The 72089-nt window shown below is 42.6% G+C and overlaps 2 pseudogenes; both read left to right on the forward strand.

The window, feature by feature from the left end:
- Positions 1–5199: 5199 nt before the first annotated feature.
- Positions 5200–34407, forward strand: LOC139006256 (polypyrimidine tract-binding protein 1-like; annotated as a pseudogene).
- An 18452-nt stretch (positions 34408–52859) lies between these two features.
- LOC139006257 (neurofilament light polypeptide pseudogene) lies at positions 52860–54071 on the forward strand (annotated as a pseudogene).
- Positions 54072–72089: the final 18018 nt, after the last annotated feature.

Below are 72089 nucleotides of genomic sequence, written 5' to 3' on the forward strand. Positions count from 1 at the left end.
GGAAATTGTCCATCTGCAACGCCCACAGCCAATCAGGAGTGAGTATGCAAATTAATCCGACAAAGATGGCAGTCCTGTGGGCGGTGCACATGCGAGCAGGCGCCGAGTGGCCGGGGGTGAGGTGGGATGCCTGCCCTGATGTGGCGGGCATCCATGGGACCCCGTCCGTTCCGAGCCTGTGGCCAATGTGTGTGTGCGCAGAGTGGCCAGGGTCCTGGGGACACCGCTGGAGTTTCCGGTCCTGTCAGCTGGGCCTGGCGGTAGCTAGAGTTGCCAGTCCTTTTGATTTCTGCAGCCCCTGGTCTGGAAACGGAAATCAAGAGCATGGGGAGCACCAGGAATTCTGGGAATCGTAGTTCTGGTGTCAGACGCATTGTGGGATCTCCTAGACACTAGAACAAAGTGAGCGTGGAGCAATTTACTGTTGTGGATGGGGGATGGAGGGAAATCAAAGGTGAGAGACATAAGTAAAGTCAGAGTGTCGAGGAAAAATTAAAAGAAAGATATCCTGCAACTTCTAGGAAATCTCCACCAATGGAGCAAAGAAAAAAAAAAGCCTCTATTATTCAGTGAGCACCAAACCAAACTTGGTTGGGGTCTCAGACAATTTGCTTCTATGATTGTAAAGATAGACAGAAACTCCCGGATTGGAGAGGGCTCCCCTGAGGGCTCCCAGATTGGAGAAGGTGCAGGTCGGACTGAGGGTCCCACCCCCCATGCACGGATTTTGTGCACTGGGCCCCTAGTCAAACTATAATACAACACTGTAATAATCAAAACAATATGGTTCTACAGAAAAACAGACACACAGGTCAATGGATGAGAATAGAGAGCCTAGAAATATACTCATACTTATATGGTCAATTAATATATGACATAGAAGGAAAGAACATACAATAGGGTAAAGACAGTCTATTCAATAAGTAGTGGTGGGAAAATTGAAAAGATACAAGAAAAAAATAAAACCAGACCACATTCTTACACCATACACAACATAAACTCATAATAGATTAAAGACTTAAATATACAATCTGAAACCATAAAATTCCATAGGCAGTGAGTTCTTTGGCATTGGTATTTTTTTAAAAAATACATTTTTATTGATTTCAGAGAGGAAGGGAAAGGGAGAAAGAGATAGAAACATTAATGATGAGAGAGAATCATTGATTGGCTGCCTCCTGCACACTCCCTACTGGGGAATCAAACCTGCAACCCAGGCATGTGCCCTGACCTGTGAATCAAACCATGACCTCCTGGTTTATGGGTAGATGTTCAACCACTGAGAAACACCAGCTGGGCCTTGACATTGCTCTTAGTAATAATAATAATAATAATATATATATATATATATATATATATATATATATATATATAAAATCAGGAATGAAAACAGAATAAAAATAAACAAATGGGACTACATCAAACTAAAAAGATTTTGAATAGCAAGGAAATCAACAAAACAAAAAGACAACCTACTGAATGGGGGAAGATATTCACTAATGACATATCCAATAAGAGGATAATGTCCAAAATTTATAAAGAACTCTTACAACTCAGCACCAACCTCCCTCCAAACAATCTAATTAAAAAGTGGGCAGAGGACCTGAATAGACACTACTACAAAGAGGACATACAGATGGCTAATAGACATGAAAAAATACTCAACATCACTAATCATCAGATAAATGTAAATGAAAACCACAATAAGGTGTCTCCTCACACTGTTGGGAATGGCTATCATCAATAAATCAACAAACAATGAGTGTTTGCAAGAATTTGGAGAAAAAGGAAACCTGGGGCACTGTTGGTGGGACTACACATTGATGCAGCCACTATAGAAAACAGTGGGGAGGTTCCTGAAAAAAATTAAAAATTCAACTACCTTATGACCCAGCAATACCACTACTTGGTATATATTTGAAAAAATCCAAAACACTAATTCGAAAAGATATATACACAACTGTGTTCATGGCAGTGTTATTTACAATAACCAAGATATGGAGCAGCCAAGTGTCCATTGATAAATGATAAAACAGCTATGGTACATATATACAATGAAGTATTACTCAGCCATAAAAAAATAATGAAATTTCAACATTTTTTTTCAATATTTTTGATATCATGGATATACCTAGAGTGTATTATGCTAAGTGAAATAAGTCAGTCAGAGAAAGGCAAATACCATATGATTTCACTTATACATGGAACCTTTAAATACAAAATAGAAACAGACTCATAGATACAGAGAACAAACTGATGATTGCCAGATGGGGGCTGGGTGAAAAGGGTGAAGGGATTAAGAAGTACAAACTGGTAGTTACAAAATAGTCAAGGGAATGTATACTGAATAATGCAATAGCTACATATGGTGCCAGGTGGGTGCTTGAATTATTAGAGGGATCACTTTGTAAATTATATGTAGTTGTCTAACTACTATGCTGAACACCTGAAACTAATAAAAATAATATTGAATGTCAACAGAAAAAATAATCAAAAGAGTTATATAGTAGGTTACACATCAAAAAAGAAATGGTGCGTGCATGTGTGTGTGTGTGTGTGTGTGTGTGTATGTGTGTGTAAGTTTGTGGTGTGCATGTGCACATGTGTAATGACCTGTGAGCAACAAAGGGGTTGAAGGCTTTTGTGCAGGGTGATGACAAACACTGATTGAATTTCATGGACTGTGATCTAAGAGCTACTTCTTTGGTTTTAAAAGGAATTGGTTATTAAGCAATGAGAACTTTCAATGTGGAGTTCTGTAATTATTGTGATCTCCCTTCGAACAGCTGCATTTTCTACATGTATATTTTTAGTAGAAGTGCCTGTACAAACAGAATTAGTGTCCTTCTGCCCAAAGTCCTCTCTACCTTCATTCACTGTTTCCTGTCATCTTCACTCAGTAAACAGTCATTCCACTTACCTTGTAGTGAAATGTTTATTTTAAGAAAAGTTATTTTAAATTAGTAGGTATATGCATCTTCTTTAAAAAAAGACACAATTCATAAACAAGTGTTGCATGAATGTTTGAATTAATGGAAATTCAACATTTGGATATATGTTTCTCTATTTGGGATTGTAATGCCAGGAAATGTCAAGACATCCCCAAGTTGTTGTTTTTTTAGGGTCTTCACCTCATTCCTGCCAACCTAATCCCACTTATTCAACACCAAGTATTGCTAGAACACCTATTATACATAAGAAAAATATTAAAGTCATGAGTCATTCCTCACTGCATTTATAGTGTAGTGGGGAAAGCAGCAAGCAAACTGAAATTACAAGAGAAGGTATGGTGACTACCATAATTAGATACTTACAGAATTCTAAGGAAGCCAAAGGAGGGTACTTAGCATTTATGGAATGGTCAAAGCAAGCTACCTAGAGGAAGAGCCTTATGGGCAGAGTGCTGAGAAACTTTACTACTATTATCAGCCAAGCCTTTCAATTCAAACCTTCCTTCCCAAAGCTACTTCCAGGTATTTCCATAATCCAACCCAAGTTATTGCTTAATTTGAATATTAAAATCTGTCATACTGAATTCTAAATTAATTTAGCTTTGTCATAGTTTATTTAAAAAGTAGTTAACAGTAGTTATCCAACAAGCATTCATTGAGCAACTATTGTATGCCAGGTATTGTATTAAGTGTCTATGCTCTAAAAATGAGTGAGACACAATTCCTGTACAAACATCCAGTTATAAAATGCCATCCTCCTATATAATAAAAACCTAATTTGCAAATTGTCCTCTTGGGCAGTCGTTCCACCGGGAGTTTGACCGCTTGCTATGATGTGCACAGACCACCAGGGGGCAGAGAGGAACACAGAAGGTGGTGGCGACACAGAGCTGGCAGTGGGCAGCAGTAGAGGTTCTGTCAGCCCTGATAGGCCCCGACAAGAGCGAGACCATGGTGGGATGGTGGAGCAAGTGAGCAGGTGGCACCAGGCCAAGGTAGGTGCAAGCAGGGGGCCGATTGCCCCACAGACAGCAATCAGCAGTGGCAAAAGGGGGTGGGGCTGCCGCCCAGTTCCAAGATGCTGAGGGAGCCAGGCAGGGGGCCTGGCCCCAATTGATCACCCCGCAGGCAGGATGGTGGAGCAGGTGAGGGGGCAGTGCCAGACCATGGCGAGGTGCCAGGCAGGGCTGTGGGGCTGCGAGGCTGGGGGTGCGAGTTGGGGCTGAGAGCTTGGAGGCACGAGCTGGGGCCTGATTCCCACAGGCCACTTTGAGGGACCCCACTCATGCATGAATTCATGCACCAGGCCTCTAGTGGGGATATAATATACAATGTAGGGAACAGAGTCAACAATTCTATATAATAAAAGCCTAATATGCTAAGAGTCCAGTTGTCCAGTAGTCCGTTCAACCAATCAAAGCGTAATATGCTAATGATATGCTAAGGCTGCTCAACCGCTCTCTAGGATGTGCACTGACCACCAGGGGGCAGACAGTCAACCAGTCAACCAGTCGCTATGACATGCACTGACCACCAGGGGGCAAACTCTCCCCAGTAGGTTAGCTTGCTGCTGGGGTCTGGCCAATTGGCACTGAATGAGACGGGCCAGACATGCCCTGGAACCTCCCACAGTCCCTCCCTGGCTGGCCAACTTCCCATATCCCTCCCCAGTCCTAATCATTCACCTGTGGTGTCCCTCGGCCTGGCCTGCGCCCTCTCACAATCTGGGACCCCTCAGGGGCTATCAGAGAGCCGGTTTCAGCCTGATCCTGAGGGCCAGGCCAAGGGATCCCACTGGTGCATGCACCAGGCCTCTAGTACTGTAATAACTATGTACCTTGACAGATTGTTATTAGATTTATTCTGGTGAACATTCTTTAAGTTACATAAATGTTTAATAACTATGTTGTATACCTGAAACTAATATGATATTGTATGTCAACTATAATTAAAAATAAAATTAAAAAAATAAAGTATAAAAGAACTAGGTTTCTGGTAATGTAATTTAAATAAATCAAAATTAATTTTAAAACCAAAAATTGACACAGTTTCTGTACCAAAGAATGGAAAAAACAACCCTTCAAATAATTAGTAATTAATGTGTAAGTACAGTAATTATAATATGTAAAGTTGTTTTTACAATCACAAAGAAAGTACATGTAACCCGTTGCATTTAAAGTGGGAAGTATAAGAAGTGAGAGGCTATTACAGGCCTCCACTTCCTCCCCTGCAGTCTCTTCTTTGTGCAATGGATGGCATTGTCCCAGACAAAGCAATTGGTACAAAGCAGAAATTGGATAAGCTCTTCTCTGGTTGCATCACTGACGGACCCTTTATCTGAGCAATAGCAACTCAGTCTCTGCAGCAAATGGAAATGACAACAAGAAGTTCAAAGGTGACAACAGAAGTGCAGGCTTGTCTTCCAGAATGATTCGCATCTGGAAGCTTCCCAGTGATGTCACAGAGGGCGAGGTCATTTCCCTGGGACTGCCCTTTGGGAAGGTCACCATTTCCTGATGCTGAAAGGGAAAAAACAGCTCTTCATTAAGAAAAACATGGAGGAGGCAGCCAACACCATGGTGAACTACACCTTGGTGACACCCAAGCATCTTGGCCAGCCAATCTATATCCAGTTCTCCAACAACAAGGAGCTGAAGACGCACAGCTCACCCAACCAGGTACGGGCCCAGGCAGCCTTGCAGGCAGTGAACTGTGATCAGTCCGGAACCTGGCACTTGCTGCCTCGGTCCTGGCTATGGATGCTGGGATGGTGATGGCTGGCCAGAGAATGGTGCTCAGGATCATTGTGGAGCCCTTCTTCAACTCAATAACCCTGGACGTGCTTCACCAGATCTTCTCCAAGTTTGGCATAGTTCTGAAAATCATCACTCTCATCAAGAACAACCAGTTCCAGGCACTGCTGCAGTATGCCAAACCATGAGTGCCCAGAAGGCTAAGCTGTCACAGGACAGGCAGAACATCTACAATGCTTGCACAAACTCCATATATACTTTTCTCCGCTCACCAGCCTCAATGTCAAGTACAACAATGACAAGAGCCGAGTCTACACTACTCCTACCCTGCCCTCTAGTGACAGCCATGCCTCACTGGGTCAGACCATGGCCCCAGCCATGGGCCTTCAGTGCACCTGCTATCATGTCAGTTTCTCCATTGGCAGGAGCTGGTTCTCCTCTCACCTTTGCAATTCCTCAAGCTGCAGGCCTTTCTTTTCCCAATGTGCACGGGGCCCTGGTCCCTCTGGCCACCCCTTCAGTGGCAGCGGCTGGCCGGATCGCCATCCCAGGCCTTCAGGGGCTGGAAATTCTGTTATGCTGGTCAGCAACCTTATCCCCCAGAAGTCACACCCCAAAGCCTCTTTATTCTTTTCCGTGTGTATGGCTATGTGCAGTGAGTGAAGACTTTGTTCAATAAGATGGAGAATGCTCTGGTGCAGACGCTGGAGGGAAGCCAGGCCTAGCTGGCAATGAACCCCTCAAAGAACACAAGCTGCAGGGAAACCCTGTGCACATCATGCTCTCCAACCACGAGAACATGCAGCTGCCCCCTGAGGGCCAGAGGGACCAGGACCTCACTAAGAACTTTGGGAACTCACTTCTGCGTGGCTTCAAGAAGCCAGGCTCCAAAAACTTATAGTATTTCTTCCCGCCCTCAACCAACCTGCACCTTTCCAAGATCTCGCCTTCCATATCCGAGGACAACCTCAAGATCCTCTTCTCCAGCAACAGCAGAATTGTCAAAGGGTTCACGTTCTTCCAGAAGAATTACAAGATGGCGCTGATCTAGATGGGTTCAGTGCAGGAGGCCATCCAGGCCCTCATCCACCCGCACAACCACGACCTGTGAGAGAACAGCCACCTGGGAGGACAAGGGCTCTTAAACTTTCAAGGTTTTTTTTCCCCTGTAAATTATAGACCAGAGTTTTTGTTTTTGTTTTTGTCTGCCTCTAAGGCTGGCACACATTAAGGTGGCACAACAGCTCTTGAGTCTTAACTGTCTCCTTTACCTTGTGTAGTCCTGCACTCAGGGGTCCCAGGGGCTTCCCTGTGCACAGACCTTGTGCTGGCTGATCCCTCTTCCTGGGGCCTGGACTCCTGAGTGTTCGTGTTTGCATGGGGACAAGGGTTTAAATATAATTTTTGTACCTGTTGTAAGACATGAGGGGCAGCAAGCACTGTTTTTTACGGTGTCACATGTATATTTTGATGTCAGCAATTATAGGCTCAGTATTGTAATGTGGAGCATTGCACATTCCACTGCCTGCCTTATGGCTTGTAATGTTGAGAAAACTGAATTAAAGTGATTTTATAACAAACCTTCCCTTTTCTGCAGGCTTTCTGTTCACACTGTAGAAGGCAGTTTGGCCATCCTGTACTGGAGTTAAATAAATTCTCTCTATCCTGGTAAGAAAAAAAAAGAAGTGAGAAAGGCAAGAAAGGCCCCATACATGAGGCAACAGTTAAACTTAGTAGGTTGTGTAGGAGGTAATCAGAGGTATGAAACACTTTTATTCAAATTAAGAATGTTCCATTCTATCCCTAGTATTTCTGATGGTATTTAAATTATGGATAATTATTGAAATTTATAAAATTACTTTGCTATAACTTTTGAGACAATGATACAATGATCCCTTTAGTCAAGTAATGTGATTGATTTCATTGATAAATTTTCCACTATTGAACCATTCTTAAATTCCTGGAATAAACCTATTTGATCATGGTTTATTTCTTTAAATTCACAGTAGATATACTTGCATAAAATTTTATATAGAATTTTGAAATCTATGTTTATAAGTAAAGTAGGCCTCTATTTTCTTATGTGTTGTGCTGTTTTTCATGGCTGTTGAAATCAGGTTAACACAAACTTCAAAAAATAAATTAGCAGCTCCTTTTCTTTTTTCCATAAACAACTCTATTATTGGTTATTTTTCTATGAGCATATCCTATTTTGTGAATGTGTTTCTTTCCTGTTATTATTATTGTTGTTGTTGCTATTATTTCCCTGGTTCCCAGCCCAGGTTGCAGACTATCTACACTAATAAAAGAGAAACATGGTAATTAGCGTACAATCGCTACCCTTCCCATTGGCTAATCAGCATATCCTTATGCAAATTAACTGTCAGCCAAGATGGCGCCTGGCAGCCAGGCAGCTGGAAGCGAACATGAGGCTTGCTTGCTCCAGGGACTGCAGACTCCAGCGTTCCCCGCCTAACTTGCGCCTCTCAGCTGCAACTCTAAGCAACTATGTACTATGTTGCAAATAAGAAGCTAAACAAAACCCCAGAAACCGGCTTTCAGTCAGCCCCGGACCGCAACATTGTATCGACATTTTCAGCAGCGAGGCCTCAGAGCTAAAGCTGGCCCAGAATAAAAAAAAAAGAAAGAAAACAAGGAGTGGTTGGGAGCTTTTAGTCACCTGCCAGCCGGAAAACAGCCCTCAGCCCCTCAGCCAGCCTGGCCAGGCACCCCAGTGGGGAGCCCCACCCTGATCCAGGACACCCTTCAGGGCAAACCAGCCAGCCCCTACCCGTGCACCAGGCCTCTATTCTATATAGTAAAAGGGTAATATGCCTCCCGGCCCCGGGATCAACTTGACAGGGGGCAGCGCCCAAACCCCCTGATCGCCCTGCAGCTCTGTGTGTGACAGGGGAAGGCGCCCCAACCCCCTGATCAGCCCTGCTCTGTGCCTGATAGGGGGGAGCTCCCCAATCCCCTGATCGCCCTGCGGCTCTGTGTGTGACAGGGGGCGGGGCCACAACCTCCCTATCCGCCCTGCTCTGTTCCTGACAGGGGAAGGCGCCCCAACCCCCTGATCAGCCCTGCTTTATGCCTGATAGGGGGGAGCTCCCCAATCCCCCAATTGCCCTGCGGCTCTGTGTTTGACAGGGTGCAGGGCCCCAACCGCCCCCCCCCCCCCACGGGCCCTGCTCTGTGTGTGACAGGGTAGAGCCATAACCTCTCCATCGGCCCTGCCCCGAGTGTGACAGTGGCAGCGCCCCAACCCCCTGATCCTCCCTGCTCTGTGGGTGATAGAGGGTGGCACCCCAACCCCCTCCACGGGCCTTGCTCTGTGTGTGACAGGGTAGAGCCATAACCTCCCTATTGGCCCTGCCCTGAGTGTGACAGGGTGCAGCGCCCCAACCCCTTGATCCGCCCTGCTCTCTGTGTGACAGGGGGCGGTGCCCCAACTCCCCTATCGGCCCTACTCTGTGAGTGACAGGGGGGAGCTCCTCAACCCCCTGATGGGCCCTGCTCTGTGTGTGACAGGGGGGAGCTCCTCAACCCCCTGATCGACCCTGCTCTGTGTGTGACAGGGTACAGAACTCCAACCCCGCTGATGGGCCCTGCTCTGTGAGTGACAAGGGGCAGCGCCCCAACCCCCTGATCGGCCCTGCTCTGAGCCTGACCAGGGGTTGCACTTAGGGATTGGGCCTGCCCTCTGCCACCCGGGAGCAGGCCTAAGCCAGCAGGTCGTTATCTCCCGAGGGGTCCCAGACTGCGAGAGGGCACAGGCTGGGCTAGGGGACGCCCCCCCCCCCCCACCGAGTGCACAAATTTTTGTGCACCGGGCCTCTGCCAGGGACTGAACCTCCTTGGATGCTGGGTAGTGGAAGAAGAAGATATGAGAAGTCATCTATACTAATAAAAGGGTATTATGCTAATTAGATGTCTTCTGGACGACCTTCCAGACATCCTTCCCAACAAAGCCGCGGTGGCTGCGAAGCCTGGAGAGAGATGGCTTAGCAGCTGCCGCAGCTCCAAGGCCCAGAGAGAGCCATGGCGAGCCAGAAGTCCCACTTCTGTGTGTGAGCTGCACAAGAAACGCCTTTTGCCTTCAATACTATGGCGACTCTTCTTGGCATTGACTCCACAAGATGCTGAAAGGTGATGCGAGGAATCTGACACCATGCCTGATGAATAGCACTGTCCAGTTCTGTGAGATTTGATGGTTGTGGGACCAGCTGCCTGATGGCTCTTTTAACTTCGTCCCACAAATGCTCAATTGGATTGAGATCTGGTGATTGTGGGGGCCACCTAAACAAGGTAAAGTCTCCCTCATGTTCTTGAAACCACTCCTGGACAATACGAGCACCGTGGCATGATGCATTGTCTTATTGGAAGAAGCCATCTCCATTGGGATACGCCATCAACATGATAGGATGAACTTGATCAGCAATGATATTTAGGTATGTTGTGCTATTCAGATGTTGTTCCACATGAATTAAAGGGCCCAAATCAGCCCAAGGAAAACATGCCCCAAACCATAACACTGCCCCCACCAGCTTGAAGGGTTGTACTCATGCATGTGAGGTGCATGCTTTCATGCTGTTTCCGTCAAATTCTCACTCTGCCATCTGCATGATGCAACTGGAAACATGATTCATTGGACCACATGACTTTTTTCCAATGCTCAACTGTCCAATCCTTGTGTTCCTGTGTGAATTGGAGACATTTTATCTTGGTAACTGCAGACAGCAAAAGTATTCGAACAGGCCTTTGGCTTCCATATCCCATACAATGCAGTGTATGGCTAATTTGCCTACAAACGTCAGGTGGTCATAATAATCTGGCCACTCATGTTCACATATATCCCACGTTCAAAGGCTGTTAAATTGTGTTGTTTACCCATATCTTCAGAAAAAAAAATCACTTCTACTGTTATGGTAAATAGCCTGCTTTCCTATTTCTAATGGTCTGACCCTCTAGTAACTTCAGCACGAAATTATAGCTAATTTGCTTACAAACTTCGGGTGGTCATAATAATCTGGCCACTCAGTATATATATATATATGAGTTACCTTATTATATTACTTACTAGTAGCCCAGTGCACGAAATTCATGCACTGGGGGTGTCCCTCAGCCCAGCCTGCACTTTCTCCAATCTGGGACCCCTCTTGGGATGTCTGACTGCTGGTTTAGGCCTGATCTCACAGGCAGTCAGACATCCCTCTCACAATCTGGGACTGCTGGCTCCCAACTGCTCTCCTACCTGCCAGCCTGATCACCCCTTAACCACTCCCCTGCCAGCCTGATTGATGCCTAACTGCTCCCCTGCAGGCCCAGTCACCCCCAACTACCCTCCCCTGCAGGCCCGGTTGCCCCTAACTGCTCTCCCCTGCTGGCTTTATTGCCCCTAACTGCCCTCCCCTGCCAGCCTAGTCTCCCCTAACTGCCCTCCCCTGCCGGCCTAGTCTCCCCTAACTGCCCTCCCCTGCTGGCCTGGTCACCCCCAACTGCCCTCTCCTGCAGGCCCAGTTGCCCCAACTGCCCTCCGCTGCTGGCCATCTTGTGGCCACATAGGGGCGGCCATCTTGTGTGAGGATGTGGTGGTCAATTTTCATATTACCTCTTTATTATATAAGATTATATAGGATGCATTCTATATCTTTATTGTTTTCTTCACATGATCCACTTTGGACTTAGAAAACTGAATTAAAGCATCCTACTTCTAGTCTATGCTATAGACTAGACCAGAATTACTAGGATAGAAGAAAAAGCCTTTCTTTTTCTTCACTGTGGCCTTCCACAATTTATAAGAAGCACCTGATAAATTAAACCTCAAGATTGTTAGCTCCTCTGATTCAAACAGCCCCTCTTTCAACTGCAAGACAAGTTACTCTCAGGGCTACATTCTTGCAAACCTCTCCTACCTGTTGTTTTTTACAACTCTGGGATAGTTAATAAAAAGTTTCCTACCTTCTTTCTCTTCAAACAAGATTCTTTTGAACTCTTCAAAACCTTTACTCTAAGAACATTTTACAGGCTTAGGAAAAATACTGATAAGACACCTCCCTAGGACATCTGCCCAAATTGTTTCCTGAAGAACCAGCAAACTTTTCAAGGACAATCCCCCTGATGTCTGCTCAACTCCAACCCCAAAATCCCCCTCCCTTCCTTATCACCTAGCAACAGCAGCCAAGGCTTTAAAAGGGGGAGCAGCTTTTGTTCTTTGCCCTTGTATTGATTAGTAATACACTGGCCCTCTCCCTTCCAGAAAAGTAAAAATAAGCTTTCTCTCTGCATCTATCTATCTATCTATCTATCTATCTATCTATCTATCTATCTATCTATCTATCTATCTCTTCTTTTAGTTCTGAATTCACAGGCTGTATCACCAGCTAAAAACCCTAACAAAAATATCTTCTGCAAATTCTGCTTCATACCTAGCCTCCCCCCCGCCCCTTATACCACAATTAAGTTAGTATCTCTGGAGCAGAGATAAAGCATTATTTTTAAAGCAATAATTTGCTGTCATGTTAACGGCTGCCCAGTCTTTACTGCTCCAAGTCCTTCATCTGTACATTATTTAATTGTTTTAAGCTAATTTTAAAAACATTTCAATCTTTTTGTTTCAATTGCATCTCATGTATACAGAAACATTCCTTGCCTAGGAGGGTTAAGTTGAAAATAATTCTGACTATTTCCTTTTACTCACCTCTCTGCTCTCTGCTTTCTCATTCACACCCACCCTCCACATCCAGTCCAGCAGCAAGCTATTATGGCAAAACTCTCAAATCCACTATTTCTCTCACTCCTAACACCTTATTATGGCAAAACTCTCAAATCCACTATTTCTCTCACTCCCAACACCTTATTATGACAAAACTCTCAAATCCACTATTTCTCTCACTCCCAACACCTTAGTCTAGGGCAGTGGTCAGCAAACCGAGGCTCGTGAGCCACATGCGGCTCTTTGGCTCCTTGAGTGTGGCTCTTCCACAAAATACCACGTGTGGGCGCGCACGTACAGTGTGATTGAAACTTCGTGGCCCATGCGCAGAAGTCGGTTTTCGGCCTGGGCGAGTCTATTTTGAAGAAGTGGCATTAGAAGAAGTGGGGGGTGTCGGTCAGTCGGGCAACGGGAGACGCAGCACAGGTGGGCTGCGGGATACGCAGCGCGGGGGAGGTGCAAGATTCATGCAGGAGTTGAGTGAGCCAGTCAGTCAGCAGTCTTATTGTGCAGTGGTTAGTGCTAGTTGTGTCCGCAAATCGCGCACAGGTTACATAAGTACCTACTCAAAGCATAAAGTTACCTGTATTTTTCCAACCAGCTGCAAATCCTACAGGTATTTAATTTTATCAATAAATAATATCGTTATTAAGTATGATATCAAGTTTCATTCAATGTACCTATAGTTTAACTAAGACTTAAAACTTTAAGTAAAGTTTATTAAGTTAATTTTAGTGAATGTTGTGGAGTGAAAGAAGATGTAGTGTCGAGGATTGAGAAAGGTATGTTGGACATATAGAGAGGATGAACAAAAGGAGATAGACAAAACAAGTATACAAGATGAGTGTGGATGGGAGAGTTGGAAGGGATCGACCTTAGCGAACGTACCTCAATCAGATCGAGGACGTTTTTAGCAAAGGCCAGCTTAGGAGTACCCTAATTAAGTTAATAACAATGTACCTACCTATATAGTTTAAGTTTAAAAAATTTGGCTCTCAAAAGAAATTTCAATCGTTGTACTGTTGATATTTGGCTCTGTTGACTAATGAGTTTGCCGACCACTGGTCTAGGGCAGTCATTGGCAAACTGCGGCTCTCGAGCCACATGTGGCTCTTTGGGCCCTTGAGTGTAGCCACGAAGTTTCAATCGCACTTTACGTGCGCACCCACACGTGGTATTTTGTGGAAGAGCCACACTCAAGGAGCCGCAGTTTGCCGACCACTGGTCTAGGGTAACATCACTGGTTGTCCAATTTTCTTCAGGAGTCTCCTACCTTGCATCTTCTCTCCCTTCTTTTCCCCTTACCAATCACTTTTTCTCATGGAAGTCAAAATAATCTTTTTTATATTTAAAAAAACTTTATTGTTGAAAGTATTACATATGTCCCCATATTTCCTCCCCATTGACCGCTCAGAATATTCTTTTTAAATACTTGATTAGATTTTTGTCACACCTCTGTATAACATTATAAAATCCAAACTCTTAAGGGAGTCTATGTGGGCCTACATGGCCTTTTCTCTGACTAATTCCAGCCTTATTTCATGACGCCATCTTCTAAGTGCCAAATATTCTGGTTCCTCCAACACACTGTAATTTCCATTCTGAAACTTTATTTATGTTGCTCATTCTACTTGAAACTCCCCTAGCTTCTCCCTTCATCTAATTAGCTTCTACTCACCTCCCAAGTTTCTGTTCAAATGTTACTTTCTCAAGAGACCATACCTGACTACCACATCTAGATTAACTCCTTCCTGTTATTTTTAGAAAACCATTCTTTTCCTTCATTACACTTATATAATTTATACTTAGATAGATACATGTATGCTAGTTATGTGTGTGCTGGTCATTTCTCCCTGACTAGTGCCCTATTCCATTAGGAAAGGGACTTGTGTAGTTCCAGGCAAGTAGTAGGTTTGTCGAGTTGTAAAAGTTTTAGTTATATGTGAGAAAATTGTCTCTGAGAAGTTATATAACTTTGCAAATGCATTAAAACTTTGAGATAATCCTGCTGTGTTTTAGTTCTAGTTGAATCCTACAAGAATTTTGAGAACTTTTTATTACACAATTCAATATAGGTTAAAATAAAGTCAAAGGTTTATAATATTACTAGAGGTCCATTGCACGAAGAGATTCATGCAATAGGCCTTCCTTCCCCTGGCTGCCAGCACCGGTTTTCCTCCAGCACCCAGGACCCAGGCCTTCGCTCTGGCTGCAGCAGAGAAGCCAAGCCTCTCCAGTCTTCAGTCTTCTTTAGTCTTCAGTCTTCAGTCATCTTCAGTCTTCGGTCGTCTTCAGTCTTCGTTCTGCCATCTTTGTTGGGTTAATTTGCATACCCATACTTGTATTGATTAGTAATACACTGGCCCTCTCCCTTCCAGAAAAGTAAAAATAATTTGCATACCCATCCTGGTGGGCTTACAGAGTGACACCAATTTGCATGTTTCTCTTTTATTAGTGTAGATACAGCTGAATACTGGCCATGCAAACATTGACTGCCTTAGCCCTTGTTCTATGGGTCTCCATTCCTACATGCAAGCTGGGCAACTGTGGTCAACCCTGCCCCAGGACTGTTGGGTACTTAGGCCTTATAGCATTAGACATACTTAGAGGGGATCCATCACTATCCCCACCAATACTGCCATTAGACTTCATCTTTGAGACAGAATCTACTGACCCTAAGAAGGTAACAGGGAATACTCTTTTATCATGTGAAACTTTAAAATATTAACATGAACAAACATCATTGTTATTTTACCATGAGGTTCTCTAGGAGACAGAGACATTTAAAAAGCTCAAACAAAACCCAGCATTTAAAAATGTTCTCTCTCTCTCTCTCTCTCTCTCTCTCTCTCTTTCTCTCTCTTTCTTTTTTAACAAGAAGTAGGACAGAAGGAAACTATAAACAAAGTTAAAAGAGCAGACTTTCAAATTATTTTTCATCTTGATGGGAATGAAAAAAATACCTGGTAGCTTTTCCAATGTAGAAAGTTTGGATATTCTTGGTCCAATTCCTGTCTAGCACTCTTTGCACTGTTCCTCTCTCTACCACACCTCCCCCAGCTTCTCTGCTAAGGAATGCTCATTTGCATAATTAAACTGCTTAATAGGGATGCTGAAAGAGTAGAACAAACTATGCTTGGAGCCAAATATTCTTCAAGTACCATTTTTACCCACACCCCCATTGCGGGAGAGAAACCATTTGAAGAAAAAGTGGAAGCTGCATAGTGATATATTAAAAATGCCCATGGAATATAGTTTATAAAATTGAGAAGTTTACCATGGGTCTATTAGCCTGAAGGCAGAAAGAAATGAGACATAGACAAGGAGGAAATATGAGGGTCTGTGAGAACTGAGTTGGGAAAATTTAAATGCATTTTACAGCTTTTGGAACTAGCTTGTCAAGGCTGACCCCATATATATGAGGAGTTAACTCTCCCCATTGTAGTAAGTGTGAAATACCCCATAGAACTCCAGTCATTAGAGTCACTAGTTTGGGTAAATTACCTTCAGGAAACTACTCCTAAAATGCACATAAGTTTTTTGTTTGGTTTTAATTTGTTTGTTTGTTTTCTTGCTTCTTTTGCTCAGAACACAGGGATAAGACACAACAAAGGGCTAATTTTGTATAAGGCTGAATTCTGGACCATAAAAGAAAGCCTCAAGCTGGTTAAGTTTGATCTGAAATGACATTGTGACATAATGCCTAAAACACAAAGGTTGATGTGGGAAGGAAATAAGAACTTTGCCTTTCCTTTAGCTTTGCCTTAGAATAGTTCTTTTGATGCTTTTTATCAAGAGATGTTTATTCATAATGTTAGCAGGAAAAATCAGTTAAAACACTTGTACGTTGAAACATCTGTGATTTTTAATATGTCTTAGCTAATGACAATAGAGATAATGGCCAGAACCCAAGGCAATAGAATTCTTCTGAGTAGAGGTGACTGGGCCTTCTTCACAGTTCAGACTCAACTCCAACCATAGCCTGCATCTCTCCTGAGCAACATCTGTTGGCTAGTGATACCTCATTCCATTTTCCCATGGGGTTTAACATTAGTCACATTATGGAAGGTGACTAATGTTAAATGTCAGCATCCCATGAGCCATTAGTCCAAGCTAATGCCCCTCCTGTAGAATATAAGCTACATGACAGATGATGCTTTGTCTGAGTTGCTCATAGATGTATTCGCAGTACCTAAACCAGTGCCTGTACCATGGTAGGCACAAAATAAATATTGAAACAACAAGTGAAAGAATGAGCAAACAAGAAGTTAAAGCAGAAGCTCAGTAGACTGATCAACTCATCTGGTTTTAAAACTGAAAATTCTGTATCCCAGGAACCTCAGTCTTAGATAAAGCAGGATGGTCAATAACCTAATGTCCAATCATATGAGTAAAACCCACAATGTGGGCATGAGAGGTTATCCATTCAACGAATGTTTTTTTGAGTATCTAGTAGGTTTCAGACACTAATCCAGGCACTAAGATTAGGGTAGTGTGCAAGACACAAAAACACCAAATGTAGCTTACATTCTGGTGTAGCAGTCATTAAATATGCAGACCAGCAGACACATTGCATAAAATCAGACAGTAAGATGTTCAGTGAAGAATAATGAAGCAGCAAAAATGATAAGGAGTGATGAGGGAAGGACGCTGTTTTGAATATGATAAGTCAGTAAGTGTCTGTTGATGTGATTAGTGTTCTGAATGAAGTGAGGGAGTAAACTTTGAGGATGTGTGGGAATGAGTGTGCTGAAAAGAGAAAAGCAGATGCACAAGCCCTGCAGCAGGAGTATGCTAGGCTTATCTATCTACACTAATAAAAGAGAAAAATGGTAATTAGCGTACGACCGCTACCCTTCCCATTGGCTAATCAGCATATCCTTATGCAAATTAACTGTCAGCCAAGATGGCGGCCGGCAGCCAGGCAGCTGGAAGCAAACATGAGGCTCCCGTGACTGCGGACTCCAACGTTCCCCGCCCCTTGCAGGCCTCTGAGCTGGCAGTTTGAAACATTCTAACAAATATAGAAGGCCGGGATCTCAGAGCTGGAGTTATACATTGTTTCGATTATAGAACGGCAAACAAACCAGCAGCGGAAGCCTCAGAGCTAGAGCCAGAGCTAAAGCTGGCCCAGAAGAAAAAAAAAAAGAAAAAAAGGAGTGGTTGGGAGCTTCAGTCAAAACCGCCAGCCTGAAAGCAGCCCTCAGCCCCTCATCCAGACTGGCCAGGCACCCCAGTGGGGACCCCCACCCTGAAGGGTGTGTGACCAGCTGCAAACAGCCATCATCCCCTCATCCAGGCTGGCCAGGCACCCCAGTGGGGACCCCCACCCTGATCCAGGACACCCTTCAGGGCAAACCAGCCGGCCCCCAGGCCTCTATCCTATATAGTAAAAGGGTAATATGCCTCCCAGCACCGGGATCAGCGGAGCCGAGAGGTCTCCTGGCACTGGATCAGCATGACAGGGTGCAGCGCCCAAACCCCCTGATCGCCCTGCGGCTCTGTGTGTGACAGGGGGCGGGGCCACAACCCCCCACCCGCCCCACGGGCCCTGCTCTGTCTATGACGGGGTAGAGCCATAACCTCCCCATCGGCCCTGCCCTGAGTGTGACAGGGTGTGGCATCCCATCCCCCTGATCTGCCCTGCTCTGTGTGTGACAGGGGGTGGCGCCCCACCCCCCCCCCTCCACGGGCCCTGCTCTGTCTGTGATGGGGTAGAGCCATAACCTCCCCATCGGCCCTGCCCTGAGTGTGACAGGGTGTGGCATCCCAACCCCCTGATTGGCCCTGCTCTGTGAGTGACAGGGGGCAGCACCCCAACCCCCTGATCGGCCCTGCTCTGTGCATCACAGGGGGTGGTGCTGCAACCTCCCCATTGACCCTGCCTTGAGTGTGACAGGGGGCGGTGCCCCAACCCCCCAATCAGCCCTACCCTGAGCGTGACTGAGAGTGGCATCACAACCTCCCAATCCGCCCTGCTCTGTGCATGACAGGGGGCGGCGCCCCAACTCCCCAATCAGCCCTGCTCTGAGCCCGACCAGGGGCTGCACCTAGGGATTGGGCGTGCCCTCTGCCACCCGGGAGCAGGCCTAAGCCAGCAGGTGGTTATCTCCCGAGGGGTCCCAGACTGCGAGAGGGCACAGGCCGGGCTGAGGGACCCCCCTCCCCGCCGAGTGCACAAATTTTTGTTCACCGGGCCTCTAGTACATATATAAAAGCCTAATATGCAAATTGTCCCTCCTGGGAGTTCGACCGGAAGACCGATCACTCACTTTGATGTGCGCTGACCACCAGGGAGTGGCATGGAATGAAGGAAGGCTCTGGCCAGCAGACAGAAGGCCTCAATTGGGCCTGATTGCCAGCCAGGCCTAGGGACCCTACCCAGGCACAAATTTCATGCACCAACCCTCTAGTTGGAGAATCAAACTTTGCTATTGTTTGACCTACCTCTTGAAGTTTAGGCCTACAGGAAAACAAGCCTGTATATGATCACTTTTTTTAATCTGTGCATTCCTTTATTCATTCACATATCTCAATAACATATTTTTAGGTGCCTACTATGTGCCAGGGACTATGCCATATATTGATATATAAAGACAACATTGTCTCACTCTTGTCCATCCTTTCTCCAAAGGAACAAGAACTCTCCCCAGTATTCTTCAGAGGTTTATGAGGTTATATTCTAAACAGACTGAAATTGTTAACCAGCCCTGCAGCCTAACTAGCTTAAACTTCTACCAGTGCCATAGCCTGGGACATCCTGCTCTACGTCCCACCCATGAGGCTCGTTGCTGCGTCAATTACACACTTAGATAACTGAAAGGACTTAACAAAACTCTATAGCAGTGATTCTCAACCTTCCTAATGCCGCGACCCTTTAATACAGTTCCTCATGTTGTGGTGACCCCAACCATAAAATTATTTTCGTTGCTACTTCATAACTGTAATTTTGCTACTGTTATGAATCGTAATGTAAATATCTGATATGCTGGATGTATTTTCATTGTTACAGCTTGAACATAATTAAAGCATAGTGATTAATCACAAAAACAATATGTAATTATATATGTGTTTTCCGATGGTCTTAGGCGACCCCTGTGAAAGGGTCATTCTACCCCCAAAGGGGTCTCGACCCACAGGTTGAGAACCGCTGCTCTATAGGATGTGCTTTTCCAGGCTTTAATAAAGATGAGGACATGTTACAGCAGGAAAAGGAAAGCACAAGCAAACATCAAAAGAGTTCTGAGACTTCCAAGTCCAGTCCCCAGGCTGTGCTTCATCTTTAGATTGATTATTAACCCCATAGACATGTTGGTCTCAGGGGATTCAAGGCACAGTTTATAAAGGGTCTTTTATGTGCCACTCGTCATGTGGCTAAAATCAAGCTTCATAATTGGTTAAATCAGGGCCAAACCATCAAGTAATACATTTCAGTAAACAATGTGGAGATGGTAATACATGGTGCATCTAAAGGCATTTTGGACCTTCATCAGCGCATTACATATCATTAGCTATTACCAGTAATTTTCATCCATAACTTGACTGAAGATTTCCAGTTACTTTTGCTGCTGTGACTGATGCCTTAGCACTAAACTGCAAAAACTCTGAAACTTCATCTGTGCCCATTTTCTTCTTTCCCTTTCTGCTCATCTTATCACTACCCATAAATTTGAAACACATTTATCACCTGATGAAACCTGAATTAAGCTTTTTCCCATTTATCCATCACCACACTTAATCACTGCTTAATAGCCAGTAGGCAGCCCTAACTTAATATGTTCTAAATAAAACTATTATTTTTCTTTCCAACCCCCTCCCTCTCCCGGGCATCCCAGTATGTGGAATAAAAACTCATCCAATTATACATCTCCCAACTAAGGAGATATATATCCTTTTCTTTGAATTTATCAAAACAATCATCTGATCAGTTTTTTTCTGCCTTTGAATAGAGGAGTTTTATTTTTTTAAATGCAATATATATAGTACAAAGACATTGGAGATTACATATACAGTATCTTAAAGTCAGGTTTGCTGAAATATAATTGACAAACAATATATCACATACTTCTGAGTGTACAGAGAGGATATAGTCTTGATTTTTATCATACATTTTTCTTTACAGTTCACATTCTAACATCAAGCAAATTCATTAGCTTTATTTTCTGAAAGATTCCCATTTTGACATCAACATGCTGAAGGCTACAGCTATACTTACTGAGCATGCAAACAGGGCAAATGTGTGTGTGGGGGGTGGGGGATGGACTTAGGTATAGCTGACAACTTCCTTTCCTGGGGGAGAAAGAAGGAGATGAGGCTCCAACTTGCAATGCTCTGAAAAAGAACTCAAAGTGATTCTGATGGGCATTTAGGGATCAGCAAGCACACTGAACCTGAATATTAAAAGAAAGTATTCTAAAGCACTAAGAAAACCTTAAAATTAAAGCTGATCCTGCTTGAGATAGGGAATTTGTGACACTTTCTGCCAGAAAAAGGAACAGTACAGAATAAGTTCAACTAAGGACTAAGAGAAGAAAGGGAAATCAACCTACCTCAGATGGGATTGTGTATAAGGGGGATTCTGATATAGAAGGAGAGTGGGTGTGGTAAGGTGGGGAATGTCCAATCAAAAATAAAGTTAGTTACTTAATGCATAAAATGACAGCTAATAATACTTACAGGTCAACTCAAAGAAAAACTTAGGTTTTAAAAGAGTCTTCAGAATATAAAAAGTTTTGCTGAATTTGACTTTTAGTATAAAACCAAATAAAACCAAAAACGTGTGGAAACCCAAATATGCTTGCATTAGAAGTCATAATTGACATAGATAAAGTAACTTTCTTACACACAAAAATAAGATTTATGAAAGTACTAGAGGCCCAGTGCACAAATTCGTGCGTAGGTGGGGTCTGGCTGGCCCGGCCCCAATTAGGGCCGGGCCTGTAGGGAGGAGGAGATGGCGGGAGATTGGCCGGCTGGCAGGCCCACCCTGATCAGGGCCCAATCAGGGTTGGGCAGGCTGGGGGGAGGGGCCATGGGCAATTGGCCAGCGGGCCCAGCCCCTGAATGGGGTTGGGGTGCCTATCAAGGGCAGAGCTGGCTGGAGGGAGGGGCCACAGGCAGATCAGGTGGTGGGGAGCTGATCGAGGGCCAGTGGCCTGTGGGAGGGGCCATAGGTGGTTGGCTGGCCAGCCCTGCCCCTGATTGGAGTGAGGGGGGCTGACCATTGGTAGGGCCGGCCTCAGGCAGGGGCTGTGGGCCGATCAGGGTGGTGGGGGCCCATTGGGGTGGGGCTGGTTGGAGGGAGTGGCTGCAGGAGGTCAGCCGGCCAGGCCTGCCCCCTATTGGTTTAGAGCCGGTGGATCGGGGACAGGGCCAGTGGGGAAGAAGGGCCATGGGGAGTGTTGACTGGCTGCCCCACCCTCAATTGGGGTGGGAGAGGCCAATCAGAAGTGGGGCCAGCTGCAGGGAGGGGCCGTGGGAGGTTGGCTGGCCAGCCCCACCCCCCTGATTGGGCTGGTTCGCTGGCCACAGTGGGCGTCATAGCGACCGGTCATTCTGGTCATTATGGCATTACAGTTGCTGGCTTTTTATAGAGAGAGATTATTGCTAAATAGGGTCTTGGTATCCTTTTTTAAAATTTTTACTTGTTGATTGTAGTTTGCATTCAACACTTCTTTGGTTAGTTTCAGGTGGATAGCACAGCAGATAGATATTCATATAGGTTTCAGTGTTTCCTTCCATAGTCAAGTGCTCACCTGGCACTATAGTTACTAGAATTTTGTTAACTATATTCCCTATGCTTTACCTTACATCCCCTTGCCTATTTTGTAAATACCTATTAGTACTTAATCCCATAACCTTTTTTAACTTAATCTCCCAATGTCCCTCTTCTCTGACCTTGTCTATTGTCTGTGTCTATAAGACTATTTCTAATTTGTTTGGTCTTTTATTTTGTTCTTTAGATTTCACATATAAGAGAAATCATATGGTATTTGTATTTCTCTGCCTGTCTTATTTCACTTAGCATAATAACATCTAGGTCAATTCAGCTATTGCAAATGATATTTCATTATTTGTTATGGCCAAGTAATATTCTATTGTACATATGCACCAAATTTTTTTTATCCACTCATCTATTGATGTACATTTGGGTAGCTTCCATATTTTGGCTATTATAATAATGAGCCGGTGAACATGGGTGTTTTGAGTTTCTTTGGCATCTCATATGTTAAAAAGAACTCACAAACCCTCCCTCGTGCACTGTTGATGGGAATGCAGATTGGCACAGCCACTGTGAAAAGCAGTATGGAATTACTTTAAAAAAATAAAAATGGAACTGCCTTATACCCAGTGATTCCACTTCTGTGAATATATCTGAAGAAACCTGGAACTCTAATTCAAAAAAATATATGTACCCCTATGTTCATTGCAGCTTTATTTACAATAGCCAAAATTTGGAAGCAGCCCAAGTGTCCATGGGTAGATGAGTGGATAAAAAAGCTGTGTTACATTTATATAATGGCATACTACTCAGTTGTAAAACAGAAGGAAATCTTACCCTTTGTGACTGCATGGGTAGACTTGAAGAGTATTATATGAAGTGAAATAAGCCAGTCAGTGAAAGACAAGTACCATATGATTTCACTTACACAAGTATGTTAATCTAATGAACAAAATAAACAAACAAAATAGAAAAAGACTCATACCAGTAGATACAGAGAACAGACTGACAGCTGTCAGAAGAGAGGGGAGTTGTGGGGCTGGTGAAAAAGATAAAGGGTAATAAAAAAAACCTCATAAACACAGACAACAGTATGGTAATTACAAGAGGAAAAGGGGAGTGGTGGGAGGTAGAAGAGGGTAAGATGGGAATATGGTGATGAAAGGAGACTTGACTTGGGGTGGTCAACATACAATGCAATATACAGATGATGCATTATAGAATTTATACCTGAAACCTATATGATTTTATTATTGTCACTCCAATAAATTCAGTAAATAAAATAAATAAATTGATAAATAAATAAATAAGTAAATAAATAAATAAGAAGTCACTTTAGTTTGGTCTTAGAATTGCTAAGAGCAGTGCTATTTGTAATGGAACCCACAAAGATAGGACATAGTTTATTGCCATCACAATTGAGAAGAGAAAGTTCACTTTACCAATGAGGACAGTAAAGTAAGAGTGGGGCACAGCAAAAAGGGGGACCAGCTACAGCGTCTTGTAATTAAAAAAGATTCACACCCTGGAAGAATCTCATTTTTTTTTAAAAAACAACACTAGCTAACAGCACTCACTGAAGAAGCAGTTGTTGATTTTATTTTCAGTTTATAAGAAAGTGGCCTTGGAAGTTTTCATTTGCATCATATGTAAACATGACTTTTGCAATAGAAAAGAGAAGAGTTATACATTATCAAATATAAATAAAGAAAAATAAAACAACTTTAAAAGTTGACTATGACCTTAAAAATAAGCTTACCAATGTGTGATTTACTAACTAGCCTAGTAAGTTAATATTTAAGAAAGAGGATATAGTGACAAAATATAACTTGATTACATTTACATTTTAAAATGATTGGAGTAGTATAAAATATAGGCATTTTTAGATATGTGAGCTTATTAGGTAAATGGTAACAAATACACTGCTATAATAAACTTCTACATGTGTGGGTGGATTAGTGAGGAAAAAAGAAAAAACTGCCAAATTAAAAAATCTGTGCTGAGATAAAAAATTATATATATATATTTGTATTACTGATTTGTGTAAAAGTTAATATTAATTGGTAAGGTAATCCACTAAACCAAACCTAATATGATGAATCAGAAAGACTAAATTACACTGCATTTACATGCAACTTTATTACATACATGATTTCTTTTTCTCAGATATTAATTAAAAATATAGTCAGATTATTTGTAAGAACTTTAGCTATGTAAGAGACTAAAATGTATGATGACACCACAACTGAAAATGAAAAATACTGTGTCCCCAAGACATGAGACAGGCCTTAGTGCTGAAGTAAGTCATTTCAGATCCATCCTGGAATATTTTTCTGCCCCAGGGAAGAACACTACAAGCAGAGGATAAAGTTGGAAAAGGCAACAGCCAACTCAGTTTAAAGATTATTTTCCATGTAATTTTTTCCAACTTTCCTATGTTTCAGCATTAAGTGGCCCCTCTACTGTGCAGAAAAAAAGTTAAACAGTATTCAATGTATATTAAAAAAAAGAATAAAACAGGCTTATTTAAATTCATAAGCAATGTGGGGATTTTTAAATTAAAAATTAATTGATATGTCCCTTGGCCTTCCTTCTGTCTTTTTTCAAAACGTATCTATTTAGTTCCGTTGACCATTTTTTGATTGGGTTGTTTAACTTCCTTTTGTTGAGTTCCCTGTAAATGTTGGAGATTAAACCCTTATTGGTGATAACATTGGCAAATATGTTTTCCCATGCAGTGGGCTTTCTTGTTGTTTTGTTGATGGTTTCTTTTGTTGTGCAAAAGCTTTTCATTTTGATGTAGTCCATTTGTTTATTTTCTCTTGAGTTTCCATTGCCCTAGGACAGGGGTGGGCAACCTTTTTGTGAGTGCTTGCCAAAACCAGCAAGATTTCTGACTCAAAATTCTTCTGTGTGCCAACCCTAATTTTTTGAGAACATGTTACGCCTACTTGATATCTCTTAAGGTGTACGTATGTGAAGAACCTTGAAGAAATAATAAAATTCATTTGAGCAACAAAAACACAGTATATGATGATGAAAAATACATTTATTTTATTTATTTATTTATTTTTTAAATTTTGTTTTATTGCTTAAAAAATTACAAAGAGTATTACATATGTCTACTTTTTTTTCTCCCCTTGACCTTCCCCTGGCCTCCCATACCCCCCAGTGTCTTGTGTCCATTGGTTATGCTTATATGCATGCATACAAGTCCTTCAGTTGATCTCTTACTCACCCCCCACCCCCAACCTTCCCCGGCCTTCCCACTGTAGTTTGACAGTCTGTTAGATGTTGCTTTGCCTCTGTATCTATTTTTGTTCATCAGTTTATAATGGTCTTAATTGTCCGTAAATGAGTGAGATCATGTGGTATTTTTCTTTCATTGGCTGGCTTATTTCACTTAGCATAATGCTCTCCAGTTCCATCCATGCTGTTGCGAATGGTAAGAATTCCTTCTTTTTCACAGCAGCATAGTATTCCATCATGTAGATGTATTACAGTTTTCTAATCCATTCATCTGCTGATGGGCACTTAGGATGTTTCCAAATCTTAGCTATGGTAAATTGTGCTGCTATGAACATAGGGGTGCATATATCCTTTCTGATTGGTGTTTCTGTTATCTTGGGATATATTCCTAGAAGTGGGATCACAGGGTCAAATGGGAGTTCCATTCTTAGTTTTTTGAGGAAACTCCATACTGTCTTCCATAGTGGCTGCACCAGTCTGCATTCCCACCAGCAGTGCAGGAGGGTTCCTTTTTCTCCACATCCTCTCCAGCACTTGTCCTTTGCTTATTTGTTGATGATAGTCATTCTGACAGGTGTGAGATGGTACCTCATTGTTGTTTTGATTTGCATCACTCAGATGATTAGTGACTTTGAGCATGTTTTCATATGTCTCTTGGCTTTCTGAATGTCCTCTTTTGAAAAGTGTCTATTTAGGTCCATTGCCCATTTATTGATTGGATTGTTTATCTTCCTTTTGTTAAGTTGTGTGAGTTCCCTATAAATGTTGGAGATTAAATCCTTATCAGTGATAACATTGGCAAATATGTTCTCCCATGCAGTGGGTTTTCTTGTTGTTTTGTTGATGGTTTCTTTTGCAGTGCAGAAGCTTTTTATTTTGATGTAGTCCCACTTGTTTATTTTCTCTTTAGTTTCCAATGCCCTAGGAGCAGTATCAGTGAAGAAATTGCTTTGGCATATGTCTGAGATTTTGTTGCCTTTGGATTCCTCTAGTATTTTTATGGTTTCCCATCTTACATTTAAGTCCTTTATCCATTTTTTTTTATATTTTAATAATTTTTATTTCTTAAAGTATTACAAAGAGTATTACATATGTCTCCTTTTTTCCCCCCCTTGACATTCCCCCGGCCCCTACCCCCCGCCCCCCCCCCCCCCCGCCCCGTGTCTTGTGTCCATTGGTTAATCTTATATGCATGCATATAAGTCCTTCAGTTGGTCTCTTAATCCCCCCCCCAACCCTCCCCAGGCTTCCCACTGTAGTTTAACATTCTGTTCAATGTTGCTCTGCTTCTGTATCTACCCCTGTTCATCAATCCATACTGGTCCCCTTTATTTGTCCCAACCTCACTGGAGTAGTCTCAACCTCACCAGGGCCGTCTGAGCCTCACCAGGGCCATTTCAACCTCACCGGGGCCGTCCCTACCTCACGGGGGCCGTTTCAACCTCACCGGGGTCGTCCTTACCTCACGGGGGCCGTTTCAACCTCACCGGGTTGTCCCTACCACACCGGGGCCGTTTCGACCTGACTGGGGTCGTCCCTACCTCACGGGGGCCGTTTCAACCTCACCGGGGTCGTCCCTACCTCACGGGGGCCGTTTTAACCTCACCAGGGTCGTCCCTACCACCCCGGGGCCGTTTCAACCTGACTGGGGTTGTCCTACCACACCGGGGCCGTTTCAACCTGACCGGGGTTGTCCCTACCACACCGGGGCCGTTTCGACCTGACTGGGGTCGTCCCTACCTCACGGGGGCCGTTTCAACCTCACCGGGGTCGTCCCTACCTCACGGGGGCCGTTTCAACCTGACCGGAGCCGTCCCTACCTCACGGGGGCCGTTTCAACCTCACCAGGGTCGTCCCTACCTCACGGGGGCCGTTTCAACCTGACCGGGGTTGTCCCTACCACACCGGGGCCGTTTCGACCTGACCGGGGTCGTCCCTACCACACCAGGGCCGTTTCAACCTCACCGGGGCCATCCCGACCTCACCGGGGCCATCCCAGCCTTACCGGGGAAACAGGAAGTTTGGCCCTCTGTGTCCTGCCGGCGGCTCCCCACCAGACAAAATCTCCAGGCGTTCCTGGTGGTTGAACATCCAGCACTCCTGCCCTCCACCAAGTGCACAGACTGCCTGTCTGCTGTCCCCCAGCGCCCCACAAGAGACTGGGACCAGTGGGCATGTTTGTGCCCTTGCTGGTACAGCGGTTCCACAGTGCCAGCCCAGTCAGGCCCAGCCCCGGCCTGCCCCGGACCCGACTCTGCCCCCCGATTGCGTCCCTCCCAGATGCAAGGAGCTGAAATCTGCAGCCTGCTGGGATGGGCTCTGTACTTGGTGCCTCTGCACATCCTACTCAGTCTCAATGCGCTTCTTTCTATGCGAGGAGTTGAAATCTGCAGTTTGTTGGGTTGGGCTCTGTACTTGGTGTCACATCCTACTCAGTCTCAATGTTCTTTCTCTCCTTCCAGTTGTAGAGCTTCCACTGGGCCAACTTTCCCATGGTTCTGTATGATAGGTGTTTGTCTGATATTTGGTAGTTTCGATGTTGTTGTGTGAGGTAGCACGCACAGGTCTCTTCCTTATGCCGCCATCCTGGTTCTCCTGGGTCTGCTTCTTGAGTGTGTCTCCCATGGCTGCGAGCAGTTGAAGTCTGCAATTTGTTGGGATAGGCTGCAAAAGCGCAGGTGGGTCTTTTTGTGCACCTGGCACAGCTTGGATGGGGATGTAAATTGATTAGGGCTGAGTCTCAGGGAGTCGCCATGGCGGAACAAATAGCACTGGCTGAGTCTCCGCGGCCCCTTGAATCTCTGCCAGGGCTTTGTGTCCCCCAGTGCCGGCGAGCAGCTGTGCAACAGAGTCTCCCTCGCTTTCTGATGGCTGCGAGGCCGTGCTGCCTCTCCCCGTAGGGTCTGGTGCCTCATGATCCCGCCTGAACCAGCTCAGTGGATTTGAAAGTTTGCAGAAGCAAAGGCGTTTCTACTTGTGAGTCTGGCACAGCCCAGATGGGAATGTAAATTGCGTAGGGCGGGGTCACAGGGAGTCGCCAGCCTGGAGGAAATAGCGATGGCGGCGTCTCCGCGCCCCTCGCCTCCCCAGGACACCAGGACTTCTTGTCCCTCAGTGCCGGCGAGCAGCCGCGTGTCAGAGCTTCCCTCGCTCTCCGACCACTGCAAGGCCGTGGCCGCCTCTCCCTGTGGGATCTGGGGCCTCAGAGACCCGCCCCGAGCAAGCCCAGAGGATTCGAGGGTTCGTAAAAAACCGAGAATCCATTTGCAGCCCGCGTGGCGTGTGACTGCGTACCTCTGGTTTTGGCGCCTCCATAGCTCCCACTCAGTCTCACTGCGCTTCTTTCTTTTCTTCCAGTTGTAGATCTCCCACTGGGCCAACTTCCCCATGGTTCTGAGTGGCGGTTGTTTACTTCATAGTTGATAGTTTCAATGATGCTGTGAGAGAGCGGCACACACAGGTCCGCTCCCTACGCCGCCATCTTGGTTCTCCCTCCATTTATTTTTTAATGTATACATGTACACTGATATTCCGACAGAAAACTTTATGACTCTGATTGATATTATCAGTGGGACTTTGGCTGCTGCATCACTGATGCCAGAGATTTTACATCAGGTTTATATTTCGTGACCTTCAGAGATATGCACGAGCTACTACATTCATCTGTCAGGCTACTCCTATTATGAGACTTAACAAAATTCATCACTGAGAACAAAGATTCACAAGCATATGTGGATGAAACCAAAACACTGGTCGGATCTAAGAAGGCAGGGAGAGTTAAGGCAGAGGCATAGAAATTGCTCTTCCCCTCTCTCGTCAATCCATGTCTATGGTCTCTAAGATAACTTGTTATGTAAAATTATATATTTATCTAAGATGCACCTACACTGAATTTATCTGAAAAATAAAAGTTGATATTAAGAAAAAATTGTAAATGGAAGATTATAAGAGAGGGTTTTGCATGCCAGCAAAAGTTACTGGCATGCTGTGTTTGGCACACGTGCCAGGGGTTGCCCACCCCTGCCCTAGGAGCTATATTGGTGAAGAAATTGCTTTGGCATATGTCTGAGATTTTGCTGCTTGTGGATTCCTCTAGTATTTTTATGGTTTCCTGTCTGATGTTTAAGTCTTTTATTCATTTTGAGTTTTTTTTGTTTTGTTTGTGTGTGTGTGTGTGTGTGTGTGTGTGTGTGTGTGGTATAAGTTGGTGGTCTAGTTTCATTTTTTGGCATGTATCTGTCCAATTTTCCCAACACCATTTATTGAAGAGAATGTCTTGACTCCATTTTATATTCTTGCCTCCTTTGTCAAATATTAATTGAGCATAGTGGTTTGGGTTGATTTCTGGGTTCTCAATTCTATTCCAATGATCTATATGTCTGTTCTTGTGCCAGTACCATGCAGTTTTGAGAACAGTGGCTTTGTAATACAGCTTGATATCTGGTATTGAGATCCCACTTACTTTGTTCTTCTTTCTCAGGATTGCTGCAGCTATTCGACAATGCAATACCATCTCACACCTATCAGAATGGCTATCATCAACAAATCAACAAACGGCAAGTGCTGGCGAGGATGTGGAGAAAAAGAAACCCTCGTGCACTGCTGGTGGGAATGCAGACTGGTGCAGCCACTGTGGAAAACAGTATGGAGTTTCCTCAAAAAACTAAAAATGGAACTCCCATTTGACCCAGTGATCCCACTTCTAGGAATATATCCCAAGAAACCAGAAACACCAATCAGAAAGGATATATGAACCCCTATGTTCATAGCAGCACAATTTACAATAGCTAAGATTTGGAAACTGCTTAAGTGCCCATCAGCAGATGAGTGGATTAAAAAACTGTGGTACATCTACACAATGGAATACTATGCTGTGGTAAAAAAGAAGGAATTCGCCCTGGCCTGTTTGGATCAGTGGATGGAGCGTCGGCCTGGGGACTGAATGGTCCCAGGTTTGATTCCGGTCAAGGGCATGTAACTTGGTTGTGGGCACATCCCCAATGGGAGGTGTGCAGGAGGCGGCTGATAGATGTTTCTCATCAATGTTTCTAACTCTCTATCCCTCTCCTGTCCTCTCTGTAAAAAAATCAATAAAATATATTTTTTTAAAAAGAAGGAATTCTTACCATTTGAAACAGCATGAATGGAACTGGAGAGCATTATGCTAAGCAAAATAAGCCAGTCAGAGAAAGATAAATATCACAGGGTCTCACTCATTTATGGAAAATAATGAACAACATGAACTGATGAACAAAAACAGATCCAGAGACAGAGAAGCATCTTTCAGACCATCAAACCTCAGAGGGAAGGTAGGGGAGGGTGGGGGTAAGAGAGAGATATCAACCAAAGGACTTGTATGCATGCATATGAGCTTAATCAATGGACACAGACAACAGGGGGGTGAGGGCATGAATTGGGGAGTGGTGGTTGGGGGGCAATGGGGAGATAAAAACACATATGTAACAACTTAATCAATAAAAAAAAATTTTTTTAAAAAAGGAAGGAACTGTGAGCCATGAGGCTGCAGTGGGAACAGGGGCAGGTCTCAGCCTATCCTCTGCACCCCTGCCTGGCTCCTCCCACCATGGCCCCCTGTCTGCTGGCAGACTTGCTCCTGCTGCCACCACTCCCAGGTGCTGACAGTGTGTCCTGGCTTACACCCGCTGAGGGTATGGAGCGATTGGGGCCTGTGCCAGCAGCAGGAGTGAGCAACTGCTGACCCTGTAGCCCCTCAGAAGCAAGGGGAGGTGGAGAAGCCCTCAGGGGCAATCAGGGATGGCAGTGGCCACTCGCACCCACTGACAGCACTGAGCAATTGGGACTGGCGCCAGGAGCTGGCAGTGGGTGCAATCAGTGGCTCCAGTGTCGGCAGCAGGTGTGAGTGCCTGGCAGGACCACAGTGCACGGGATCAAAGAATTTTCTATAACCACCAGAGCTAGCCCAGATGACAGTGACCGGCTCCCTGCCTTGGTCTGGCACCCCCACTCACCTGCTCCACCATCCTGCTGCGGCCAAAGCTGCCATGCTCTGCACTCTGCTGCCTGCTGCCGACGCTCACCATGTTTCGCACGTACCCCCTGGTGGTCAGCGCACGTCATAGTGACTGGTTGTTCAGTTGTTCGGCCATGCGGTCTATTTGCATATTAGGGTTTTATATATATAGATTGGCTAACACAGAACTCTCTGATATTGGGCCATTATGTTCTGAAGTCACTGTCCTGCTTGATGCCATTGAGCAAGATGACGTACAACTTCAGGATGTTTGTGGATCTCAGGATGCCTTCCTCCAATGACTTCCAAAATTGAGAATAGCACATTGCATTTCCAAGTACTTGAGATGAGTTCCTTTCTTGGTCAAAAGATACGTAACCTAGTACTTTAATGAAGTAGTGAATGGAAAAGAAGCATAACTAATTCTCAGTCCAGCATAGAATAAAGGATTGTCAAGAAAAAGTCCAGAAGGGCCTTCTGAGAAGCAAAAAAGCTTTATTCATATATGTTTTGCAAACCAGGGAGATATGAAAAGCATGCTCCACAGAGTGCTGGGTAGGTGGTTAGGGCAGAATTTTAAAGACAAAATTGAAGAAGCGAACTTTTAAGGGGATTGGTTGGAAAGGAAGTATACATTTTCTGATTGGTTGGGGCAACAGGATTATCCAGCATCAGCTAAATTAGCAGATGAGTACCAGAAGGTAGTGTTACAAGATATGGGAAACATCCTAGTTCCTGTAAGGCTTGATAAAAACAAGATATTGTTAAAGTCCCACCTTCCTTAGATCCTGCAAAAATTTTTGTTATTAAACAAACAATACAGTGAGTGCTGTTTGTCACATTGGCAAAATCAGAGTCCAAATTGCAAAGAAATCTGAATATCTGGCCAAAAAATTGTATTCTGATGTTAAAGTCCATAGATGCACAAGACATGTGGCATGGCATCTCTAACTTCATTTTAAAGTGGCTCCATTTATATTATTGTTCACAGGATGATGACTTGAATTATTGAGAAAATTTATAATCATAGAAAAATGAAACCAACTTATTGTGTTGGGTTCTTGCCACTCCCCTTCCTCCATGAAGGGGGCAGGTTGATCCTTCTTTAATATCCCATGCTCAGTGGTTTTATGGTGTGTGAACTCTTACAATTCATGATGCATATATGTAACAGAACGGTTAAATGGGACTCTGATGCATCAATTTCCACTGGGATGTAAATTTGACAGATATCAGGATACTAAACTGAATGTACATGTGGAGATTAACTGAAGAAATGTCCCCAAGAATCTTCTCAACAACTCCTGGTTCCTCTGCCTGACCAGGAATTAAAAAAGGCTTCAGAAAGGATGGACAGCCAATTTGCTAAAAGATTTGTTTGAAGATAGCTATTGTCAAGCTGTGAGTCACTGCTACCCCTTTTGCAGGGTGGCACTTTCTTCTAAAGATAAGCTAGTGACGGGGGCTTCAATGGGAACTCTCAGAGATCTTCGACATGGCTCCATCCTGGGAAATCTAGGGGCAGGAGAAGCCTTGTGGGCAGAACCAGAAGATGCTGCAGTGTTGGCATACGCCTGCACCTTACTGATTATGAAAGCAAGTAATATATGGGTGTTTTCCTGAACCAGAAGTGGGTCTTGCTGGAGAGAGACCCATGAGAGGATGTTTTGAGTCCTGCTCAAAATAATCACTTAAAAAGAAGGGTAATTCTCAGCAAAAAGAAACTGTAAGTTTACACTGAACACTCGGGGCTGAGGGTGTAACATTAGTGACTGACGAAAGTAGAGAAACATCCTCTCAGATCATGAGACTATAGCAGGAAGGGTCCCAGTAAGGAATCTCTAAAGAGCCCATGAAGGCATCACATAAATAAAGATTTAGTTATCAGTCAGGTCCTCCCAGGTCTAAGTAAGCAGAAAACTACCCAGCCAGGTAGGAATTTCTTCATCCTTTCACCTCTACTCTCTGACCAAGTTTAGGAGTTTACACCTTGGAAAAGTCCTTCAAAAAAGTGCATGGGATGGAGGTAAACAGGAAAGAGGAGAGAACAGGAGGGAAAGTCCATCTTCCCTACCTGCAAGGTTATAGATATACAGAAGGTCCAAACTGGGGGAGGGAGATATATAACTCGAAGTTATGTTTAGTTAGAGCTTTGGTTACTATGTGCAGTTGGATATTTACTGTAATTATAAATTGAGGTTGTGTTTGTAATTTAAAGTAATTTCCAAAACTCTCATTGGAGCAGAGGAAAGTTATCCCCATTGAAGAAACTTTAAAGGGATAAGTTTGAAAAAGTAGGTTAAGAAAAAAAGGCATATATTGATGGCATCCCATGAGTTGTACTTGTTGTATATTCAGCTTATAAATAAATGTGGAAAGTTTAGGAGTGTTACTTAATAAAGTTTTATGGTAGGGTACCAAGAGGAGATACCCCAAAATACACATGCTCAGACTTACCCTGTATATCCTGAGTGTCAGTTTGTGGTGGAGTTCTAGCAGATGCATTTTGGGGTGGGGGGGTGCGGAATTTTCCAGAGAATTCTGATGCTCACCACTCCTGTTAAACAATTTACTTACATGAACCCATGGGTTATAGTTCAAAAATTACAGTTAAGGCATTGAAACAAAACAGATTTGGGGAGGAATGTGATTAACACTTTGAGTACGAATTAATTTTGAGCTAGATTGACCACATTGTTTATAATATGTAATATTTCTCATATTATGTGAGGATTGGTAGCTAATGCCAAAAGAATAGCAGTTAATGCTCTGAAGAGCATGCACTAACTGAAAGCAGGAGGCAGCTGACATGAGGACACTGTATTGTTTGTTGGATGCAGAGAGCAGCTGAAGAAGGTGGCATTCAAGGAGCATTCATGGAGAAGAATGCAGTTTTGAACATGCATGCGAATTATGGCTGGGGGACGCCTTTAAACATCATCTCTGAGTTTCTGAAACTCTTCTCATACTCGCAACACCTCAAAGTGGAAGAAATGCTAAGCAACTGGAAGTGTGTAAAATCTTAAGCAGTCTTTAGTTCAAGTTCAATGATATAGCAAATTGTAGTTAAGGAAGTTCAGAGGGAAAAATCAATGTTTTATATTTTATGGAACCACTATAATTAGTTTGCTTCTTTCAAAGCATCTTTTGAGTTCATGCTTATTTTGCCAATAGGTTGACAATCTGTAACAACATTCAGTGGATCCTGTACACATGACAATATCAGCTCCTTAAAGTTGTAGTAAGAGAGACAGAATCTACTATGTATAACTGATACTTTTTTTCACTGCTTAAAATTATAGTTGAGTTTCTTTAATTAAAAAACAATCACAATAATTTGTTCAGTGTTTTATACTTTCCAAAATGTTCTCCCTGATAACATACCTTTTTTTTTGTTTTACTCATAACAAGCCAAAAAAGAAGGCATGACAAGTACTAAAATTGAGGCAAATATCCTAAAAAAAATGAAAGTAGCTAAAACCTCTAAATGATTAAGTCCACCTTTTACTTTTCTCCTGGACTCTGAATACAAATAGTAACTATGAACAGCTCCAAGGATTACGTGTGCAACTCGATTGGAAGCTTTTTGACATAAAAAATCTGGCAAATGCAGTGCCTTTTCAGAGGCTGACATTATCCAAACTTGTGTGAGGCGTGGAAAGTTGACCCAGTTACTATAACGAAGTAGCTCTAGACCTCAAAGACCAGGACCACCTCAGACCTCTCCACCCAATTTCCTCAATTTGTGTGTCACTTTCAGTCAATGAAAGGTGCAAGATCTTTCTATTAAGACTTGTCATCAGCTGAGTCATCAAGGATGAAAACACTTCTGAATATTCAAAGAAATCAGTCTTCTTCATAATTAACAAGCACCAACTCTCATAGGTGAGGATGGGATGTGGAAAAGGCAATATTGAAAAGTCTGAAACAAACATCTCAAATCTCACTTATTTAATCATAAGTTGCATGACTCTGGAGTTTTCAATGAGAGCCCTAAACAAAATATCTATAAGATCAAATAGATCAAATTTAAAACATCATGCAAGGCCATATAAGGTCAAATGAGTAAAACTCCTGAATCTCATTTGTCTGCAATCTTTATGAAAATGTTTTGTAGACTATGCCAGGCACAGCTCTGGGTTCTACATAAGAAAACTGCATCTGGTTTGACTCCAATGTAGCTGTGTTGCCTTCCTTGGTCAAAGTCACTTAACTGCTCCTCACCATCCTTTTGACATCTGTAAAATTGGGATACTACAAGCTAGCTAGCTACCTTGCTCAACTTTGGGTGTATTAAGATCACATGGGATAAGATATGTGAAATTATTTCATGAACTCAGACCACTATACAAATGGAAGATTTCTAGTTCTGTAAAATGCACTTTCCATCTAGGTAGCACATAAAACACATGATCTCACTCATTTGTGGAATATAGAGAATAACATAGACTGATGAACAGGGACAGATCCAGAGACAGAGAAGCAGCGATCAGACTGTCAATCCCCAGAGGGAAAGTAGGGGAAGGTGGGGGTAAGGGGGAGAGATCAACCAAAGAACTTGTATGCATACATATAAGCCAAACCAATGGACACAGACAACAGGAGATGAGAGCATGAGTCGGGCGGGGGGGGGGGGGGGACGTTGGGAGTTAATGGGGGGATGAGGACACATTTGTAATACCTTAACCAATAAATAAATTAAAGATTTAAAAAAACATATTTTGACCTTCATAGTTGCTGTTTGAGCACTTTTCCCAGAGTCTCTCACCTCTCCCACCATTTCTCACTATATTCTACTCCTTCTTGTGTCAATTTAGCCCTCAACCATCTAGGTGTTGTCTTATGCTCTGGTCTTGACTCAGTCACAGAGTTGACTTATCTGTGTTGACTCTCGGCAAACATCCTATCTGACCAATTCCTAGCCTCCAGAACTCCATCCTAATATCAGCAGGTCTGTCTAGTGGCTCTCCTAGGATCTGCCCGCAAAGGAAAAAGGGGACATATTCCTTTCTCTTACCTCCCTACTCCATGCCCATTTCCTATGTGCTTGCAAAGTGACTCTATATGAAAACAAAGGACAATTCTGTGAGACACAGCTAAGAATGAAAAGGAGCTGGTATGCTCTTCACAAGGGTTAACACTGGGGCAAGCAGGAATCAGAAGGTTGTGGAGGCTTGTGGGACCCTGTTGTCCTTGACTGTTCTAGGTCTGGCCCGGGATTCATTCCCAGATGCTTTGAGAGTCAGGGGGCAGAGAACCTCCTTTCCCTTATTTATTCAGAGTAGATCACCTTCCTATGGACAGGAAAAAGAATACAGCCGCAATCCTGTGAATTCTGATATTTGTGCTAATGAGCTCCTTAGCAAAAATAAGTATCACAAAAGAGCTTAGAGAGACTCAGACTGTTCTTTTGATCCCACTTTAAGGCAAAGATTCAGAGTTACTAGCACACTGTTAGTCACAACACACTGGAACAATCCTTGACAAAGCTCTTGAACCTCTGTACAGTGGGATTTAAAACATTCTCATAAGAAATGGAATGAAAGAAAATATTGACATATGTGCTTCATTTGCCAGGTACTGTGGAGGATGCTTTGCAATGTCACCTCCTCTCATATTTACATATTTTACAAGACAGGTGATTGACATCTATCATTTGCAACCACACAACATGTTATGAAAACCCTCTTTCCATTTTTATAATTTTCCGTTTTATCAACTCTGCCTTCTAATGGCATGATAATTCAAGGAAACTGGCCACTCCAGCCTCCCTTCCAACTACGTTGCACACAGGAGACCTCAGTCAAACCCACCAATCAAATGCAGCTGCATGAGATTTCAATTTGGAAGTAAGTGATATGAGAGTGAAGGCTTGTCAGGACATTTGTATTGTTGGTATGGGTGACAGCAGAAGGGTCCAGTTTGGGGAATAGTAAGAAGGGTTGTAGAATGATCAAATTCCTGCAATGTATAGCATTGCACTTAAGTTGGGTTCTTGCAGGCAGATCGAGGAGCAGCAGGGGGCTCCTAATAAGGTCTCTTTCATAGCATGGTATTAATTATTGTTTGTGAAAGCTTAGCCTCAATTCTGTTTTCCTAGCCCTCCCAGCAATTCTGAACTACCTAAAGCACCTTAATAAATTCCCTCTTTTAACATGAGAAAACTGACTCACAGAGGCTAAACAACTTTCCAAAGGTCACACAGCTAGTTAGAGATAAGATGAAAATAGAAAAGCTGTGTTATCTCCATAAGATGGGGAACCGTTTACTGAAACATGTTGATCTCATTTACCCTTCTCTTATGTACTGTAATATTTAGCTTATTGAATCAGCCTCTTTGCTCTAGGCTAGAACTTTCAAACTGCAAATGTGACCATCAAAACTTAATAATCCTTGAGGTACAGAGTTTTGCAAAGAATTACAGCGACTATCCTTGGCACAAGTATTTAAGTGTTACAACAGCTCTCAACTGAAATGACCTTCATGACTCAGACGTGTTTCTCCAGTAGTGGGTAAGCACTCTATGACTCTCTCTGAGTCATTTCAAGGTGAGCATATTTCACTGAACAGAACCCTCAGCTCTTTATCAGACAGAAACACATTGCTGAGAATTATCAGAGGATGCAAGAGCCCATGGACTTCTAATGACTCAGAAGGGAGTCAGGAGGGGGGAAGTGAGACATTTTACAATGTCCTGTTCTTCTGCTCCTGTGTGGTTTTCACAGCTGTCTTTTTGTACTTTTCAACACCAACATCTCAATGTGATGATGAAGCAAGTGGTCCTTTTGGGAACACACATGTAGAGGAATAAAGGGATATGCAAGTGATAGATAGACTGTCAGAAAAGAAACAGTCCCCAGAGGGAAATATGTTCCTTGTGACTAGGCATATGGAGCAACTGCTGAATCCCAGCCTAACTGATGGTATGTTCAAAACATGAAATTGGCTTTGATGTCCTTCTAAGGAACAACATTGGGAAGAAAATCTGTTGAACAAAAAATCGTTACAAATCAAAAGTAAACATTTTTAAATTATCAGCTTCTCCCCATTGTCTGTTTCTTCCATTGTACATGCTGCATGGATCTCAGCACAAGTGTGCTTTAATAGTAGGTCTGAAATATATTATTTACTAACTGTCTTTCTTACATGCCTCATTATAATATCCCTCACAAGCAATTACATTAATATTTTATTTTGATTCTAAGCTACTGCAATTACAGCTAGATTTTAGTCTGATTACAAGATTTTATTATGGAAATTGAATACAGTTGTGTATGATTGAAAGTTTTACAATAAGAATTCTATGTGCAGAGCCATACATGTTAAAAATAGAATGTGTGCAAACCACTGACCTGAATCAGATTTTTAGCACCAGATTTTTAGTAGCAGAATTCTTAACCTAAATGAAGTCTTATTCAAAACTCCAAAATATAAAATAGATATAAGGCATATTTTTAAACAAGGCTGTACATTTAAAATGTGCAAAATTGATTTGCTTTTACATTGATCAATGAGAACAGTGAAGCCATCTTCACAGACATAAAATTTTGAGATCAAGAATGTGAATGACAGTTATAGTCATATATTAATATCCACATCTAATATATTCCTGTATACTTTGTACTTTGTATACAGTAATGAGAAAAAATATAATTTACACAGATAGGCATTATAATTGTGGAAATTTTAACAGCTTGATTTGAAACCTGAAAATATATCTTAGTAATCTGATTCTAAAACTTTAAATATTATAAAATTGTGTTTCAAAGTTGAACTTTATGAATTTAAAAGTCAAACTAACAAAAAGCACCCAAAACTTACAAGTTCCAAAAATATCTATAATACAGTTTCATTGTGATGCAACCTCTCATATATTTCCTTGTTATTACACAATTTAAGATTATTCCCTGGCCCTGTAGATTAGGTTCAAAAAACATACTACAGAAAAATTTAATCCAGGCTCAGATTTGCAGGCCAGGACTGGAGTGGGCTTATGGAGAGTGAAGTAACCAGAAGATTTCTTCTCTGGTTCTTAGACCTTATTATTATAGAAGTCCTGAGAAGTCTGATGATAACGCATGATTTTAAGCTGAAACCACAGAAATAGTTTCTTTCTGTGGTTTCTTTAAATATGCTCATTTTGGAAGTAAGTAAATTGAGATGAAATTATTAATTACTTGTACAAAATTATAGGACTACAGCAATACTGCTGAGACTCATATGCCATTCTTCTGACCCTCGGTCTGCTGCTCATCCTATTACAGCTAAGTTGTAGGAGCATGGAGTAGTGAGAGAAAGGGGAGAATATTAGTTTTTATAATAATCTACAGAATGATACCCTATAATCCAGTTTTCTTTGAAGCAAAGCTAATATCAGCTATTTTCCCTTTTGTCCTTTGTTGGCCTCTAGAGCACTAAGGAAGGAACCACCATGGTTCCCAGTGCAGCAAACATGATTCCAATATTGATGAGTCTCCTGGGAGGGAGCACAACTGCTTCACAGTCTGACATTTAGATGGGCCGCAAATTCTCCCAACATTCTAACATTGAAATCATCAAGAAATATCTAAACTTGCTTTGAAAAGACTATCAGTAAAGCCCAATCTAGGGATAAGCCAGAGTTAGCTCAGTCTCCCTTTCTTCTTGATTTCACTGTTTTAAAAATAAAAGAAACTGTTAGAGAATAGATCTGTATCCTAGGCTTTTTAGAAAAAAAATACAAGCTATTTTCCAAAATATTATAAACTAGGTGCATGAAATTCATGCACTGGAGATGGGAGTGTCCCTCAGCCCAGCATATACCCTCTCCAATCTGGGACCCCTCGGGGTATGTCCAACTGCCGGCAGTTGGACATCCCTCTCACAATCCGACAATTGGACATCCCTCTCACAATCCGGGACTGCAGGCTCCCAACTGCTTGCCTGCTTGCCAGCATGATCACCCCCTAACCACTCCCCTGCCAGCCTAACCAATGCTTAACTGCTCCCCTGCTGGCCCAATTGCCCCTAAATGCCCTCTCCTGTGGGCCTGATTGCTCACAAGTGCCTGCCCCTGCCAGCTCGGTTGTCCCCAACTGCCCTCCCTTGCAGGCCTGGTCGCCCACAACTTCCCTCTCCTGCCAGCCATCTTGTTGCAGCCATCTTGTGACCACATGGGGCGGCCATCTTGTGTGAGGGTATGATGGTCAATTTGCATATTACCTCTTCATTATATAAGATTGCCAGATTCTTCTAGTTGAATCTACAGGCTGGTCCAGCACACATTTAAATAAAAACACTGGACAGTATATTTAGTGACTGTATTTAAGTTTGTTCTTGGTAAGATTTAGGGAAATTCTGTCTGAAGGTGAAATTGTAGCATGGTTGAAAGCAGCATTTTACAAATGAAAAAATATTAATATGTTAGTTACTGGAAAAAAGAGGAAGAAACAGTGTCTGGTAAGCTTGGGATAATGACTATAGCTTTCAAATAATAAATAAGGAGTCAGGCAGGCAGGCAGAGTGGTTAGGGGTGATCAGGCAGGCAGGCAAGTGGTTAAGGGCTAATTATTATCCAGGAGATGTCATTAAAATATTAGCTCATAAAGTTTAATTACAGAGTGCAAGCCTCTGCAAAACTTTATATTTCTCTACACATTTAGACTTTAAAAGTTACTTTTATTTATTAATTATTATTTCTAGAATGTAATAAGACATTGCATAACTAGGCTGAGTGAATCTCAGCACTTCTAAATATGGTCTTGTGCTACCTTTCATGAAGGAATCTACATATATAAAAAGCCATCATCCATAACAACCGGAACGACCGATGACCGGTCGCTATGATGCCCACTGTGGCCAGCGAACTGGCCTGATCAGGGGGTGGGGCTTCTGGCCAACCTCCTACGGCCTCTCCCCCTGGCCAACCCACCCCTGATCACACCCCTCACCCCAATAAGGGGCAGGGCTGGCTGGCCAACCTCCTGCAGCCCCTCACCCCAGCCAGCCCTGCCCCCAATGGGCCCCCACCACACCTATCGACCCTCAGCCCCTCCCCCCACCTGATCCCACCCCAGATCGGCCCCCTCCAATCAGAGGCAGGGCCAGCTGGCCAACCACCCATGGCCCCTCCCCCAGGCCGCTGGCCCCTGGTTGATACCTCCACCCTATTTGGGGGTGAGGCCAGCTGGCCCACTGTCCGCAGCCCCTCCCCATGGCTGGCCCTGCCCCCAGTTGGCCTCCCAACCCCAAACAGGGGTGGACCCCACCAGATAATCACCCGCAGCCCCTCACCCCAGTTGGCTGGGACGGGCCAGCTGGCCAACCTTCCACCATCTCCTCCTCACAACAGGCCCAGCCCTGATCTGCCCCGATTGGGGTCAGGCCGACCGCATTCCACCCGTACATGAGTTCATGCACTGGGCCTCTAGTCTGTGATAATAAAAGCATAATATGCTAATTACATCAGACAGCCAAACAACTTTCTGGATATCATTCCAGAAGTCCTTCCTGAGGAAGCCATGGCAGCAGGGGCTGAGGTAGAGGTGGTTAGGGGCAATCAGGCAGGCAGGCGAGTGGTTAGGGGTGATCAGGCAGGCAGGTGAGCAGTTGGGGAAGATCAGGCAGGCAGGCAAGCAGTTAGTGGAAATCAGGCAGGCAGAGTGGTTAGGGGTGATCAGGCAGGCAATCAGGTGAGTGGTTAGGATCCAGTGGACCCAGATTGCGAGAGGGATGTCCCACTGCCAGTTTAGGCCTGATACCTGTGGGGTCCAGGATTTCGAGAGGGTGCAGGCTGAGCTGAGGGACCCCTCCCACCCCCTGTACACGAATTTCATGCACTGGGCCTCTAGTCTACAATAATACCAGGTCATAAGAACAAATACCTAGTATGTCCCGTACTCTGAATAATGCAATCATTACCTTCACCTTTCACAATTCTTAGAATCAATGAAAAGATCTTTCAGACAAAAATCAACAAGGAAACAGCTGCCTTAAATGCCACACTATACTAGATGGATTTAATTGATATTTTCAGAGCATTTTACCCCAAAGCAGCAGAATATACATTCTTTTCAAGTTTACATGAATATTTTCTAGGATAGACCCCATATTAGGACACAAAAACGTCTCAAAAAATTTAAGAAGATTGAAATCATATCAAATATCTTTGACCACAATAGTATGAAACTATAAATCAATTTTTAAAAACACCCTAAAAATCACAAACACATGGAAGCTAAATAATATGTTACTAAACAATAAATGGGTTAACAATGAGATCAAGAAAGAAATCAAAAGATACCTTGAGACAATGGAAAATAAAAACACAACAACCCAATATCTATAGAAGACAGGAAAAAGTAGTCCTAAGAGAAAAAAAATAACAGGCCTACCTCAAGAAGCAAGAAAAATCTCAAAAAAAAAACACAAAAAACCAATCTACCCTTACACCTAAAGGAACTAGAAAAAGAACAACAAACATAGCCCAAACTGAGTAGAAGAAAAAAAAATAATAAAGATAGAGTGGACTACAACAAACAAAAACTTTTTGCACAGCAAAGGAAACCATCAACAAAATGAAAAGACAACAGTAATCCCTTTTCTGGGTATGTAGCCAACTATGTTTAAATACTAATTCAAAAGAATATATGTATCATTATGTTTATTTCAGCATTATTTATAGTAGCCAAGATATGGAAGCAAACTGTGTCCAACTGCATAAACAGGGTATGTATATATGGTGAAATTTTACTTGGCCATAAAAAAGAAAGTAATCTTACCATTTGTGACATTTATGGACCTAGTGGGTATTATGCTGGTGAAATGTCTGACAGAAAAAGACAAATACTATATGATTTCATTTACATGTAGAATCTAAAAAACAAAATAAACAATCAAAAACAAATTCATAGAAACAAAGCACAAACTGATGCTTGCCAAGTATGAGGGCTGTTGGGGCGCTGGCTGAAAAGGTGAATGGAATAACAAGTACAAATGGGCAGTTACAAAATAGTCAGGAAGCTGGATATACAGCATGGGGAATATAGTCAATATTATTGAAATAACTATGTATGGTGTCGGGGGGTACTAGACTTACTAGGGTGATCACTTCGAGGCATTCATAGAGGATGCAGTATCCTGGAAAGTATTATTTCTGTGGAATTAAACCCACTTCCACCAGGAACAGGTGGGGACATAGAGGACACCACAATAATTACAGATGGTGACTCAGTGGGACTAACAAGGGAAAATAATTGGCTCATGGAAAGCCATCCCTCTCTGCTCCTCCCCTCCAAAAGGGCCTGCAGCTTCCAAGCCTGCCATTTTGACCTGAATCTGGCCCCCACACAGAAGGGAGAAAACCTGAAAAAGCTGACCAGTATTATGGTGAGATGAAACCTCACCTCCCTAGGCTGGGAGTTTTATCATTAATTTATCTCTTTTTATCCTGTCCTGGTTTCTGTGTGATTTTTTTGTTGCCTTAGCTCAGCCCTTCACTGTTTCTGACATTGCTGGAAATGCTGAAGCTTGGGCCTGCTTCCTCTCACCCAGTGCAGCTCCAGTAACCTGGGCACACAGGATCCAAAGTGTGGGTTGGGAGGGAATGGTCTCAGCAGATGCCTCTGTAAGTTGCATGCAGAGGTATGGGGCCACTGCATGCAAAGTGTTGAATGTGTGCACATATTTGGAACATGCCAGGTGCCTGCACGAAGCCAGAAATAACAGGCTTCTAAGACTGCCCTAGCCTCTGGGTGCTTAGGGTGTGGCTACCAGCCTAGCACCAAGCGCCCAGACTTTTCTCTCAGCCTCTACCCTTGCAGTGGAGGTGGCTGCCTCCCTGTGACACAGACTTCATTGCGTGACAAGGCTATGGAATTTCCTCTTTTCAGGCAGGCTGTTGTACAGGCTGGAGCCCTGCAGACTTAGGTCAGGGATCTCAGATCTCCTGGCTGTGCGCTCAGAGCGGGAGGGGGCACTGGTTAGCTGGAGCAAATTCCCTTGGCAACCAGGGAATTTGCAGCCGCCCCTGGCAATCACTTGTTACTGGGACAGTAGAGCCACCACAGCTAGGCAACCCTGGTAAATTTTAGCTTCTATTGCAAACGCAACTGCTGTATATTTTGGCTCATGCAAATACTAATACTTGTTTGTTAATGTTTCCATAGATAAAACTATATAAAGAAAAACCTCAAGCCGAAACCGGTTTGGCTCAGTGGATAGAGCGTCGGCCTGGGGACCGAGGGGTCCCGGGTTCGATTCCGGTCAAGGGCATGTACCTGGGTTGCGGGCACATCTCCAGTGGGGAGTGTGCAAGAGGCAGCTGATCGATGTTTCTCTCTCATCGATGTTTCTAGCTCTCTATCTCTCTCCCTTCCTCTCTGTAAAAAATCAATAAAATATTTTTTAAAAAGAAAAGAAAAGAAAAGAAAAACCTCAAATATTCAGGTGCTCAGGAAAATGAAAGATCCTTATAACTAATCTTGGAGACTGACTAAATGTTTATTAATATCCCTAAAAAAAGATAATTTAACCCCAGGACCGAGGTGTTAAATCTCTGTTCAGCAAGTTAACAGGGAATGTTCTTTCTTCCCTCCTCTAGCCCAGTTAAAGGCCAGAATTTGTCTACCCAAGACAGGAAAGGATAGAAACCTTCAGTAAAGTTAGAGGCCATCACAATATTTCATGAGGAGGAGTTAGCAGGGTTAACAAACCTCCACACCTAAGCAAAATTGAGTTGCCACTATTCGCCACTTCAGGAAGAGTCTCATTCCTCAGCATTTGTCTATGGACAAAGTCTGCAACTGGCATAGACAGGATGGCCATGGGATGCCACAGCAGCTAAGGGGTCACAGACCATCCTGGATTTTATTTATTTATTTTTAATATATTTTTATTGATTTGAGAGAGAGAGAGAGAGAGAGAGAGAAAGACATCAATGACGAGAGAGCATCATCATTTGGCTGCATCTGCATGCCCCCTAATGGGGATCAAGCCCACAACAGGGGCCATGACCACCTAGTTCCTGGGTCGCTGCTTAACAACTGATCCACATCAGCTAGGCCCATCCCAGATTTTAGTCTGTGACAGGAGCTAGGGGGCATTAGGGATGTTCATTCTCTCTCAGCTACCAGTATCTTCCTCTTCCAAAAGGATGAATGGAATTTAGGTTTTTCTCCCCAAAGTCAGTAGGTATTACAATCTCCATTTAGAATGCTTGGAAAGACTCTTTTAGAATGCATAATCATTTTAAAAGCCAGTTCTGGATTTTTCAAGAAAAGGATTGTCTACCTTTAAAGTGCTAATACCTGGTCTGCAAAAGTCTTATTTGGGCCATCTCTTGGAATGCAATTTCTGGAAGAAACTATCTAAGCCAATCAGTTTAATTTAGTTCCCCTGTGATTTGCTAAATCAATGAGTTTTACTATATAATACCTGTATCCATGGAAGTATGTCTCTTAATGTATAAATGTGTTTGCCAATCAAGGAGTCTATGTTTCTAAAAGTTATAAAATATGTTTGCCAATCTAGGGACTAATTGCCTACTTTTAGCTGTATAATACAATTAAAGTTTGGTTCTTTTCACTCTGTTAAAAGGACAAGACTTCTCCCTAGCTTTTTCCTCCAAAATTTGGCAATTTTTACTGAGTGAATCACGGCGATACACTTCTTTGCGTAAGTTCAATAAGGCCAGTCTTCACCTGTGGTTTTATTTCTAAGACTTTGACTAGAATGCCAGGTCTAAGAAAGACATGCCTGGACTCTGGATGTCACCAGAAAGCCTTAAGGAATTAAGATAGAGTTCTAAAGCTAATCAAAACCTGCTGCAGAAATGGCCTGATACCTTGCTTAGTTACATGAAGTATGAAATCTTTCCAGATAAGGAAGGAAGATTACTTTCCTGAAAGATGGTAAGGAAAAACCCTCAAGACATTTTTGGGGACCTCAAGGACTTGAGATATTGCAGGCAAAGCCAGATGGCAATTATGGCTTGGCTTCTTTGCTCTGAGGGGCTGACTAAAAGCTCAATATAAAGATTTCTTGTGTTTTTCCCTGGCCGGTGTGGCTCAGTTCATTGAGTGTCGTCCCATGAACCAAGAGGTTGCCAGTTCAATTCCCAGTCAGGGGACATGCTCAGGTTGTGGGCTTTATCCCTGGTGCAGGGTGTGCAGGAGGCTACCAATCAATGTATCCCTCTCACATCAATGTTTCTCTCTCTCTTTCTCCCTCTCCCTTCCTCTCTCTCTAAAATTTGTAAAAACATATTTTTAAAAAAATATTGCTTGTGAAAATTCCAACAAGATAAATTTGAAAAAAGACTGCATAATTGATTTGATCAATTGCTATTCTTGTGTGTTTATGCAAGTAATCAGACCAAATTAAAGCTGTACTTAATAGTCTTTTATAAAATAAGGGCAATTTTAGGGGAAAATGTATTTCAATTGAAATCACAATGCCCAATTGTGAATATTAGACTCCACTGCAGTTAAGTCTTCAAAATTTTGTTTTTAAGACTATGTCCATATATGCCATACAGATCTTAGCACCTGATGACATCACCAGAGATGTTCAAACTCTAAACTGTCAGTGCAATCTATCAAATTGTCACTGCTTGCTTTCATTCCAGCAAAAGCCTTGCATCTGAAGTCTTATTAACTGGTTTATGATTTGCTGTGTTCATTAACCTTTGTATTCTGTGTGTGTTCTTCCTGCTCTCGTCATAGAATATATGCCTATGTCATTATTTATCTGATTGTTTGTTCACACAGTATAAGCTTCAGTTTCTCACAGGGGAAATCTTAGAACATTTCTCTTAGCTTATTTTAAGTTAGGTCTGGTAGAAAAAAAGAGCTTTCAAATAGATATAACGCACCTTCTACCAGGAAGCCACTACTCCAACCTAAGCTGGAACACTGTAGAGTTAGTTCTTCCCTTTATCACGTGGGTTTTTACCTCTTACCAGACCTTCAGTTGCTATAAGTCTCCTACTCTTGAATTATGCATTTTAACCTTCTTGCCAAGTTTGTCACCTCTAGAATACAACAAGAATGCAAGCTTGTCCAGCAGCACCATCCTCTAGACACCATCATCTTCTAGACACTATCATCCTCTAGACACCATCATCCTCTCGACCAGTGATGGCGAACTTATGACACGCGTGTCAGAGGTGACACGTGAACTCATTTTTTTGGTTGATTTTTCTTTGTTAAATGGCATTTAAATATATAAAATAAATATCAAAAATATAAGTCTTTGTTTTACTATGGTTGCAAATATCAAAAAATTTCTATATGTGACACGGCACCAGAGTTAAGTTAGGGTTTTTCAAAATGCTGACACGCCGAGCTCAAAAGGTTCGCCATCACTTCTCTAGACATTGCCTATGCTGCCTCCGAGGAACAGTAGACTGACCTGGACTTTACGAAATTCATCTTCCCTGCATAAAGACTCCCATTCCACTTTTCTCCTTCTTTCTCTGGAAGATAGTGAGAACGTTTAACCCTTGCAATAGTCAAGACTATGCCCCTCTGACAGCATGAAGCAGTTACAAGAAGATGAAGAACTTGTGTTCTGTAAATGGAGGGAGGGGGTTGTTACTGTTGTAATTAGCTAGTTATTAATATTAATAATAGAAAGAGGGCAAAGGGAAACCCAGACATTATAAGCATGTTCATCTGGGCAGCTTCACCAGGAAGCTGCAATTTCACACTCCGCAGGGAACCATGAGTCCATTCCCTGCAAATCACTGGAGGAAAGGGTCCAACAAAGGGGAGATGGCCATATGTGTAGTGAAGATCCTTGCCCTTCAATCTAACCTAGGAACAAAGATAATAGGCTGGTGTGAGTGGCTGGTGTGGAGGACAGAGCCTCTGCAAGCCTATGAAAATTTGGAATGCACAAACCCAAGACAAAGAAATTCTCTCTCTCTTGTTTGTTTTCCTCCTCCTTCCTTGCATTTGCCAGTGCACTAGCCTGAGAGGTGGCCCTAAAAGCTGCATGGCCCATGGCCATGCAGACCCTACATGCAACAAACTGCAGCTGGGAACACAAGCTAAGTGAGACCGATGCTGAACTGGACTATGCAAATATGGAGCAAAAACTCTGGACACTGGTTTTAATCCTAGTTCATCTGAAGAGGGGATTTTTCCTTGGTTGGATGGAGGGAGATGGGACTTAGGAAATGCAGGGGTTTAATTCCACAGAAATGACATTTTCCATGATATTTCATCCTCCCATGTGGGCCTCCAAAAATTCTTATTCCAGTGGCTTTCCGAGAAGCCCACTTCCACTAGCAATAGGTGGGAACATGGAGGACACCCCACCAATAACATTCCCTCCCCTACTTCCTTTATATACACTCATAAGACTTTCCTCTTTACTAAGTGCCACCTTTCTACCAGCTGCTGAATGGTGGCCTTAGTGGGCATGGGCAGCATGCTGAGGAGTAGAGTGGAGTATGGTCCTAGGAGCACAGCAGGGGCTTATTTTTTTGGCCTTTTGTTCTCCTTCTAAATAATGAATAGAAATCTGGTCTTAAGTCTTTGACAAAGTAAACTGAGGTCCCTACCAATGTTGGAGGATACATAGACAAGGCATAATTGTCCAGTTATCCTATGTCAGCAAAAACTTTCAATGGCCCTCCCACCTGTTTAACATGCTTTCTTTCCCTTTGCCAAGCATGTGCTGTAATTTTTGACCTGTGTATACTTTAAGACTTTACCTAAATCATTTCTTTTTGCAAGTTTGCCCAGGTTCCTAGTTAATAACAATGTCTCCTTTAACTTATTATTTGATGCACTTTGACTCTTTATTACAGTGTGATATTAGTATGAATCTATATCTATAACATCATCTAGATCTAGATCTATGTCTGCATTTCTTATGTTATTATTTCATTTTACTATATTACTATAAGATTATTTTTACCTTTAATTTGTGCAGCACAGTGCCTTGCATACAGTATTTGTTAGACTGGATTGAAAGTCAAATAAGCTGAAATTGTTCACTGTCTCATTACTTAGTCTTTCCAGTTGGCAAATGTATTGGGTTCTGAGAACCTCGTGATTGATTACTAGTTGTACTGATTCAAGCTTAGGCTATCCATATTCAATTTGGACATATTCCAAATTTAATGAATGATGTCATACTGCCAGATTTCACATTGCAAAGTGAGTTTGATTAAATTATATTAAATATATAGAATTTTTTATGTAGACTACTTCAAATTTACTTGCTTTGGGGCCTTGATTTACTTGATTTGTGGGCCCATATGTTCAGTCTTATTCACTAGTTTATGATTTGCTGAGTTCATTAACCTTTGCATTTTGTGTTCTTCAGATTTCAGAGGCTGAAGTAATGTTTTTTTTCTTTTACCGCTGTCTTTCTATATGAACATTAACAAGTTACTTGTAATCCCTGTGCAAAACAAAAACAATAGTGTATTACTTGTAGCCTAGCAATTTCTCAAAATTATTATGTGATTATGTTTATAGAGTCCTTTATCCTTGTTCAGTGGATAAAAGCTATGTGACAAACAAATAAACAAAAATAACAGCATTGGTGTTATTATTAAGGCAATATCTACTGGAGCAGGGGGCAAGAACTATGCTGAAGGCCAGGGAGGTGCATGTAGCCTCTCCTGTCTTGGACCTACTAGAGCTAAGGACCTGAGGAAACTGAAGAGACTGCAGATATGTGGATGAGACAGGAGTGTCCTTGATTGGAACTTTCTGTGCCTCCTGAACTTGTGTGACTTTTTCCTTCACCAGGTTAGGGGTGTTTTCTGCCATTATTTCTTTAAACATGTTCTTTGTTTCTTGCTCACATTTTTTAATGAAAATTCTAAAGAAATAACAAAGTGGGAATAGAGGAATCGTACCTCAACATAATAAGAGCCATAAATGACAAACCTTCAGCCAATATCATACTCAATAGGCAAAACACAAAGAGAGCCACACCTAGAGAAATCATAATTAAAATGGCAAACGTTAAAGACAAAGAAAGACTCTTAAAAGCAGAGAGAGAGAGAGAGAGAGAGAGATGAAATTACCTACAAAAGAGGTCCCATTAGAATGTCAGCTGTCTTTTCAACAGAAACACTTCAGGCCAGAAGGAATTGGCATAAATTATACAAAATAATGAAAAGTAAGGGTTTGAATCCAAGACTATGTATTAAGCAAGGTTATCACTTAAAATTGATGGTGAAATAAAAAGCTTTCTGAACCAAAAATTTTTAAAAAATGGTTAAAGGAGTACATTGCCACAAAACCATCAATGCAAGAAATATTAAAGTGACTGATTTGAAAACAAGAAGAAAAGAAGAGAGAGATGATCATAGGCATAAAGTAAATAAAAATGTCAATAAATAAATATCTTTCAATAATAACTTTAAATGTAAATGGACTAACTGCTGCATTCTAAAGACATAGCGTGACTAAATGGATAAGAAAATATGACCCATATGTGCTGTCTACAAGAGGCCCACCTCAGAACAAAAGATACACAGAGACTGAACGTGAAGAGATGGAAAAAAAGATTTCATACAAATAAAAATGAAAAAAGAAAAAAAATGAACTCAGGTAACAATACTCATATCTGACAAAATAGACTTCAAAACAAAGGCCATAACAAGAAACAAAGAAGGCCACTACATAGTACTAAAGGGGATTTTTTAAAAAGAAAATTTAACCCTTGTAAACATATATGCACCCAATACAGAAGCATCCTATATAATAAAAGCCCAGCGACCTAAATGGTGGAACAACCAGAATGACCAGAGACCAAGGTGATCAGGCAGGCAGATAAGTGGTTAGGGGTGATCAGGCAAGCAGGCGAGTGGTTAGGGGCAATCAGGCAGGCAGGTGAGCAGTTAGGGACAATCAGGCAGGCAGGTGAGAGGTTAGGGATGATCAGGCAGGCAGATGAGTGGTTAAGGGCAATCAGGCAGGCAGGCAGAGTGGTTAGGGGCAATCAGGCAGGCAGGCAGGAAGGTGAGTTAGGAGCCAGTAGTTCCAGATTGTGAGAGGGGGAAGGCTGGGCTGAAGGACCCCCTCCCATGAACAAATTTCATGCACTGGGACTCTAATCTATAATAATAAAAGTGTATTATGCTAATTAGACTGGATGTCTTTCCGGATGAAGCCAGGGCTATGAAGGAAGCCTGGGTTCCAGGTGCCTGCTTGGGTCACCAAGGGGCATGGCCAGCCTGAAAACAGCCCTCAGCCCCTCACCCAGGCTGGCCAGGCACCCCAGTGGGACCCCCACCCTGATCCAGGACACCCTTCAGGGCAAACCAGCCGGCCCCCACCCATGCACCAGGCCTCTATCTATACTAATACAAGGGTAATGTGCTAATTAGACTGGGAGACCTTCCAGGAGACCTTCCAGACGTTCTTCTGGACAAAGCCATGGTGGCGGGGCAGAGGTAGAGGTGGTTAGAGACCAAGAGGGGAGGGCAGTTGTGGGAGATCAGGTCAGGATGGGACAGCAGTTGTGGGTGATCAGGCTGATGGGGAATGGGTCCATTGGGGGTAAGCAGACCAGCAGGGGGCCAGTTGGGGGTGAGCAGGCCATCAGTGGGGGTCAGTGGGAGGTGATCAGGACAGTGGGGGTGGCAATTTGGAGTGAGCAGGCCAGCATGGGGGCAGTTAGGGGTGATCAGGCTGGTGGGGGAGCACTTGGGGGCAAGCAGGCCGCTCGCAGGCCAGCAGGCAGAGTGGTTAGGGGCAATCAGGCAGGCAAGCAGGCAGGCAGGTGAGTGGTTAGGATCCAGCAGTCCCAGATTGTGAGAGGGATGTCTGACTGCCAGTTTAGGCCTGATCCCTGTAAACAGGCAGTTGGACATCCTTAGAGGGGTCCCAGATTGGAGAGGGTGCAGGCCGGGCTGAGGGACACCTCCCCCCATGCACGAATTTTGTGCACCGGGCCACTAGTGTGTGTGTGTGTGTGTGTGTGTGTGTGTGTGTGTGTGTATGTGTGTGTGTATATATATATATATATATATATATATATATATATATATATATCCTATCTAATAAAAGGGTAATATGCACATTAACCATCACTCTGATACAAAGATGGTGGCACCCATAGCCACAAGATGGCGGCGCCCAGTCCCCTCAGGCCCACTGGAGTCCCCAGTACTTTCAGCCCGAACTGATTACTATGGCAAGTGGACCAAGAAGGTTTTCAGCAAGTGTGAGAAGCAAGCCTTGGTGGGATCAAGGCAGAGCCGGAGGGCTCAGGGCCACTGCCTTCCGGGGAGGCCCTCGGAGTTCTGTTCTGAAACTGCAGGGACCCGCTCCAGCGGGGGGTTGGGGAGAAAGCGCCCCTGCTGCCTGCCCAGTGCCAGGTCCCTGGTTAAGAGAGCAAGTCCAAGTCATAGCCACAAGGCCTGGCAGGGCTGTCTCACCCCGGACCATCATGGCTGAGCTCTGGCGGGGGCAGCGAGCACCTCCGGGATCATCGGTGGAGCGGGTGTGAGTTGAACATTTTAATGAAAATGGGACGTCTGCACCCTGCCCCACCATGTCCTGATCCCAGCGAGGAGAGGGCAGCGGGATCGGAGGTGCAGCCTCAGGACCCAGTTAGGAAGCACCAGGGCTCAGGAGAGGCTGGGAGCAACCTGCAGGCGCGCTGCGAGGAAGAGGTGCTGAAGCGCCAGGACGCCGAGGACCGGCTGCTGGAGGCTCACAAAGGTGCAGACGAGGCGGCTCTTGCCGGCACTGAGCTCGAAAAGCACATTGACAGCCTGATGGACGAAATCGCCTTTCTGAAGAAGGTGCATGAAGAGGAGATGGCCCAGCTGCAGGCACAGATCCGTAAGCTCAGATCTCTGTGAAGATGGACGTGTTTTCCAAGCCTGACCTCTCCGCGGAGCTCAAAGACATCCGCGCCCAGTACGAGAAGCTGGCTGCCAAGAACTTGTAGAATGCCGAAGAATGGTTCAAGAGCCGCTTCACCGTGCTGACCGAGAGCGCTGCCAAGAACACCGAAGCGGTGTGCGCACTGCCAAGGATGAGGTGTCCGAGAGCCGCCGCCTGCTCAAGGCCAAGACCCTGGAGATGGAAGCATGCCGGGACATGAACGAAGCGCTGGAAAAGCAGCTGCAGGAGCTGGAGGATAAGCAGAACACCGACATTAGTGCTATGCAGGACACAATCAACAAATTAGAAAATGAGTTGAGAACTGCAAAGACTAAAATGGCACAATATTTAAAAGAATACCAGGACCTCCTCAATGTGAAGATGGCTTTGGACATTGACATTGCAGCTTACAGGAAACTCTTGGAAGGTGAGGAGACCGGCTCAGTTTCACCAGCGTGGGAAGCATAGCCAGCAGCTACTCCCAGAGTTCCCAGGTCTTTGGCCCATCTGCCTACGGTGGTTTACAGACCAGCTCCTATTTAATGTCCGCTTGCTCCTTCCCTTCTTAATACACCAGCCACGTCCAGGAGGAGCAGATCGAGGTGGAGGAGACCATTGAAGCTGCAAAAGCCGAGGAAGCTAAGGATGAACCCTCCTCTGAAGGAGAAGCTGAAGAGGAGGAGAAGAAGGAAGAGGCTGAGGAAGAGGAAGGAGAGGTAGAGGAAGAAGGTGCCAAGGAAGAATTTGAGGACACAAAGGAGGAAGAAGGAGAAGATGCCCAAGAAGCTGAGGACGAGAAGAAAGATGAAGGTGCTGGGGAGGAGCAAGCAACCAAGAAGAAAGATTGAGCCCCCCTTTCCTTAATTATTTCAAGAATAATCCTCCCGAAACCAGGTCAACCCGGTCACCAACCAAGCAGTTGAGTTCCCGATACTATATGAATTAAGAAGTCAATATATGTAACATTCTGAGGTGACTCAGGTTGGACATTAAATGTTGTGCTATGACTTTTCTCCTTATGCAGAGTATCTGTTTGCTTGCAGAGTGGCTTCCTGGCTTGCTGCCAGCCTGTGCATGGTCCATGCTTATGAGTTCAGGATCTATGGCAATGTGAATAATTCAAACGTTTACAATAAAAACACATGAATACATGAATTCACTAATGTTAATGTCAAACTTCATGGAAAAAAAATAGTCCTTTGAATCTTTGGTGGTTAGAAATTAAAGACCTCAAATCATGTGCAATAAACAGTAAATAAAGTTACACTGAATAACAAAAAAAAAGAAAAAATACATCAGGGGCCAGGAAATGTTCAAAGAACTGGGGAACCATTCCCAAGTCAGGAAGGGAAGTCACAGGATGTATATTATTGCTACGAATACAGTATTTCCTACAACTTACAACATATACAATGTAATGTATTACATGCCTTCCTATCGCATGAAGTATGTATTCTCATAGAATAATACTGGTAGATATGTTATAGTTATGGTGGTATGCCATATCCTATCTATACTAATAAAAGGGTAATATGCTAATTAGACTGTGAGACCTTCTGGACGTCCTTCTGGACAAAGCCATGGTGGTGGGGCTGAGGCAGAGGCAGTTAGGGGCGATCAGGCCAGGAGGAGAGGGCAGTTGGGGGTACTCAGGCTGGCGGCAGGGGGACAGTTGGGGGTGAGCACACTGGCAGGGGGGCAGTTGGGGGTGAGCAGGCCAGCAGGCAGAGTGGTTAGGAAGCAGGCAGGCAAGTGAGTGGTTAGGAGCCAGGAGTCCCAGATTGTGAGGGGGTTTTCTGACTGCCGGTTTAGGCCTGATACCACAGGGATCAGGCCTAAGCCAGCAGTCGGACATCCCCCGAGGGGTCCCAGATTGGAGAGGGTGCAGGCCAGGTTGAGGGACACCCCCCCACCCTGTGCACAAATTTCGTGGACTTTAAGGGAGAGATTGATAGCAATACAATCATCATAGGGGTTTTAACACCCCACTGACATTACTGTATAGGTATTCCAGACAAAAAATCAACAAAAAAAAACAGACGCTTTAAATGACACACAAGATTGGATGGTACTAACTGATATTTACAACACATTTCACCCCAAAGCAACAGAATATACATTCCTTTCAAGTGCACATGGAACATTCTCAAAGATAGACCATGTGTTAGGATACAAACAAGTTGATACAAATTCAAGATTGATATCATACCAAGCATTTTCTTAGAACAAAATGGCATGGAGTTAGTAATCAACTAAATTAAAAAATCTCTAAAATGTTCAAATACATGGAGACTAAATAGCATGTTATTAAACAACGAATGGATTACCAATGAGGTCAAGCAAGGAATTAAAAACTTCCTGGAAACAAATGAAAAAGAATACACAACAACTCCAAATCTATGTGACACAGCCAAAGCATTCCTGAGAGGGAAGGTCATAGTATTATAGGCCCATCTCAAGCAACAAGAAAAAAAGCACTAATAAACTATCTAACCCTGCAACTTAAAGACTTGAAAAGAGAACAGGAAGAAAATCCCAGAGGAAGTAGTAGGAAAGAAATAATAAATAACTGAGCAGAAATAAATGACATACAAAGAAAACAGTACAAAAAATCAATGAATCCAAGAGCTGGTTTTTGAAAAGATAAACAAGATTTATGAACATTTAGCCAGACTCATCAAGAAACAAGGAGCCCTGCTGGTGTGGCTCAGTGGTTGAGTATCAACTCATTAACCAAGAGGTGACTGGTTTGATTCCTGGTTAGAGCACATGCCTGGGTTGTGGGCTTGATTCCCCATAGGAGGTGTGTAGAAGGCAGCAGATCCATGTTTCTCTCTCATTGATGTTTGTATTTCTCTATCCCTCTCCCTTTCTCTCTCTCTAAAATTCAATAAAAAACATATTTTTAAAAAGGGAAATAAAAAGAGAGGACCCAAATAAATAAAATCAGAAATGAAAAAAAGTGATATAATAACGAACACCACAGAAATATAAGGGATTGTAAGCAATTACTATGAACAGCTAGATGCCAACAAATTGGACAAACTCAGCAAAATGGACAAATTCCTAGAAACATACAACCTTCTGAAACTCAATAAAGAAGCATCGGAAAATCTGAATAGGCTAAAAACAAAACAAAACAAAACAAAAAACCAGATGCAATTGAAACCATAATTAAAAAACTCCCCCCTAGCCAGCAAAAGTTCTGGACCTGGTGAATTTACAAGAGAATTTTATTAAACATTCAAAGAAGAATTAACAGCAATCCTCCTCAAATTATTCCAAAATATTCAAGAGGAAAGAAGACTTTCAAGCTCTTTTTATGAGGTCAGTATTATCCTAATTTCAAAATTAGATAAAACACTACAAAGAAAGAAAATTACTGGCCAATATACCTGTGAACACAGATGCTAAAATATTAACAAATCATATCAAGCAATACATTAAAGAGACTATACACCAGGATCAATTGGGATTTATTCCAGGAATCAAAGGCTGGTATAATATTTGCAAATCAATAAATGTGATACAGCACATAAGCAAAATGAAAGATAAAAATCACATGATCATATCAATATTTGCAGAAAAAGCATTCAACAAAATTCAGCACTCATTTTGATGAAAACTCTAAACAAAGTGGGAATTGAGGAATCATACCTCAATGTAATAAAGGCCATAAATGACAAACCTACAGCCAACATCATACTCAATGGGAAAACCCCAAAATGTTTCTCTTGAGAACAGCAACAAGACAAGGATATTTACTTTCACCACTCTTATTCAACATATTACTTGAAGTCCTAGCCACAGCAATCAGACAAGAACTGATAAAAGGCATCCAAATTAGAAAATATGTCTTCAATGAGCACTCACCAGAGTGACCTTTTGTACCAGGACTCCTAACCAGCCCCCGGGAACCAGAATCCCAGGATTTGGCTTCAGACCCCTGTAGTGAGTGCAAGCATGGGACCCCTGGGCCCCAACCCTGCCCCAGGCTTTAGAACCATGCTGCCAGTCTTATCCAGAGCCACTCAGCACCTGCTCCACCCTGAGCTCTGGGACCTGTTGCCAGGGAAACCTGAAGCAACCCATTATGCACCCCACTCTGGGCCACAGAAAAATGAGGACTATGTGACCCAGAGCAACCCACACCCACTCCACCTTGGTCCCTGGGACAGTCTGACTGGGGTTATCCACAGCAATCCAGCATGCACCCCACTCTGGGCCACAAGAGAGCATTGCCAGGGTGGGCCAGAGAAATCTGGTGTGCTCAACCAGAGGCCAAAGGATTGCACTGACAGTATGCTGCCCCGGGGACATAGGATGTCACCCTGCCATGGGTGCTGGGACCACACAGTAAATTGCATGAAATAGGACTCTGGGTCCCCACAGGGAGTCACACACCAGAGAAACTGCACACACACCCACAACCCCGAGCATCTGAAGCAGACAACTAAGGAACCAGATCCATGGGAAGAGGGAATATAACTCAGAGAACAGTCAATAAAGGCATGAGATTCAAGGCAGACCTAGCCTCTGGTCTAACGATTTCTGGACCATTAGCCTTCAACTTCTCAAACCTCAAGCATGGTGCCCAAGGCCAGAAAGTGATGGCAAAAATGGGGAGACAAAGAAATAAACCCCCAAGGAAAGAAAAGTCAGAATCACCAGAAAAGAAATTAAATGAAGTGGAGGCAAGCAATATGTCAGAGAAAGAATTCAGAGTAAGGGTCATAAAGTTCTTAAACTGGCAGGATGAGAAAATCAACAACAAATGTAAGAATCAAGGAGAATGAAGAATGTTATAGAAGCAATAAAAACACAATGGAAGGTTAAAACAGTAGACTAGAAGAAGTGGAGGAATGAATCAGTAAGATAGAAAACACACCCAATCTGAAGAGCAATTGGAGAAAAAAAATTAAAAGCAGGAGAAGAGTTTAAGGGACCTTTGGGACAACATTAAATAAAGTAATATCTGTATAATAGGAGTGCCAGAAAGTCAAGAAGAGGAGAAAGGAATAGAAAACTTATTTGAGGAAATAATGACAGAAAATTTCCAAGATTTGGGGAAGAAAAAAATCACATAAGCACAGAGAGTCCTGAACAAGATGAACCCCAAAAGACCCACACCAAGACACACATCATAATTACAATGGAAAACATTAATTACAAAGAAAGAATATGAAGGGCTGCAAAAGAGAGGTAGAAAGTTACCAGCAGGAGTCTCCCATCTATACTAATAAAAGGGTAATATGCCAATTAGACCAGGTAGACAGGACATCTTTTGGTCATCCTTCCGGACAAAGCCACCATGGTGGGAGCTGAAGCAGAGGTGGTTAGGGGCAATCAGGCCCGCAGGGTAGCAGTTAGAGGCGATCAGGTCAGCAGGGGAGAGCAGTTAGGGGTGATCAGGCAGACAGGCAGAGTGGTTAGCGGCGATCAGGCAGGCTGGCAGATGAGCGGTTAGGAGCCAGTGGTCCTGGATTGCAAGAGGAGTGTCCTGAATTGGAGAGGGTGCAGGCTGGGCTGAGGGACACCCTCCCTCTGCCCCATGCACGAATTTTATGCACCAGGCCTCTAGTTAGATTATAAAATGATTTCTCAACAGAACACATCAGGGCAGATGGGAATGGAATGAAGTTATGCAAAGCAAGGGACTGAATCCAAGAATACTCTATCCAGACATGCTATCAATCAAAATTCAAAGTGAAATCAGGAGGTTCACAGACAAAAAGAAGTCTAAGGAGTTTATTACCATCAAGCCAACAATGCAAGAAATGCTAAAGGGACTGTTGTAATAAGAATAGAAAGGAAAGAAGGAACATATGCATAAAGAATAAAAATGGCTGCAAACAAGTACCTATCAATAATAACCTTTAAAAGAAATGGATTAAATGTTTCAATCAAAAAACATAGGGTGGCTGAATGGGTTAGAAAATAATATATATATATATATATATATATATACACATATATATATACACATATATATGTATATATATATACATATATATACACACACATATATATATACACATATATATATGTATATATATATACATATATATACACACACATATATATATATGTGTGTGTGTGTGTGTGTGTGTGTGTGTGTGTGTATACTGTCTACAAGAACCACAACTCAAAACAAAGGACTCACACAGACTGAAAGTGAAAGGATGGAAAAATATTTTTAGGCAAGCAGTAATGAAAAAAAAGCTGGTGTAGCAATACTTAAAACTAATAAAATAGACTTCAAAATAAAGGCTCTAACAAGAGATAAAGAAGGCCACTTCATAATACTAAAGGGACTGATACAAGAAGAGGGTATAACTAGTAAACATATATGCACCCAATACAGGAGCACACAAATACATAAAAAAAAAAAACTTCTGGAAGATATCAAGAGAAAAATAAACAGAAATACAATCATAGTAGAAAACTTTGATACCCCATTGACATTACTGGATAAATCTTCTAGACAAAAAAATCAACAAGGAAACAGCAGTCCTAAACTACTCACTAGATCAGATGGAATTAATTGACATCTTCAGTACATTTCACCCCATAACTACAGAATATACTTTCTTCTTGAGTGCACATGAAACATTTTCAAAGATAGACCATGTATTAGGACAATGGCTAAGTCTCTTCAAATTCAAGAAGATAGAAATCACATTAAGTAACTTCTCAGATCACAATGTCATAAAATTAGAAATTAACTACAATAAAAACAATAAAAAAAATCAAACACTTGGAGGCTAAATTGCATGCTATTAAAAAATGATTGGGTTACCAGAGAGATCAAAGAAGAAATAAAAAACATCCTGGAAACAAGTGACAATGAAAAGAAAACAATTCAAAATCCATGGTACACAGGGAACGCAGTCTTGAGAGGGAAGTTCATAGCACTACAGATCTACCTCAAAAACAAAAACTGGTAATAAATTATCTAATGTGATGACTAAAAATTAAGAGAGCAACAAGAAAAGCCCAGAGTAAGCAGAAGGAAGTAAATAATAAATATCAGGGTGGAAATAAGTGACATAGATACCAAAAAAAAAAAGAACAATAAAACCAAGAACTGTTTCTTTAAAAGGATAAACAACATTAACGAACCTCTAGCCAGGCTCACCAAGAAACAAAGAAGGAGGACCCAAATATACAAAATCAGAAATGAAAGAGGTGAAATTACAATCAACCCCACAGACATACAAAGTATTATAAAAATTACTATGAACAACTCTACTCCAACATGCTGGAAATCCTAGGAGAAATGGACATATTCCTACAAAAATGGACATATTCCGAAACCCAATCAGGAAAAATAAGAAAACCTGAATAGGCTGATAACTCTGATGAAAATGAAGCAGTAATCAAAAAACTTCCAGCAAACAAAAGCCCTGGTCCAGACTGCTTCACAGAGTAGTTTTACCACACATTCAAAGGACTAAAACCTATTCTCCTCAAACTATTCTAAAAATTTCAAGAGAAAGGCACACTTCCAATCTATTACTATGAAATCAGCATTACCCTAATCTCAAAATCAGATAAAGACACTACAAAGAAAGAGAATTACAGGCCAATATCCTTGATTAACATAGATGCTAAAATCCTCAACAGAATCCTAGCAAATCAGGTCAAGCATTACATTAAAAGCTCTTACACCATGACCAAGTGGGATTTATTCTGGGGATTCAAGGATGGTACAATATCCACAAATCAATAAACGTTATGCTTTACAGAAACAAATTGAGAGACAAAAATCACATAATCATACCAATTGATGCAGAAAAAGCATTTGACAAAATCCAACATCCTTTCTTGATAACTACACCCAGCAAAGTGAGAATAGAGGGATCATACCTCAACATAATAAAAGCCTTATATGACAAACCTACAGCCAACATCTTACTCAATGGGCAAAAACTAAAACCATTTCCCCTAAGAACAGGAACAAGACAGGGATGCCCACTTTCACCACTCCTGTTTGACATAGTACTGGAAGTGCTAGCCATAATAAATAGACAAGACGAAGAAATAAGATTATCCAAATTGGAAAAAAAAAAAAAAGAAGTAAAACTGTCATTATTCACAGATGACATGATATTGTACATAGAAAACTCTAAAAACTCCATCAAAAAACTACTAGACTTAATAAATGAATTTGGCAATGTAGCAGGATACAAAATTAACACCCCAAAATCTATGGCTTTTTTATGCACCAACTAGAGGACCAATGCACAAATTCGTGCATGGGTAGGGTCCCTAGGCTTGGCCAGCTATCCGGCCAATCTGCGGGGTGACCAGTGGGACCCCCCGCTGGCACCTGCCTTGGCCAGCTTGGCACTGCCTGCTTACTGGCCCTGCCCCCTGCTGCCACCACCAGTTGCCTACCTCTGTGGAAAGTGACCTGCAGGGTGATTGGGGGGCATCACTGGCCTGCTCGCTGGCTGGTCCCACTCCCTGCCACCACCGCTTGTAGCTTCCTTCTGTGGGGTGACCAGTGGGGTGGTTGAGGGACCCACTGGCACCCACCTTGGCTGACCTGGAGACTGCAGGCCGTGGGCAGCTCCTGTGTTGAGAGTCTGCCCCTGGTGGTCAGTGTGCATTATAGCAACTGGTCATTCCCCTGGTAGTTCTGCTGTTTGGTCAATTTTCACATTAGGCTTTTAATATCTCTATCTATCTATCTATCTATCTATCTATCTATCTATCTAAAACACTAATATGCAAATAGACTGAATGGCAGAACAACTGAACTACTGAACAACCATTTGCTATGACATGCACTGACCACCAGGTGGCGCTCATGGAACATTGTGGGCATTGGCAGCAGGCGGCAGAGTGTGGAACATGGTGGGCATCAGCTGTGGCAGGATGGTGGAGCAGGTGAGTCAGGTTGCCAGACCAAGGCGAGGCACCAGTTGCTGTCATTGGGACGAGCCTCTGGTGGTTACTGAAAATTCTTTGCTCCCATGAACAGCAGTCCTGCCTGGTGTTCACACCTGCTGCTGGCACTGGAGCCACCACTCACACCCACTGCTGGTGCCCGGTGCTGGCCCCAATCCTTTTGTGTTGTCAGCGGGTGCATATGGTGGCTGCTGGCCCCAATTGCCCTTGAGGGCTTCTCCACCTCCCCCTTGTCCTGAGGGGCGATCGGGGCAGCTGTTGACTCTTGCACCCAAGATTCAATGCAATCCCCATTAATATATCAATGGCATATTTCACAGACCTAGAACAAACTCTAAAAAAGACCCCAAATAACCACAGCCATCTTGAGAAAGAAGAACAAAGTTAGAAGGATCACAATATCAGATATCAAGCTTTATTACAAAGCCACTGCTCTCAAAACTGCCTGGTACTGGCACAAGAACAGACATGTAGACCAATGGAACAGAACAGAGAACCCAGAAATCGACCCATGCCATTATGCTCAATTAATATTTGACCAAGGGGGTAAGAGCATACAATGGAGTCAAGACAGTCTCTTCAACAAGTGGTGTATTTGGAAAACTGGACAGACACATGTAAAAAGATGAAACTAGACCATCAACTTACACCATACATAAAAATAACTCTAAATGGATAAAAGACTTAAATGTAAGCTATGAAACCATAAAAATCCTCAAAAAAAACATAGGCAGTAAAATCTCAGACATCCTATGTAGCAGAATTTTTGTAGATACATCTACTGGGAAAAAGAAACAAAGGAGAATATAAACAAATGGGACAACTACATCAAACTATATACCTTCTGCATTATTTCCTATTGGGTTATTTAAAAAGTGGGCTGTGGGTTTTTTAGTTGTCTCCACCTCCCTTTGTTTCTTTGTGGTGGGAAGGCCTTCCTGGGGTATGTGCTTTCTGATACATATACAGTCTTTACTCACACCCTCATTTCATCATGATCCATCCTCCCCCTGTTGGTTAGCTCTCTCTAACATCCTGTTTGCCCAGGGGCTTTCCAGGTACATGAGCTTTGTCGTGTCTGCAAGCTGCCAGGCAAGCAACCTAGCAGTAATTTTCCATTCAGGGTTAAATGCCTTGCTTTGAAAAATGGACCACCACTGATTTTATTTATAAAAAATTCCCTCTTCTTTTCTGTTTACTTTTACTGGTCTTATTTTCACTCTTATATTTTCTGCTTTTCAAATTGCTCCAGAACCTGTTGACTTTCCTCCTCTTAGCAGAGCGAGTCTAATTTGTTTTCTAATAATAGCAAATTATTTTGCTGATAGGTCATGGGAATTGGCTTGTTAATTAGTCTCTATGCTAATCCTCTTACACATCACCCTACTACTGTCAGGACTCCTGTTACAATGAGAGATGTAAGAATTGAGGCCATTAAGCCTTTCCATTTTCCAAACCATCCTTCCAACCATCCAGTGAAGGGGTCATCAATGCCAGTATTCTCAGCCAGCTCATTAGCTAAAGTTGTCAGTCCCTGAAGTGCCTTTGTGATTGTGCCATTGGGATCTGTGTTATTAGGAATGAAGTTAAACATTTCCCTCCTAACATAACACAGACTCCTCCTTTCTCTGCTAATATAATATCTAGTGCAATCCTGTTTTCCTAAGCCATCTGGCTAGTGGCATCTAACTAACTGAAGAGCATCCCAGATGTAATTGATGAACCTTTGTTGATAAGAATAAATGTAATTAATCCAATCCACATTTTTACTAATAGTGGACCACTAGAAGAATAAAGACTCAAGTCCAATAGCTACTTGATTCTGGGCCATAAATTCACTAGGGACACCCCTCAGGACTCCTATTGAATCAATATAAATATTGGACTCAAAAAATCCTGCCACTGCTCTTCGTGCCCTATGACTGTTCTGTCTGGATTCTCAGTGGAACACCAGGGTGAATGGTTCAGCCAACTGCACTAAGGCACAGGCCCTAGTCTAGTTGGATGGTAGTGTGTTACAGAGGTTCCCTTTCCCACAATACCACCAGATGTCTGCCTGAGGTATGTGGAGAGCTGAGTAATTACCAGCGTTTGACCCGTCAGTAACATTTAAGGCATTGGTGCAAGTTGTCAGTTCTCCTACTGGTCTAGTGAATTCTGCCCCCTGCCTAGAGAGGCAAGAGGAATAGTCCACATTCCCTATAGAGAAAGAGGGTACTGCCCTAGGGTCTGATCTTCACAAAGAGGGAAAGAGCAAAGACAGACTTCTACAGGTCTCATTTCCCCATGCATCCTTGTCTTGGTATAGGGACAGCATGCAATACATTCCTCCGGGATCAGTATTCCATCTGAGGGGAAGTAAAACCACCTGTACCTGTGGCCGTCCAGAAGGGCATGTGAAGCAATCGCTCTTATTAAGAGCCTGTAGCATAAATTCGACTCATTTAACCCAGGCATTAGTATCACCATACCCAGTTTCTATTTCTAGATTCTTCCTTAAGTCTTTGATTTCAATTATCTTTATTCTCTTAGGATCATTTTCTGGTCTATGAGGTGCTAGTTCCTGAGTCACCATATCTGGCAATAAAGCTAAAGTCTTTTTCTCAATTAATTGGAGGGCTAATCTTCCTAAGGGATCCCTCCCTGAGACATCTGCCCCTAGTCCATATAATCTTGTTGTTATCCTGGGTTCTTGGTCCAGGGCCACTGGATCAGTAGCAGTTATGAGTATAGGGTTACACTCCAAATTCTTACAGTTGTCAGGTGGGATACTTTAGATAAATGTAGCCTAGGTTTTAAGAGTGCTAGTTTGGAATTAACCTGCAGCGTGTTTGCCATCCAACCCTGACACTGAGTGTTCCACCATTCTTGATTCCAACTGGGACAAGGGGAAAGGCCTTTATAACCTATTTCTGGTCTTCTCTGGTTTTACAGATTCCCACAAGATAAAACCTGACAGGCATCAAATTTAATAGTCTAAGGAAAAGGGGTCTTGGTTAAATTAATCACAAGCTTGATTGGATGCTCATAATCAGCATTATATGCATATATTGCCCTAAGAAACCAAAATATGAGAGCTTACATTCAGTATCATTATCCATCCAACCTAGAGCAGTTTCCAGCTCAACATGTTTTATGGACACTAGGCTCTCCGTTTCAAATCTATTCAGAAAGGTTTATCAGGGAGACTCCAATACTTCCCATGGAGCTCCCTCCCCTTTCTCTTTTACCAGTCCTTTAACTCGAGTGTAATAAGTCCACCCTTTCTCAGCTGTTTGTATGGCAGTCTCAGTAGTCAGGTGCCGGGGCTCACCAGCAGACCCTGAGTGATGGATGAGTGATCACTCTGACACATGTTTCTGTGAAAGAGAGGACTAAGGGACTGCTTGGCTAGAGAAACCAAATGGTCCCATTCACCTGCCCCCTTAGGTTTTTATTGTAACAACAGCTTGAACTAAAATTAACTATTAGATACTATCAGCAAGGTAAGTATCCTTGAGAAGACAAATGCATCTGCAGTGTCTTTTAAGCAAAGACATCTAAAGACTAAACATAAAGATTCCAGTAAAACACCCAAGGGCTCAGACATGTTTGGAAAAGTCAAGGCAGGGTCTGCTGCCTTTGTCAAGGTCCCCCTAGAGGCCCCTGACCTTTCGGAGATTCCTCCTTACAGAGTTTCCAACCAAGTCCCATGCTTCCCCAAAGTCAGGAGCACTTGATAGGGGCCTTCCCAATTGGGTTGGAGTTTGTCCTCCTTCCACGTCTTGTTTAGTACCAGTTCACCAGGCTGGAAGTGATAAAATGAAAATTAACAGATATTCAAATGAGACAACATCAAATTAAAAAGGGAGTCAGAGAGTAAGGAGTGATCTGACTTTGTGTGGTGAACACACAGTGCAATATACAAATCTTGTGTAACCTGAAACCTATATGAGCCTATTAACCAATATCACTCCAATAAGTTTATTTTTAAAAAACATTTTTGCACAGCAAAGGTGATCATCAACAAAACCAAATTACAACCTATTGATTGGGAGAAAATATTTGATACTTTGATAAGGGTTTTATATACAAAATTTATAAATAATTCACACAACATAACACCAAAGACAAACAAATGAACAAACCATACAATTAAAACATATGCAGAGGACCAGAGCAGACATTTATTGATTTTTTGTTTTAGTCCTCACCTGAGGATATTTTTCCATTGATTTTTAGAGAGAGTGGAAGAGAGAGGGAAAGACAGAGAGAAACATCGATGTGAGAGAAGCACGTCCATTGGTTGCCTCCTGCATGAGCCTGGGCCAGGGAGGAACCTGCAACAGAGGTAGGTGCCATTGACAGGAATTGACCTGGGACCCTTTGGCCCACAGGCCAATGCTCTATCTACTGAGCCAAACTGGCTAGGGCAGAACATACATTTCTTTTAGAAGGACATACAAATGATCAATAGACATATGAAAAGATAATCAATGTCACTAATTATCAGAAAAAATGCAAATGAAAACCACAATGAGATATCCCCTCACACTTGTCAGAATGACTATTGTCAATAAATCATCAACAAGTGTTGGGAGAATGTAGAGAAAGGGAAACCCTCATATATTGTTGGTGGGATTGCAAATTAATGCAGCTATCATCTAAAATAGGTTCCTCAAAAAATTAAAAATAGGACTTCAGGAATTCAACTTCTGGGTATTTGAAGGAATCAAAAACACTAATTTGAAAAGATATATGCACCCCTATATTCATTACAGCATTATTTGCAATAGCCAAGATATGGAAGAAACCCACCAGCCAATCAATAACAACTGGACCTGAAAGTAGTGGTATACTAGTATATGCAATGGAATACTACTCAGCCTAAAAAGGATGAATTTTTACCATTCATGAGAATATGGATGGACCCAGAGGGTATAGTACTAAGTGAAATAAGTCATATAAAAATAAAAATACATATGATTTCACTTATGTGTGGAATTTAAAGAAAAATATAAATTAACAAGTGAAACAGACACATAGATACAGAGAACAACCTTAAGGTTGCCATATTTGTGGGCTGGATGAAAAAGGTGAAGGGATTAAAAAGTACAGATTGAATTGGTAGTTATAAAAAGTCACAGGGATGTAAAGTACAGTATAGGGAATAAGCCAATAATATTGTAATAAGTATGCATGTTGCAACGTAGCTACTTGATATATTGAGATATCTCTTTATAAATAATATCAATATGTAACCACTATGTTGTACACCTGAAACTAATATAAAAATAGTGAATGTCTACTGTAATTGAAAAAATAAAAAAGAGTTCCACTTTGCTGACTAATCATCACAGGCCAATTAACATGAAGGAGCCTAATCTACTCTATTTTATTTCTTCTCCAAACATCTATCATTGATTCATTTAGAGTCATCACTGGGAAGACTTAATCTTTATTGTTTAACTAGAGGCCCGGTGCACAGAATTCGTGCATGGGACGGGGGTCCCTCAGCCCAGCCTGCGCCCTCTCCGATCTGGGATACCTTGAGGGATGTCCAACTGCCGGTTTAGGCCTGATTCCACAGGGATCGAAATCCGGGACCCCTGGCTCCTAACTGCTCACCTGCCTGCCTGCCTGATCACCCCTAACCCTTCTGCCTGCCTGCCTGATCACCCCTAACCCCTCTGCCTGTCTGATCACCCCTAACCACTCCCCTGCTTGCCTGATTGCCCCTAACCGCCTCTGTCTTGGCCTCATACCCAGGAGCCAGTATTCTCTCTTCTGGTTGGCCACAGGCACCCAGGACCCAGGCTTCCCTCCCTCTGGTAGGCTGCAGGCACCCAGGACCCAGGCCAGCTTCGCTCAGGTCAGCCACAGCCACAGGGACAGCTTCACCTGGGCAGTAGCCACAGGCGCCCAGGACTGCAGGTGCTATCACCCAGAATTGCAGGCAGGCAGCTTTGTCCGGCCAGGCTTTGTCAGAAAGGACATCTGGAAGACATCTGGTCTAATTAGCATATTACCCTTTTATTATTATGGATATGTCTGCTCCCTCTCTCCTGCTGATATAGTTTCAATGACTGGAAGAACTTTGTCTCACATTTTGTCAAAGACTTCAAAGCAGTTTCCAAGAGACAGAAACAAAGAGGATTATGAAGGAAGAAGCCTAGGCACTGATAGGAAAACTTAAATACATACCCACCCCAAAGGAAGAGAGAACAACAGAAAACCACTCAAAGCAAGACTATTGTACATCATACACATTGTGTTCACTGAGGCTGCATAGATTTAATACATGATAGTTAAGAACACCCTCTGGAGAAAGCTGGTGACACTGGAGTTAAGTTCTAAAGAAAAAAGGGATATCAGAGGATAATTTAGTAGATGGTGATGGGTGGGATAGGAGGCAGGAAGAAATTAGCTTGAGCAAAGTGGGTGACATACAACCAGAGCTAAATGGACAGGTTGTTTGGGCAAATAAAAGGGGAAGACAATGAAAAGTAAGGAGCATGTACGTTTATGAGCACACTGGTTAGTTTGCTGATAGTTTGTTCTACCGTGGGCAAAATTACTTGAAGTTTACTCATTTTTTTTTTTTTTGGTGATTAAGTATTACATAGGTCGTCCTTTTCCCCCCATTAGTCTCTCTCAGCCCACTCCTGACAACCCTCCTCCCATACCCACACCACCCCATTGTCTGTGTCCACTGGTTATGCATATATGCATACAAGTTCACTGGTTAATCTCTTCCCAACCAACTTCCCATGCCTTCCCTCTGAGGTTCAACAGTCTGTTCATGCTTCTATGTTTCTGGGTCTACTTTTGATCTTCAGTTTACTTGATTCATTAGACTCCACATATGAGTGAGATCATGTGATACTTATCTTTCACTGACCGACTTATTTCACTTAGCATAATACTCTCCAGGTCCATCCATGCTATTTCAAATGGTAAGAGTTCTTTATTTTTTTTAAATATATATTTTTTATTGATTTCAGAGAGGAAGGGAAAGGGAGAGAGAGAAAGAAACATCAATGATGAGAGAGTATCATTGATCGGCTGCCTCCTGCATGCCCCTTACTGGGGATTAAGCCTGCAATCCCGGCATGTGCCCTTGATCAGAATCGAAACCAGGATCCTTCAGTCCACAGGCTGACGCTCTATCCACTGAGCCAAACCAGCTAGGGTGAGAGTTCTTTCTTTTTTATTGTCACATAGTATTCCATTCTGTAAATGTACCACAGTTTTTTATCCATTCAGTTGCTGATGGGCACTGAGGCTGTTTCCAGATCTTTTTTTTTTTTTTAAATATATTTTATTGATTTTCCACAGAGAAGAAGGGAGAGGGACAGAGAGCCAGAAACATCGATGAGAGAGATCAATCAGCTGCCTCCTGCACGCCCCCCACTGGGGACGTGCCCGCAGCTAAGGCACATGCCCTTGACCGGAATCGAACCCGGGACCCTCCAGTCTGCAGGCCGACGCTCTATCCACTGAGCCAAACCGGTTCGGCTCCAGATCTTAACTATTGTAAATTGTGCTACTATGAACATAGGGGTGCATGTATTCTTTCTAATGAGTGTTTCAAGTTCCTTAGGATATATTCCTAGAAGTGGGATCACTGGGTCAAATGGGAGTTCCATTTTCAATTTTTTGAGGAAACTCCATACTGTTTTTCATAATGGCTACACCAGTTTGCATTCCCACTAGCAGTATACTAAGGTTCCCTTTTCTCCAAAACCTCACCAACACTTGTCATTTGTTGATGATAGCCATTCTGACAGTGTGAGGTGATATCTCATTGTCATTTTGATATGCATCTCTCGGATGATTAGTGACTTTGAGCATTTTTTCATGTCTCTTGGCCTTCTGTATGTCCACTTTGGAGAAGTGTCTACTTAGATCCTTTGCCAATTTTTTAATTGGATTGCTTGTCTTCCTTTTGTTATATTGTATGAGTTCCCTATATATTTTGGAGATTAAAACCTTATTGGATGTATTGTTGGCAAATATGTTCTCCGGTGTAGTGGGCACTCTCATTATTTTGTTGATGGTTTCTTTTACAGTACCGAAGCTTTTTACTTTAATGTAGTCCCATTTGTCATTTTCTTCTTAGTTTCCATTGTGTAGGAAATGTATCAGTCAACATATTGCTACAAAAGATGTCAGATTTTGGTGCCTATGGTTCTTCTAGGACTTTTATGATTTCATGTCTTATATTTGTCTTTTATCCACTTTGAGTTTATTCTGTGTATGGTTTAAGTTTACAGTCTAGTTTCATTTTTTTGCATGTACCTGTCAAATTTTGCCGACACCATTTATTGAAGAGACTGTCTCTGCTCCAATGTATGCTCTTGATTTGTTTGTCAAATATTAATTGAGCATAGTGGTTGGGTTGATTTCTGATTTCTGTTCCATTCTATTGATCTATATGCCTATTCTTGAACCAGTACCAGGCTGTTTTGATTATGGTGGCTTTGTAGTATAACTTGAAATATGGTATTGTGATTCCTCCAACTTTATTCTTCTTTCTCAAGATTGCTGTGGCTTTTCGGGGTCTTTTTTGGTTCCATATAAATTTTTGGAGTGTTTGTCCTAGATCTCTGAAATATGCTGTTGGTATTTTAACAGGGATTGCATTGAATCTATAGATTGCTTTAGGCAGTATGGACATTTTAATGATGTTAATTCTACCAACCCATGAACACGGTATATTCTTCCACTTGTTTATATCTTCCTCTTTCTTTTTTCAATATCCTGTAGTTTTTGGAGTACAGGTCTTTTATCCCTTTGGTTAAGGTTATTCCTAAATTTCTTAATTCTTTTGTTGCAATGATAAAATGGATTGTTGTTGTTCTTGTTTAGTTTCTCTTTCTGAGAGTTCACTATTGGTGTACAAAAATGCTATGGATTTTTATGTGTTAATTTTGTACCCTGCTACATTGCCAATTCATTTATTAGATCTAGTATTTTTTATGTAATCTTTAGAATTTTTTATGTACAGTTTTATGTCATCTGTGAGTAATGAGTTTTACTTCCTCATTTCCAATTTGGATGCCTTTTATTTATGCTTCTTGTCTGATTGCTTTGGCCAGGACTTCCAGTACTGTCAAACAGAAGTGGTGAAAGAGGGCATCCTTGTCTTGTTACTGTTCTTAGGGGAAATGAGTTTAGTTTTTGCCCATTGAGTATGATGTTGGCTGTAGGTTTGTCATATGTGGCTTTTATTATATTGAGGTATGATCCCTCTATTAGCATTTTGCTGAGGGTTTTTATCAAAAAAGAATGTGGGATTTTATTGAATGCTTTTTCTGAATCAATTGATATGATCTTGTAATTTTTGTCTTGTAATCTGTTTATGTGCTGTTTCATATTTATTTATTTGTGAATATTGTACCAGCCTTGCATCCCTGGGATAAGTCACACTTGGTCATGGTCTTTTTAATGTATTGCTGGATCAGATTTGCTAAAATTTTGTTGAGGATTTTAGTGTCTATGTTCATCAGAGATATTGCCCTGTAGTTCTATCGCTTAGTTGTGTCTTTATCTGGTTTTAGAATTAGGGTACAGCTGGCCTCATAGAAACAGTTTGTACATGTTCCTTCCTCTTAAATTTTTTGGAATAGTTTGAGGAGGATAGGTGTTAGTTCTTTTTTGAATATTTGGTAAAATTCCCCTGTGAATCCCTCTGGACCAGGGTGTTTGTTTGCTGGAAGTGTGTGTGTGTGTGTGTGTGTGTGTGTGTGTTTTCTTTTTTTACTACTGCTTCAATTCCATCAGTAGTTATTGGCCTATTCAGGTTTTCTGATTCTCCTGATTGAGTTTTGGAAGGTTTTATTTTTCTAGGGATATTTCCATTTCATCCACATTGTTCCATTTGTTGGAATGAAGTCATTCACAGTATTTTTTTCATGATCCTTTATATTTCTGTGGGGTCAGTTGTTACTTTCTAATTTTGTTTATTT

This window comes from Myotis yumanensis, unplaced genomic scaffold, assembly GCF_028538775.1.
Source record: "Myotis yumanensis isolate MYYU_CA2020_CCGP unplaced genomic scaffold, mMyoYum1.0.hap1 SCAF_3, whole genome shotgun sequence".
Lineage (NCBI taxonomy): Eukaryota > Metazoa > Chordata > Mammalia > Chiroptera > Vespertilionidae > Myotis > Myotis yumanensis.